Genomic DNA, 70,283 nt, shown 5'->3' with positions numbered 1-70,283 from the left:
GTGCATTAAATTTAAAAATAGTAAAAGTAAATGTGTGATAATGCCACAGTAAAGCATGTCTTTTTTGTTCTCTCTCCTAATAAAGGTGTTGCAGTGTGTGTTAAGAACTGCCTGATCAGCAAGACACCAGTCAGGTTTCAAGAATACACTTCAAGTTTTCATAATTTCAATAACAGTATCATTTTGACAACCCGTCTTTGTGCAATGATGACATCTGCCTTAAAGTAAGTTATTTGTAATTCATATGCACAGCATGTCAAATTGATTTTAAGGTATGTTTTTTTTTTATTACTACACTTTGAAGACAAACACTGGCCGACTTCTGTCAATGATGGAGGACCTTCTTCCTCCATCACCCTGAGGAAAGCAATTTTTCATTTCTGTGCAAAGACCAGATATAGCTACGACTTTTCTTGCATTCGCGTTGCCTTGAACCACATCTCTCTGAAAAACATAAACTCTCTGACAAACCAAGAAGAGAATTCAGGGCAAGATTGTCCCCACACACTACCTTAACATCAGAAGTATCACTTCTCTTACAAAATGTATAATTTGCTGATGTATGGCGTCAAACATACTCTTTGAAAAGCCACAACTCGCTATAATTTATTTTTATTTTTTTTATGAATGTGTGTAGATTTTTATTTATTTATTTGTTATTATTTTTTATTAAACATTTAGTAACAAAAGACAAAAGTGAAAAGTCATAAATAAGAGAAAAAAGCCAGAGTTTCAGGGACTGATAAATATTACATCACATTTGAAATCAGAAAAAGAAAGAAAGAAAAACAAAATAAATAAATACAAGAAAATAAATAAAATTAAGTTACAAAATGAGGAAGTATCAATTAAAAATTAAATAAATAAATATTCTCCCCACAAAACATAAAATAATAATAATAAAAATAATACAAGATTTATACAAAAACGCCCCCCCCCCCCCCCAAAAAAAAGAGCATACATTCAAAGTTTTAGTTGCCTTTTTGTTACAAGAGGTAGATAAGGATTTGATATAAATCTTAACATCTTCTTGAAAGTGACTTTCATAGTTTTGCACTTGTGGATAAAAAATTTACAAGCAAAATAATTAAGTTGCAAAGAAAACATATATTCTCATATTGCTTCTCAAAAATTAAAGACCCAAATAAAACATACAACTCGCTATAAAATTATGACACAGCTTTTCAGTGGCTGACGTCACACAGCGCTGTTCGCGTGAAGCGCACCAATAAAGTTCCGCCATTCAAACGCTAAATTTACTTCCTGTTTTCATTTTTTTGTATGTCCTGTGACATCTGAGAAAATCATCTCGAAAGTAGCAAAAAACTTCAGTGCTGCCACGTCAGGATTACAGCCCTAGATAAACACCTGGCGAAATCCCAAGAGAGAGACACACACACACACCAAATAACCTGAACGGAAAACACCAGCCCAGCGCGAGGTTTGTTCCGTCATGGAGAGCAAATACAACTTGAAGAGCCCAGGTATGTCACCACATCTTTAATACATCATCGATATTACATTTAATGACATGAGTTATGTGCTCTGAAAAGGCGTTATACTTACATTCAGCCCTTAAATGTCATTAGCTAACGTTAGCTGGATTATTAGCCTTAACGTTAGCCAACGGCAGCTCGTTCAAGTGTGTGTGTCGATACAGTTCATCTCATTCTGTGCTGGAATGCGTCGAGCAAACATCAACAACTACCGTGCCATATAACGTTACATTAATATAGTTTTAGTGCAATGTAATGGTAACGTTATATATCCATAGTATCAGGGTACTACCACCACAGTATACTGTAAGTTATATAATATATAATACAATATATTGGGAAGCAACCAGTAATTGTAACATATTTGTTCAGTTTGGCATTGCAGTAATATGTGATTATTTTGTCAAGCGATTACTATTTGTAATAATCAAATCACACATTTTATTGGTTTCACTTTATTTTAAGGTGTCCATGTTACAGTGTAATTATACATTTAAGTACTGAGTAATATTAATGAACTGCATGTACTTACTACTATTTTTATTTTTTATTGTTTTATTGCGCACACACACACATGGATGTTTTGTCCTGCAATAATTAACGTACACCATAGCCAAATTGCTACGCTTTTTTGTTTTTACACGCTTTGTCTTGCTAATGATCATGGCTGGGATCTCCTGGGACGCGCTGAGGTTGCTGGGTGTTTCCTTTCTATCTTAAGTCAAAGGGTTCACCATCAAGTCAGACTTTTATGGCTTATGCAGGAAAGCGATGAAACATGTTTCAGTATGAAATACTGTAATGAAATTATGTTTGTCTTTGTATACACAACTTATTAAATTGTTCCTAATGAATATAATAAAATGATTCTTTCATATTTTTTGAGAGAGACTAATACAACAACCAATCTAGTACAGGTCTACTGTAATGCAGAGTCAGTATATTCTTTATATTACAAGCCTTATTTTTTGGGCCAGCCATTATATTGAATATTTGTTGCAGATATGGACATAAGATCGCAGCTCGATGACAGATGTGTGTTTTCTTGTGTGTATTAGCTGTGAAGAGGCTGATGAAGGAGGCTGCTGAACTCCGGGACCCGACCCAGCACTATCATGCTCAGCCACTGGAGGTCAGACGCGACTAATGTCTAGTTTGATTATCATAAAATTAATAATTACATGTATATTTTTTATTATATAATAATAATATAATAATAATAATATTATTATTATTATTTAATATTGTTATTTTCTTAGTTTGTGTGTCTAATTATAATCTATTTTGCTAGTTTGTTAGAGTTATGATATGCTTTTAGCATTTCTGTTAATGACCTCCTCATTTCCTCATTTGCAAGTCGCTTTGGATAAAAGCGTCTGCCTGTCAAATAACATCCTTAAAGGGGTCCTATTAGTCTTTGGGGTCTACTGGAATGTTTACATCATTTAATGTTCAAAATACACATTTTTTCTTCTGTCTGAACGCTCTGTTTTAGTTTTGTTTCTTTAAAAACCGCCTTCCAAAAAGCGCGGCCGGCTCTGATTGGCCAGCCGGCCTCAGTCTGTTAAAGGGTTAGTTCACCCAAAAATGAAAATTCTGTCAGTAATTACTCTCCCTCATGTTGTTACAACCCCGTAAGACTTTCGTTCATCTTCGGAACACAGATTAAGATATTTTTGATTAAATCTGAAAGCTGGCTCACTCCTCCATGGGCTTCTAAGGCATTATAACTTGCTGGCCCAGAAAATGCATTAAAGACATCGTAAATATAGTCCAAGTGACTCCAGTGGCTCAATCTTAAGTTTATAAAGCGACGAGAATAATTTTTGTGCGCAAAAAACCCCGAAAATAACGACTTTATTCCACTGTTCATTTCCTTCTCTCTGGGCCTCGAGTGAGTTCACGTAGTGTAACAGCGCAGCGCATCTGTGTTGTACGTCACACGTAGGCTCACTATTGGCCAACGCTGGTCATGTGTGTGATGTGTGTGACGTACAACACAGAACCGCTGCGCTGTTTTACTACGTGAACTCACTCGAGGCCCACAGAGAAGGAAATGAATAGTGGAATAAAGTCGTTATTTTGTTTTTTTTTTGCCTTGGGTAGATTCACAAAAAGACCCTAGATTGCATTTTGGTGAGAGTTACCCTTTAAATGAGGAATATTGTGAGATATTCGACAGGTTCTGACAAAATATGGATTCCTGCTGTCTTTTGAAAATGTTTTAATTATTTCAAAAATCGGTTAGAATGAATGATTCAATGACTCATTAATGAAGACTTCACTTGTTTCATTACTGTTTTTGAACGAATTTGTTGAATGATTCAATGATGAACACATTTTTAACAGTCACTTGTCGCCACCTACTGGCGTAATTATGTAATTGATACAGTCTTGATTTGAAGTGCCAAGTTACTTTCAAACGCTGATTTACTCAATTTTGATCGCTTCCGTAGACATCAGTGTTTATATTCAAACTATAAACTTTTATCTCAGCACTTCTTTGATACTATGAATATTTGCAACAAAGAAATAACGATATTGTGTGGTTGAAAAGACTGTTTGTGAAGCTCATACCTATACATGACGACTGCTCTCTGAGGCTCAGTGGCGGATTTAAACACAGATCTTTATGTTCGCTGGGGTTTTGTCAAAGGTTAAATAGACACAGGCCAATCTTTGTCATTTATGAGTAACCTCGCACGGGATCGCAATCAAGATTGCAGTCTTTTAAGGGTTAGTCGTGCAGCTCTAGTGCGCACTGCCACTGATATAGTGAATAACTCCTTTGTAACTTTACAGACCTTTTTCATGAGCAAACGACAACATTACACACTAAAGAAAGATGAACATGGGGAAAATAAAAGCATAATAGGACCACCTTAAGAAATATCAGGAGCTTTGGTTTTATCTGAGGCTTTACATGAACCCAAGATTAAGTTATCACTGTAAGTTATATTAGACATTACGGTTAAAGAAGGGTGAGTTCGAGCATCAGAGGTCAACTCTTCATGTTGAATCATCACGCTGTCTGATGTGACTCTCGTGTGTTGATCAGGATAACCTGTTTGAGTGGCACTTCTCCGTTCGAGGACCTCCAGACTCTGACTTCGATGGAGGAGTTTATCACGGGCGGATCGTTCTGCCCCCCGAATACCCCATGAAGCCCCCCAGCATCATCCTGCTCACCGTAAGACAAGCGTTGTCTCCTTCTTAAACCTAATGCCTCTATTTTAATCCCACACAGTCCTTCACACATCTTACATGGGGTTGAGAACCGAGAAGCGGTTCATGTTCCCAACCCAATGATTTGCATGACACTCGTTTTCAGGAATTATCATGTCTTCTGCTTTGCTATTGAACCTACAGGTGCCTTGAAAGAAATGTTTTAGCTTTTAGAACGAAATCACTATGTGACACTAAAACAGACACCACTAATTTCTATTGTGTAGTCCTCTCACATGCGTTGTGACCGGTGCGCTGTCATTCGTGAGCAAAAGTCACTCGTGAGTCGGTTCTCATAGGGCCGTGACACACCAAGCCTGTCCGGCTAGTATTTAGTTTTAGCGAATGAGTCAATGCACAAGAATAAAAGCGAAAGCGAATAAAGAAGTCAAGACGGCACAGACAGAAGGAGGTTATCATTTTATATCATCTAACCTGCACAAATATTTTCATAATAACATGAGCCGCCGCCTGGAAAGAAGAATGCATGATTGATATTCATAATAATAAGCAAGCGCTGCTTTGTTTACAGTTTCTTTCTGCAGTCCTAGTTTCGGTTTCTCTTTTTGAAGGAAGATTACAGACTACTGATGCCGGCTGATATAGAGTGAATGAATGAATAATCTTTATTTCGAACAATTAAAAAAATGAATTAAACAAAAGACAGCAACACATGAAATATCCATCAATAAAATAAAACAAAAACAAGAAAAGCCAAACATTTTTTTTTACCATAATAATCAAACTGTTCGAAAAGGGATAGGTAGAAGCCCTGGGCTTATCAGGACCTACCCCCAGTAACTACCCAAACCAAATCACATCGAACAAGATAAAAATAAAACTTTTGTACCTTTTTTTAAATTGCAACGTTAACACTTTGTTTGATCGAATTGCTCAGACCATTCCACAAAAGCACCCCACAAACAGAAATACACATACTTTTGAGCTTTGTCCGAGTCCTATGTTGTCTCAAATTTAAATCCCCTCTTAAGTTATAACCCCCAACCCTATCTGTGAATAGTTGGTGTATGTAGACAGATATTTACTTACTCACAAAATCTGACGTAACCTGTCTGTCTGTCGCTATCACAAAAAAGGCGTATTTTTCAGGCTAGACCAGCCAATGCACATGTGCAGTCCTAAGCGTGAGTGTCCGGTCTCTGGGAATCGCAGCGGCATTGACTTTACCATGCAGTGATTGGCTCTTTTTCTTAGTTAGGCGGGACGAATTCTGCTATATTGGTCATTGCAGTTTCTTCTATTTATTCATAAGTGATATGGGAGTGAACCGGCTTTGTATATCTATAGATTGCAAGATTGCGAAGACATTTTTTCAGTATAAGATTAATTAGATAATATTACATATAATTTTGTAGTAAAACTTAAAGCGTTGCCCGAGTATTTGTCTTATTTCCACCTGCTTTTTATCACTTAAAGGTGCTGTATGCAATTTTTATGTATACCATAATATGGTTGCATATATTTAGGAAACATGCTGAGTTCACACACTCGTTTCTCTGTAAAACTCTTCTACAGCCGCCAGTTATTCTACTTAGAAATGTCTGTCTTTGTTTTGGTCTGTGTGACTCCGCCCACTTCCAGTTCACCCAATAGTGATTCAACACCCCGGGATGCCAGTTGGTGGAAAACACACTGTATTGCAGCCAGCAAAAAAACTGGGTCAGAGATCGCAGATTCTTCCCAACCTAAAAAGCCTCGTGTCCATCTAAACATCTCTATGAACGTGAACATATTAATAATTGGATAAATTAACTCGTCATCTTACAGTGTAATGCTCGTTTCTGTGTCCTCTTTGTGATCTACTGACTTACTCTTCCCCTAACCATTCTTCTGTTGTGCTTCTCTGTTTCTCTTGCAATGAATATAAACGTTCCTCTCATCCTCAGCCCAATGGACGGTTTGAGGTTGGGAAGAAGATCTGTCTGAGTATTTCCGGTCACCATCCAGAGACGTGGCAGCCGTCATGGAGTAGTGAGTGTCTTCATGAATTGCGTTTATACCACCTCTAAGAAACTGAATAGCCATTGCTATATATATATATGTATATATAATATATATATATTTTTACATTAATTTATTATTGAATTAAAACAGCCTTAATTTTCTATACAAAATATAAAATTACCCAGACATGAAATGAATCCACTTGCTGCTGTGTGACACATCTGTAACCTTCATCCTTTAGTTGCCTTTGTATCCAACATTAAGCTGTATGTTTTTCTCTTTGTGTCAGTTCGGACAGCTTTAATAGCGATCATTGGATTCATGCCGACTAAAGGGGAAGGAGCGATAGGATCTCTGGATTACACTCCTGAGGAGAGAAGAGCTCTCGCTAAAAAGTAAGATGTCGGTCCTCTTCATTTTCATCTGAGAAAAACATGGTCAGTCCTCGTGTGTAGACGGTGCACAGGGTCATACACACCATCAGGGTAACACACACAATACTTGATGCAAAGTGCATATCATACGTGACGTGTCAGGCAGGGACTTCTGGGAAGGAAGGTCTTTTTGCTTTTTTTCCCACCATAAATGATATGGTAATTCATAGGTTTTACTTGCAAAAAGCAAAGCCTACATTGTACAGTACAGTAAAATGCCATATAATACCATGTTAAACCATTTACAGTTTCTCACCATATATGGTAAATTACAGTTAACTGATTAACAGTGTTATGCCCACTTTTTAAATGTGATATAACATAAGGATAAAAACATTGAAGTTGAATTGAAATTAAATGAGCTAAAGCTAAATAAGCTAAAGTTGCCAAAAGCTTGTGTGTGTAAACAAATCAAACAGGCGAATATTATAGATTCTTGCATTCTTGTAATTAATCTTGTAAATATCATTTACAATACATGAAAAACACAGGAGAGGGGCAATGAGTGGTTTTAAATCAAAGAAAACAATTAAACGAAAAACCCCTCTGCGTTCTCGTAAAGTCTTATCTAACTAATAAAGAAAAAACAGCAAAATGAAAATAAACAATCTTCAGTGTCAGGATGCACAACTAAACTACACTAAGTAAAAAAAGCACAAACACAAGAGTCACACATGATGTATTAACACAACCTCAAACTCTGTGTCGTGTGACGGACGTCTTGTGGAATATTAACTCACTGGGTCTGAGAGACATTTCAGATGAAGGTTAAAAAAACATGCCACGAAACAAACAAATCAACAATGTAAACTTTGATTTGACAGTACAAAATCAAGTGAATAACACGCACCAAAAAATACAACAACAAAATGGTTGTTTCAGTAAAAACAGCAAGCAGAAGTCATTATCATTATCATGTCCAGCTGAGGCCTCTTTCTGCATGTGTGGACATGCTGTGTCCTTTATAAACACACAAATACATCTGAAGAAGTGACAGACTGTTGTTCTCAGCGACGTTTCTCTAATCAACACGTGCTGATTAAACGTCCGCCCCCGTCACACACATGAAAATAACACACAACATCTGTGGGCTCTCGTGTTGTTCAGTCTGCCTTCAAACCATCCACCATCATCATGGACTAATGCAATACCGGTCAAAAGTTTGGAATCATGAAGAGTCTCAAAATACTGTAAAAATGCATATATTGTAAAATACAAAAAAAGTCACTTTGAATTTAAATGGGTATCCAGTGTGTGACTGGATCATTATTGCAGTGATTATGATGTTTCTATCGTGTTATATGTTATGTTTGACATCAGTTCTTCTAACACTAACTGATGGAGTGTGTAGCTTTTCATTTCTTAAACAACCATGTATGAAACACATCATGATCATATTCCAGGATGACAATGTCAGGATTCATCCGGCTCAGATTGTGAAAGAATGGTTGTGAGGAGCTTGAAGATGAAGAGTCACGCATGAGTTGATGCTCCTCTGAGTCCAGATCTTAAACTCAGTGAAAGTCTTCAGGATGTTCTGGAGGAGACTTTACAGAGTCTTTACATTGACAACACAATATCTTCACCAAAGATTGATGCACCTCTTGATGGACATTAATGTTGTGATGCTATTTCCATCAAGAGGTGCATAAATATTTTCCTTACACAAACCTGCAATGATTAATTGTTAAATAACACACATATACTTTATGTATTTAATCTCACTTTATTAAGCAATGTCTTTGATCCAATTCAACCATACTAATAAGCAATTATAACTTCTGTAATACATCACATTTGTGTTTATTTTTTGTATTGCTGAAGAGTGTTGAGCGTTCTCCTCCTGCTTCCTGTTCTGTTGCGCTCCAGAATGACTGTACAGCTGACAGGTGTGTTTACTGTACAGGCATGCGTTTGCATTTCCTTCAGCCTGAGGCTTATTCACTTCACTTGTGTGGTGTAAAAGAGCCTTTGCATTTGCCAATTAGTTTTTTGTTATTTAAAAAACAAAAACAAGCAAGCCCAGCAAAAGTAACACAAGGCATTACATTCCATAAAAGTAACTTGGGGAGTAATGCAACATTGTAACAGATTACTTTTAAAGGTAACTTTCCCCAACACTGGTTGTTACTATATTGTGTATTTTAGCACAACTGGAACGCTGTATCCGGTTGTTTAGTCTGACTCACGGGTCACCATTTTCAGGTCCAAACGCTCTGTCCGATGACAAAAGCAAACAACAAACAGTGTGGTAACGTTTGTTACAATAAACCAACATTACAATAAAGTCTTATTAGTTAATGTATTAACTAACATTGACTTACAATACATTTATTACAGTATTTATTAATCTTTGTTCATCAGTTCAAGTTGGCTCAGGTCCTTTAAATAATATTAACATACAACTTTTGATTTTTGATGAAAGTAACGGTAACTAAAATTAATAAATGCTTCAAAAGTATTTTTTAGAACCTTATTGTAAAGTGTTGCCAGCAGTGCTAAATTAATATACACTCATGTTGTGCTGTAATACTACCGAAAAATCCTGATCTAACCGGTTACATGGCTAAACGGCATGCTTTTAGACAGTGATTATTTTTTTAGCAATCGTTAAAATACTTCAGCTTGTAGACTGTAGTGTACAAGGGGAGTTTTTTTAGCTTAGTTTAAAGTCAGCATAAAAAGGAAATTGTGACAGTCTTTTCTTCTGGATTGTGTCAGATATCTATGGAAGCTTGTTTCCGCCACAAAATAAAACATTTTTAAAGATAATTGCGACTTTTTTTCTCACAATTGCGACTTTATATCACGCAATTCTGACTTTATATCTCCCAATTCTGACTTTATAACACCTAATTGCGAGTTTATAACTCGCAATTCTGACATCTTTTCTCAGAAGTCCAATTCTAAGGAAAAAAAAGATCTCAGAATAGTTTATATTTCACAATTCTGACTTTATAACATGCAATTGCGACTTTATATCTCCCAATTGCGACTTTATTTCTCAGAATAGCAACTTTATATCTCGCAATTCTGACTTCATATCTCGCAATTGTGAGAAAAAAAGTCAGAATTGTAAGATAAAAAGTCGCAATTATTATTATTTATTTATTATTCAGTGGCGGAAACAAGCTTCCACAGATATCAGAGTGAAACCGCTTCTGGAACATGAACAAATGATTGGATGGTTGTGGTTTGCTATTGGTGGATCATATGTGATTGACAGGTCGCCCCGCCCTCATCATCAGAGAAGAGAGGCTACAAGAGGGAGGGGAACATATTTTGAAATAAATCATTTCGAATATATACCTCAATATTCCGTAAATGTGTGTTTTGTTTGGCAGGTCTCAGGATTTCTGCTGTGAAGGTTGTGGCAGCTGTATGCGCTCCGCTCTGCTAGCGCTCTCTCCTGACAGTGACCTTCGACCTGTCGACCCTCAGGCGCACAGACTGGCCCAGCAGATCAGCTTCAAGGTGACCCTCACTGTTCATCACACTCAACATCCAGCATAGTGTATTCTCATCAAGATTAATACGGCAAGACCCCTCGGGTGAATAGCGTAAAAAGTTTAGACATGCAATTAAGGCGTTATCTAATTAAATATGTGCTAATTTGCATCAATTTCCAGAATAGAAATCTGAACAGGTTCAAAATTCTTGTTTCATTTTGTTGACATATTAGAGTACGCTCCATGAATCTGAAAACACTGTAAACAGAGAGAGAGAAAATCTCACCATATTTGCAATCCAATTCCAAAATTTAAAATAAACATTTGTAGGAATAAAATGTATAAAACAAGTGCAGCTGAAGGGGAGATTTGAAACACATTTTGAGAAACTGCCCTTTAAAGATGTGTATGTGTAATTAGGAGTTTAAAAAATACTTAATATTCAGTAATATTATTGATTTGACTGCACAAAACTTGAACTGAATTGAGCTGGACAATGACATCACTGTTTTCTACAGAGCTGCTTTATAGCCGAGTCCACTTTGTTTCATAATTGACACAGTTATTGAACTGAACTGAATCAACATTGACCTGAATAATGACACTATTGTCGTCTTAGAGCTGCTTCACTGTTTATCACTGAAGCTGCTTTAAAACAGTTTTATATAAAGCGCTACAGGAATAAAGGTGACGACTAATTGAAATCTACAGACGGTGATAAAATAAGTTTTAATAATAACATGTTCACACATTCTAATTTGTTACACCTGTTAATTTGTACAATTATTTAATTTGTACATCTAAATTTAAGTTATGTTATAGTGTTTTATTATTTTGATGTCTTTATTATTATTCTATGTTTTCCAAGCTTTGGCAATGTTGTATTATGTACAGCATAATGTTGTCATGCCCATCCGGAAATTAAGACCAGGACTTTTCTCAATTTTAAAACTAGACTTGATCAGGTGGTCTACACAAGATGTCGTATAGGTCACACAAATTTGACCCATGTTTTTTTACTTAAAGGTGAAGACCCAACATTAACTGTCAAACATATTTTATTAGATTGTCCTGGACTTAACACAAGTAGAATGCTTTTTTATGAAGTTATTTCAGTTAAGGACATTTTTAGTGAGATTATACCTGAAAAGGTTTTGGATTTTTTATCATGTTATCTTAAAAATATACATTGTATAATATGACTTGCTGGTTATCTTTGTTCTGTTTTTATTGTATTTATATGATATTTGTGTTTTTGTAATTTAATTTTTGCCATGAAGATAGCTCTGATTGCTGACATGGCATTAAATAAAAAAGATGATGATGATGATGATGTACAGTCATGCCAATAAAGTAATTTTGAATTAGAATTTTATTAAATAAACACTTTCTCAAAATAGTTTTTGCCCTACGCCAGAATAGGAGCATTAAGGGTTTTTCACTGGTTTATTGTGTCGTCAGGCGGAGTCGAGCTCATCGGCATCGGCATCGGCGGCGGCGGCGGCTTCCAGTGACAGTGAGAGTACGTCTACACCAGAGAGAGACACAGAAGACACGTCTTCAGCTGAGCAGGTGCAGGACGACACACACTCGTACACCGCATCATTTATGGCTCATTCGCTGCTGGTGATGTTGATGAGGGTGTGTTCACACTTGGCATGTTTGGCTTGATTAGGCACTTTCCCATTGAAAATGGGCAATAATATTATATTTGGATAATTTAGATCGGTCGTGGTCCCTGTGTCTCATCTGGTTGCCCGTTGATGGCAACATTGCTCAAAATGTTGCCCTGTGTATCATCACCTTTAGTGCGGTTCATTTGAATAAGTGTGAACGCTGCCGTCTGAACCAAACAAGCGGAGTCTTGGTCGAGAGAGAGAGAGAGAGAGAGAGAGAGAGAGAGAGAGAGAGAGAGAGAGAGAGAGAGAGAGAGAGAGGAGAGAGAGAGAGAGAGGAGAGAGAGAGAGAGAGAGAGAGAGAGAGAGGGAGAGGGAGAGGGAGAGGGAGAGGGAGAGGGAGAGGGAGAGGGAGAGGGAGAGGGAGAGAGAGATATTCATTCCTGACACTGGTTTCGAGTTTTTTTTTACACATTTTCCAACTTTTTCTATTTTATATCTTTTCTGTAATAGAACATTTTACAATTTGCATAGTACATGGTTTTTTTTTGAACAAATAAACGCTATAAAATAGAACTAAATAAATTACTCCAGGTGTGGGTAATTCAAACATCTAAAGTGCAGTGTTATGGAAGAACCATTTCCTTTTCACATTCAATATCCAATAATTTTTATATAAAAATAATAAAATAATAAAATTCAATAAAATAATATATAAATAAAAAATAAATAGCCTTGCAGTATAAAGATATTTCTCAAAGCACTCACACACAGGCCTATTGCAATCACTTGTACAAACTGAATAATAAAACAAGTTTAAATGGGTACATTTTCTATAAATATTAGTCTTCGTTTTCTTTTCTGACATAGCCTATTCCAGTTCTTGTTAAAACACGCAAATTCTGTGCATTTTGGGCGCTTTTTTGTGAAACCCTATTTAGGCTATTTTATCCATCAAAAGTGTGCTTTCCCTTTAATTGAGCGTGAGCAGTGCAGCAAATAGACTCGGCGCCGAAACACGCGCTTCACTGCTCGCGACGCTCCTGCTTGACGCTCATGCGCTGCTCCCGCTCCCGTTGTGAAAGCACTCATTGATTAACATGCACGCTGAAAAAAAAATACGCACTTGCGGTCTGGACGGACGTAATTCACGAGGTTTCCTACATGTGTGTTCCGTGTGCACGTGTGATTCTGATGTTGCGCGATGTTAATCATGCGGCGCCCGAGTGCATTTGACCGGCATAAAATCGGTATTTGTCAGACTGACCGGCCGGTCGCCGGTCACGGCCGATCACGTGAAAATCGGCCAATTCCGGTCACCAGCCGATCAATCGGTGCATCCCTAATTTCTTTAGGTTCGGTGTTAAAGTGACAATGTGAACGCCAAGCAAACCAAGACTAAATGTTTTTGTTTGTTTTTGGTCTGGACCAAATGAACCAAGCGAACCGAACTACAAGTGTGAACACACCCTCAAGCTGTAGTGTGAACACACAATGAGTGTGTCTGTAATGTGTGTGCCCCAGTGTGTCTATAATGATCTCTGCTCTCTTTCTTGTGTTCTAGACTGAATCCTCATTCGTGGCTGCTCAGACATCAAGCGAGGGTCCATCCGTTCCAGCGGCTCCGAGTCCACGTCAGCGGCGCTCGCAGAACCAGAACCAGACCCAGAGCCCGAGGTACCCCACGTTTACGGCCTCCCCCGCCCCCCCACACCCGCAGCAGGACCCCAGTCACACGGGCTGCGCCGTCCTCATAGTGCTCCTCACACTCGCGCTCGCCGCGCTCATCTTCCGCAGAATCTACTTGGCCCACGAGTACAAGTTTGATTACGAGCTGTGAACTCTTTCTGCTCCGCCTGAAACATGTCGTCCTCGTCCAAATCCAGCAGACGGGGTGTGTGTGTGTGTGTGTGTGTGTGTGTGTGTGTCCTCTTCCTGGACGCTGCCCAGCACCAAGACTTCTGGGTGTATCAGAACAAAACCTGAAGAGGCGAATCTCAGTAAGCTTGTCAAGAACATGTCAATCAAAGCTTGTTTTCGCCACAGAATAAAAAAGATGATTGCGATCTCAAAGTTCAAATTTTTTTTTTCTAGGAATTGCTAGTTAATATCTCGCAATTCTAAACAAGAAGGTCAGAATTGCGAGATATAAACTCAATATTAACTTTATTTCTCAGAATTGTGAGATATAACTCACACTTGCTGCAATCCTGCAATTGTCACTTTATAACTTGCAGTTCTGTGAGATTAAAAAGTCACAATTAGCTTTTTTATGAATTTGATTCAGTGGCAGAAACAAGCTTGCATCGATTTCCCCCCTAAAAATTACTAATTTATATTTTACATAAAGAGAAGACAGTTTCTGATGTTACAATTATCCCCGAGCTATTTTAACTGTAAAGTATTTATGCATCATGATGGTAATTATTGTACTGCCTTTTAAATTGGGAACATTTTATTTAAAAAAATATCAATGTGAACATCTGGACACATTACTGTACATTACATTATCACATGATGTAATAAGAACTGGGTACTATTCCTGTTTTCTTCAATATAATTAATAAAATAAAAAAATTTGGCGGGTGAAATATGACGTTTTCAATATTTTGAGGGTTTAACACAGACAGCTTCTGATGTGCTTCTGAAACGTATACGACGTCTGTCTCGGAATCGAACATTTACGCACTATAATAATGTAGGCATGGTTGTAATATTGTACATTTTGCTTTTAAACGGTGTAAAAACACAACGTTTGCACTTGGATAGATGAGCCTCTCTGGCTGCTCATTCAAGCAGTCAAAATGATGTTTTTATTTTTTACTAATATATCTATAACTCAGTAAATGAGTTTATACATAGTACATGGATTAATGGTGTAGACAAAAGCTACGCTGCCCTTATGTTGATAGACATCTAGAACATCATCTGTTTTTCACTTCCTTTAGCAACAACCAATAAACCTGACTGATCCATAACTGTCTGCTCTTTCCACTCTGTCTTGTAGGTTTTAAAGTACTTCGCAGCATTGAAGTGTTAATATTAATAATATTGCAGCATTAATGTTATTGACATGAAGGATAAGATTGTGTGTCTTAGTTGTTACTTCGCAGACTTTCAGCTGGTTGGCGTTCTGCCAGGAACACACACAATCTAGCATTTTAATTATTATTTTCATGTTTCTATTTACTCCATATATCAATTATGTGCAAAATAGTTTGATTTTTAAGTGTGAGATTGTATTACAGCATATTACATCAACACACTGTATTAAGGCTTTGATTTAATGTGGGGCTTTGTGATTGATGTCTACTACTGTTAAGCACAGATAATCATTAAAACATTTAAATTAATCAGAGATTCAGATCCATTTGTCCTCTGTTCTTTGAGAGTTTATTTCGAGTGCTGGCGTTCTGATGAACGAATAGTGTCGCACTAGCAGATGTTTAAGTCATTCTCTGTACTGCTTTACACATTTTATTAGAATAGTCATCAAAACTATGAAATTATGCAAATTTTAGTATGGTAATTATTCCTGGGATTTGGTCATATTTCGGACTTTTTAAAGTAAAGTCACCAAAATGAAATGTTAAAAGCTTTTCACAATACTGTGGTGTGTCCATTATAATGAATACAAATAATTATTGCATTTAAATCATTTTTATCATAAAACAATGCCCTATTTCTGGTCGTAAACAAAGCATTTTGTCATTTCCCTGAGGCACTTCACTGAATTAGTACTTAGAAAATATTTAACAAAATGTGCAGTGTCTGTAATTTATGGCAATATTGTAAGTATTTATTTGTTACATTTTCTTGTGTAGATTTTGAATTCATATTTTTGAGGCGTATTATGATCAGGGAGGGTACTGCCAAGCTCAAAACTCAATGCCATCACATAAAATTAAGATGGAAAATTATTGTTTTTCAAATTTTCATTTTAATCCGTAAGTACAATGTACTTCTTTCATTGCTGCCATATGCGGTCGACTGTCCTAAACACCTCAACCCCGTCGTGTGTTTGTTTCTCTTTTTTCAGCACGAGGCCTCCTATAGGGTGCTTCACTTATGGGCCCCCATCAGAAAATTCATGACACAAAACAACTTCAGAAATGTTGAACAACGTTTCAAAGGTCAATGTTTTGCAACAAAACGGTGACGTTTTTTTTCTTCTTCTTCTTCACGTTAAAGGGCCAACGACCGAAGTTTATGCAGAAATGAACAATGCTAATTACGCTTTCAATGCGATTCGACTTTTAGTGCATTAAAAATACAAACAATGTAAAGCAATAGAAATTACATAAAATTTTAATTATATTTCCCCACAAAGATAAATGTTTGGTGGTATATCCCGCTCTGAGGTTTGAGAGGACTGTGGGACACGAGCAGGACAGAGTTCGTCTCTTCTCTAATATTTGTGTTTCCTCACAATGCTCCAAAGCAATGGACACTGATTGTAAAGTGTCAGAATCGGGCACAATAGACCTTATTCAGAGCAGCGCCACGACAGGTGTGAAAGTGAGGCTGTGAGGGATAGACTTGCCGTGTTTCCAATGGCATCCGCTGTAAAAAGCTCCTAGATTACTAACAATTTTCCACAGCTTATATTGTCGGGAGTTTTTTGTCAACTGAAATTTCTTGGAAAGATATTTTTTCCAGTGTTTCATCAGCAGAACAATCCAAAAACACATTAAATAACAGTACAGACCATTGAAGAGATGCATGTCTGTCCCTCGCAGCCTCGCTTTCATTCCCATTAAAAATCAAGGATGGCGCTGCTGTGAATAAGGTCTAAAATGTGTTTTGGCTCACCGCTGCTGGTGCTAGGCTACTCTGTAGCACTTAACAAACGCGAATAGCGTTGAACATTAATTTAGTATTCACGGTAAATGCAGATTAATATCGAACATTTCATTTACATATTTTTAGTTTAATTCTTTAAAGCTACACTGTGTAGGATTTTCTCCCATCTAGCGGTGAAATTGTTTATGACTACCAACTGAATATTACTTTCTGCCTCCCATTCCGAGGGCGTTTTAACTCCTACGGTGGCCGTATTATTCCAAATCTGCCGGCAGTCGCAAGTAATCTCCCCCTCACATTCGTCACGGTGCCACTGAGTGTAAAGCGCGAAAGGCAAAGCTTGACTTTCCAGGTATGTCCCTCTTTGGCACATGTATTTTCAAGATGGAGGCGCAACATGGCTGCCGCCATTCGGCCGACTCGCTCATATGTATTCTAAATGGCAGATTCTACACTTACGAGAATTCTTGATTAGTTGGAAGAAGTAATTACACATTAATGAGCACATATATCATTTTGAAAGAACAAAGTGTTTTTTGCTAAGAATCAACTTAAAAAATTACACACTGTAGCTTTAAAAAATATTTCTAGAACTTCGTGCGCCATCTGGCGGCCCTTCGTGGTATTGGATGATGTGGGTATACACCATTCTTGAATAGTTGATCAATGTGCGCTATATAGTCGTTGAGTGCGGTCTAGCTTTTCTAGCTTTTTAAGACGATGTCTCGAGTTAAATAGCTCATCTTTCAAAACACATTACATCTCGACACCAGTGCGCTTCTGCTGTGTTCGTGTGGAACTGAAGCGACTCGACGAATCGATGTGATCGCGATGTGCGCGGCCAATCAGCGCGCGCGTTCAGCAACGCGACGCATAACTCAGTGGATCAGTGTGCGGGAACGGCGGTGACTGAAGATGTCTCTCCTCTCCTTCACTATGAACGCTGCTTTTCTCCTGTTGTGCGTGAGTCTGTGCGGTCAGTGCGGGAAGATGAAGCTCGGCGTCAGGAGAACATCTGTGCAACATCACAATCACGGAACGTAAGTGTCATTTCAACTTATTTCAGTTTTCACAGTCTGTGAGTCTAGTGAGCGGAGGACCAAAGGAAAACTATTATTTACAGGTTGCTTAAATACAATTACTTCAGTAACTACACGATTTTGTGTACAAAAATGCTTGTGTTTTTATATGTTGGGAGTATTTATCATAAATGTTGGTCTTTAATTAAATATATAAGACTAATTACTATTTGTGCTGGCAGAATAAAGATATTTTTAATGTGTCCTTTTATATTTTTGCTCTTTCATAAACCATTCATCATTTTCTGCATCAAATTGTTTTACAGTAGGCAATTTATCAGCTTTCCTTTTGTGAAAACTGTAGTATGACAACCAAATGTAACTGTTTTCTTTTGTTTTTAGTCAATACTTTAATATACTGTATGTTTAGCCTATATAAAAAAGATTTACCTTGAGAAATATTCATAACTAACACCACTAGCCCTATATTCTCATTATAGTCTAATAAGCATCTGGACACCCAGAGTCAGGAACAAACATTTTACAGACAAGAATTGACTTCATTAATGTCAAAATACTATAAGTTGCTTGAGAATCTCTTAATAATAATAATATTTCTATTAATAACATCCTATTAAAAAAATAAAAATACTTATTATGATTAAAATCACTGCTAATATATAGTGTGCATATAAAAAATAAACTGCACTTAATTCTAGATCTTTATTTTACCACTGTTAAAAAGGTCATTTTAGCCTGAGAGCCTGAAGACGGGTTGTTGAATAAGGAAACACCCGTTTGCCTGTGTGTAGTGTGTCAGTTCATGTCCTGCTCTTCATCGTGGAGTAGTTGCTCTCTGAGGCGTCTCTCTATGAGCTCGCGTTGAAGTCCCGAGATGTTCTTTTGCAGTCCACTTTTCAAGAAGGTGTTGGATGAAACCAAGACACATCCGCTGAAGTCAGACCATCTGCTGCGTGTTGATGATCACGACTTCACTATGAGACCAGCATTCGCAGGTAAAATCTGTGTGTGTGTGTGTGTGTGTGTGTGTGTGTCTTACTGTATGGCATAAAAATCAATGAAAAGTTTAGTCATATAGATTGTCAATTCATTCTGATTGTAGACTTTCTTTTTTATGCATATTTTTCCCCTTATTTTTATTGTATGATATAAATTGGTAACACTTTACAGTAAGGTTAATTAGTTAACATTAATGTATTAACTAACATGAACTAACAATGAACAATGCATATGCAACTATTTATTATTTTTTGTTAATGTTAGTTAATAAAAATCCAGCTGTTCATTGTTTGTTCATGTAAATTCACAGTGCTTTAACTGTTAACAAATATTTTTATAGGTTAAACAACCTTTGATTTTAATAATGTATTAGTAAATGTTGAAATTAATATTAACTAAGATTATTAAATGCTGTAGAAGTGTTGTTCATTCTTAGTTCATGTTAACTAAGGTAGTTAACTAATGTTAACTAATGAACCTTATTGTAAAGTGTTACCTATACATTTTCTGAACTTGAGCTAATACAATTAATACTGTCATTTTACATTTGACCCTACAATAGGATATCTACACACATTATATACTTCTGAAAGCGATGCTTTGCCAGAATAGCAGATGTGAATATTTTGCCTCATTCTTCCAGACATGTGCTGCAGATCTTTCTCATTATTTATATGATATTTATGCCCCACAACTTTCTAGTAATGTCAAATATGTTCTCTTGTTGTGTCTGTTTATCATCATCAATTCTTTATACTTAAAAAATCATGATGAAAGTTACGAGACATCTCATGGCTCATATTTGGCCCCAAAATCGCTTAAAGAAAACAAAGCATGTTTTAAGACCATTAGGAATTTGGAAAAGTGTTTCCAGGGCACAACTGACTCTGTGAACTTACAGACAAAACACTTTTAGATTCTTTTAAACCTTTAAACTTGTGTTCTGACAGTGTCCAACAGTGGACATGCATTACAGAAGATTATGTCATTGTTGGTGACATTGTTTCCCAGCACATACGACATATACGGAATAAAATGACTGATTTCAAGTACTAGTGGAAGTCTTTGCTTAGATTATCATAGTTTTAAAGCCATAATAATGAATTTTAAGATCTGGAAACACCCAGGGATGATGTGTAATAAGGTTTGGACCAGTGGCGGCTGCTGGTCTTTCAAACAGGGGAAGCTCATTTTCGGCCTACATCATAAAAATTGTCCATTTATTTATACGTAAATTCTACGTTCCTTTTCAAGAAAATGCTCTGTGACCCTGTCGTACCAACTAGCCGTCTTTTCCAGTGACTTGACCAGTGTCCTCTCAATGGCCAGCAGAGTTAAATATAATTGTATAAATGTAATAATATAATAAAGGTATAAATACTACTACTACTACTACTACTAATAATATATATTTGTAATTATTTTAATAATTATTTTTTAATTATTACTACTTATAATATAAAAAATATAATAAGTGATAATATAATAAAGGTATAAATGTATAATTGTGTGAAATGTATTGGCTAGCAATTTCGACAAGCAAATACCAAGTTCAAGTTCAAGTTTAATACCTTTATTTGTCCCCCAATGGGGCAATTAGTTTCACAGCATAGGAGCACACAAACTTACAAACACAAATACACATAGTATAATAAAAATAAACATAATGCATATTCTGATCAAATACAATAATGTGTAAGCTACCTTACCCTCCTGGCATTTAGAAGAGAGACAGCAGACGGAACAAAGGAGTGTTTAAATCTGTTTGTTTTAGCAAATGGGAGTCTGAGCAATGAACCAGATGGTAGAAACTGAAACTGTAGATATAAAGGATGAGAACAGTCAGTCAAGATGGAGTTTGCTTTCTTAAACAGCTGTTTTTCGTAAAGATCCTGTAAAGTTTCTTGTGGAAGCCCAATAATTTTACTACTAACACTAACAACCTTGTTCAGTAAGTTCCTCTCTTTTACCCTCAAGGATTGAAACCAACAAACAAAGGAGAACGTAATAATAGACTCAATAAAAGAACGATAAAACAAAGTCATCAAAGTAGAGTCAACCTGGAATTTAGATAGTTTTCTAAGACAAAAAAGACGCTGCTGGCTTTTCTTATGGATTGAGTCAGTATTTTTCTTAAATGTCAGCTTGTTATCGAGGAAAGTGCCTAAGTACTTATAAGACTCTACCGATTCGACTGTCTGACCATCAATCACTGTGGTGTCAGGGGAAGGCTGAGCACGTCTTAAATCAATACACATGTCCTTTGTCTTTAAAACGTTTAAGGATAAAAAAGATTCCTGACACCATTTTAAAAAGTAATCAATCACGGGACCATGCGAAGTTTCAGTGCTATTCAACAGGCTCCTACCAAGAAATAGGAGCAATACCAATGCAGCAGTTTGTTTTTCGACTACAGTTGAAAAATCCGCGATGGGACTGAGCTCGAACAGCTTCAGCATCAGCGACTTTTTATTGTATGAAAAACGGCTAGCAATTTCGACAAGTATGCATACAATTTTATTGTATGAAATCGCTGTCAATCAAAAGGAGACGCAGCCTTTCGACAGACCCTCCAGTCATCACGCAGAAGCCCGGAGTCCAGGCCAGCCCACTCCCCATTCACCACCCACGGGCGGGACATAATCACAGCATTTATCCAATGACCGTCTAGTTTCGAAGCACTGAAAAAAACTGTTCAAAGAAGCCCCACTGAAGTCAGTGGACGCTGGGCTTCAACAGGGAAGTGCACTGCGACGCTACGGGAATGTATGAGAAGGAAATCGAGTCAGCCGACCTGTAACTGATTCTGAACGAACTCGTCTTTGAGATGAACGTTTTCTAACGCATTTTTAGTCAATAAAATGTTAACACAATAGTACATATTTGACCATTCATTTTTTGACATTATAGGGGAAGCCGAGCTTCCCTTGCAGTCTTAAAGAAATCCCCACTGGTTTGGACAGTGCTACCCTTCATGTCGCATTGGATTATGGTGAAGGTTTTCTTGGTCTCATCTGCAAACATTCAACACAATCCTTTCCCACGTCACATCTAGGTCACCATCACATAATTTGGCAAAAGTTCTCAGCTACTAACATCTAGAGTGGACACATCTAATACAAGTCTCGTTGTTCCTGCAGAGATTTGAGGCATGACCTCTTCTAGGAAGTTACTCTTTGTGTTAATTGAGTCAGCGGCGCCCACTGGGACTCTCAAGGCTTTTCTAATTTACACATTAGTTTTGCTTCTTACTTCTTCAGAATGCTTCTCTGTCTTCATTATCACAGCAGTCAATTCAATTCAGTTCAAATTCACAACCTGAACATGGATTCCTGTGGGGGTTTTAACCTGTAAATATAGTGGTTTCTCAGGAGGGCGATGATAATGCGTATTGGCGAATGCATTGCAAGCTCTGACTCAACTTAGGTTTTGTCTTTAATTCTTGTTTTTGTGTGTGCTGGATGTCGTCTACAGCTGACAAACACTGCAGAGCTCCTCAATGTTGACCCATTGTTTACAGAGTAATGGAGCTCTTTGTCTGTAGGGGCAGATACAAGCTCACACATCACTGATCTACTGACATACAGTATTCACACATCACTGACACGCTTGCATATTTACACGGGCCCTTTAAGAAGGAGTTCATGAGAGTTTGGGGGGTTTATAGATGCGCGTTTTGTGACGCAGAAGTTTAATAAAAACCCACCTGTTGTTGTTCTCACGCTGCAATCCTGCCTCCATGTATTTTTGATAGCTCAAAAGCTATACAATACTATGAATGTCACGGCTCTGCCAGAGAGGACCCAGATGCAGAATGAGCAGTGATGGTGTTTTATTGACCAGAATGTAGACAGGGCACAACAAGGAGAGCGAGGCGTGAGAAACAGTTTAAGCCTCTGGGGTCGGCGGTCGCGCCGGCGCGACTCAAAATACTCTGCTGATTTTGATCTTACATATAAGTGTTATACATCATTCAAAACTGTTAAATGTCTTCTTTTATTTGTGTACACTCATAATAAAAACAAAATGTTGTGTTTTTCGTAAAATAAAGAAAATAATTGAGAATAAAGAAAATAATTGAGAATAAATCATTGAGAGAGACGTTCTGCCGTGAATTAATAAAGTTATCGCGCACTTCTTCTGGCAGCATAATTTTATTTAGCAAAATATCTCACCATTCACTGTTGCGTCCAGGTCGCACTCACTCACCATATGTTTGGTCTAAAACGCGACTGCAGTTGGTTGTTCTGTTCCTGATCTTGTTCCTGTTCTGGAGATTCTGTTTTGTGAAGATTTGAGTTTTATTCTGCACTTAGATCCTGTTTCATCTCTTCTGCAACCAACGCTGATATAAAGTTGCTTGCTGTTAAAAAGTATCTTTATTCTTCATTTTGCGTCATGCACATATCTTTTGGATTATACACACACCCTGACATAAAGATTATATGCCGTGAACTTCACATGCTTTTGAAAATCCAGCGTTTAGTTGGTAATTGCTCATTGTCACAATTGTACACGGCTTTGTTTTCAGGCAGACCATTAAAGAACATGACAAACACGTCTCCCAGATGGCCACTTCAAAACTCCTAAAGTGTTTTCAATTGTGTGTGTCTAATGCAACAGACAGTCAGCCAACGGTTCGTTGACGTGATGTCAGAGGCTGACACTAGGTGGAGACAGACTAAATGCTTTTTTGTTTTTTTGATTGGTAGGCTACATTATTTCGTGTTATGTCTCTATCAAATGAGGGCTTAACATATGGTAAACATTTGACTCAGCAAGATCATATACAGTATCTCTTTGTTAAAATAGTCGCTTTATCTGAGATCCACACCCTGATGAATACTCTTCTAGCGTAACATGTCAGTGACATTTAATTTTATAATACTATTTAAATGATTAAATGCTTTTTTAATAACTTGAGTGCCTTGGATTTCTTGTTTCATTGCCGTGGGGGTGTAAATAGTTCTTGATTTTTAATAATCCTTTAAATATCAAAATGCACATTATAAAACCTTTGAAACTAGCACTGTTCTCTTCTTCTCAGGTCCAGCAGTGCCGGTGGGTGTGGATGTACAGGTAGAGAGTTTGGACAGCATCTCAGAAGTAGATATGGTAAGATCTATTGATTGTTATGAATTATTCATTATTATGCAAGGCATATTACATAAATAAACAAACAAACTGTTTTGCATAAATAAAATGTAGCCATTAAATTTTTTTCTTGCGTTTACTTTGCAAATAATAAACTCAGCATTTATGAAAGTAATATATAAATACTTTAAAGCTGAAATAATGTATCATTTTTACCCATTACTGTAATGAGAATGTGATTGTTATTCATGTTGAAGTGGGCTTGTAGTCATAAGGGTGACTGCAGAGATTATATATGAATGATATCTGAAAGCATCAGAAATGTGTCTAGATATGCTTTTATTTATCATATCAGTGCCGATTACGAGTGAGCGTGGATTTGATCTCACATAATATGCAATGAGTCACGTAGAGGATAATCCATGAGGTTTACCCAGTGACATCACAAGAAATCAGCCAATCAGAATGTGCAGTCCATCCGGCTTGATGAAGACTGGTAACAGTACTGGCATCCCTCAGTAATGCCAACAGATGGTAATATTTCACAAGGATTTAAGCAGTTTGGAAATGCATGTAAACACGTTGCACACATTTTTAGTAACGTTTTATTTTGATGGTCTCTTTTGAACATTCTGTTGACTATAGGGAACTTTGTCACTTTTTGACCGGACGAGGCGCGCGCGCTGTTTGAATACTGAATGGAAAATGATTGACAGCCGCAGAGGAGGGAAGACGAGTTTCCGTGAACTTTAATTTAATGATGTAAATAGACTTCACATTAAGCTATGGATTGGCTTCAGATGACTTTGAATAGATTGCTGGAAAACTTAATTAGTGCTTGTCTATTTCTTTTGGTCCATGACTCCCCCTTGTGCCGTAGATAGGCCTATAAAAGAGCGCAATAATCGCGGATGTCTGAAACAGACATTTGTCTGAAACAAAACAGTTATTATCTCGGCAGGCCTAGTCAGACGTCTAAAAAAGTTTTTATTGAGAATTAACAGAGGCTTAACTCTAATGTGTTTCATTTGAAGTCACCATAACAGTGATTAGTGTTTCCATTAGTTGGGCTCTTAACTCTTATTAACTTTTCTTTATTGGCCACTGTGGCAGTGTGTTTGTTAAACACATTTGCAGCAGCAAAAAAAGCTAAAGTGAAACGAGACCAGGTGATGATGGTTACCTGTTGATGGTTTTATAACTATCATGAAATAGACTGATTCACTGATGTCTTTTGAGTCTAACAAGTGTGTTGTACTACATCACAAACCCTGTGCTGCTGCAGCATGAGATCCAGCAATATCATAACAATAAGCCGGATCTGGGACGTCAAAATGTTGCTATACTGTTACAAAGATCTCACTGAGATATGACTATATGGACCATAAAAGCCTGATGTATCAAATATGAATAGTTTCTCAAAGGGGTGATCAAACAAAAATAACAATGTTTTGACAGAGCCCAAATTAACCCAAGAATGGCTTACTTAAAGCTTACTCTGCATGCTGAGCTGGGATAGGAGAAAGTATGTTCACATTTATTATTGTTAACAAACAAAACAACACACAATGAGCTTGAAAAGTCAATCCCTGTTGTTCTTTTCATACAGGACTTCACCATGACCCTGTACCTGAGACACTACTGGAAGGACGAGCGACTGTCTTTTCCCAGTAAAACCAATAAAAGCATGACTTTTGATGGTCGATTGGTGAAGAAAATCTGGGTTCCTGACGTGTTCTTTGTCCATTCCAAACGATCCTTCATCCACGACACCACCACGGAGAACATCATGATCAGGGTCTACCCCGATGGACACGTGCTCTACAGCCTCAGGTCAGTATACCAACACAAATGCTTGGACACCTGGTCCTGCATGCTTATGCAGCTGTAGCTTTTATTCTGCTGTCACAATCCTGTTTTGAAAGTGTTTTTTCGGTGTGTCAGGGTGACTGTAACTTCAGCATGTAATATGGACTTCAGTCGGTTCCCGCTGGACACGCAGACCTGCACGTTAGAGCTGGAGAGCTGTGAGTGATGTCCACTTCTCCTGACTTTGATGTCCAGTATCACATCTTGGGCCCTATCTTGCACCCAGCGCAATTGACTTTGTATGCATGTATCATTCCTATTTTGCACCCGCGCACAGCGGACTTTTCCCTCCACAGACGCACATCGGTAAATTAGGGAATGAACTTGCGCTCCCGGAGGCGGTTCAGCGAAAAGAGGAGGCGTGTTCCGGCGCAAACGTTCCCTGGTGCTATTTTGCAGTTTCAGAAAACAATTTTGCCACTGACCAGGAGAAACCGAGTCTAAAGTCAGTGGCGTGTTGCGCATGTTATTCAGAGGCTATTTTAAGGGCGCATGCTTGGCCATAATGTAGCGTGTGCACAACGCACATACACTTTGCTACTCTCATCTACACAGAAGCAGCAGTTTCCATTTTTACAAAACCATACATTATTACAAGGAAAAATATTACCACACGAGGGAAATCATTGTTGTGTCCATGAAGATGTGGAAAAATAGGCATAAATCTAGCTTACACATTTAGCCAAATTATCATACGCCTGTTTAACCGAAGCTAATTTGGGTGTGTTTCTCCATCCCCAATGTCACTTCTCTGTGTTTTACGGCCCTGACGAGAACGTCGGTCTCCTCGGCTGTGAACCGCTCCTGGCAAATCCGCCGTTATAATAGCAATCCGCCATGGAACAAGCGCTCCTGCTCTTAAAGGGAATGTGAGATGAGGCTCTGATTGGTTTATTTCACGTTACGCCCAAACCACACCTATGAGTAATGAAGCTACATCAGACCAACACATTTTAGATTTGCGTCGGGAGCAAGAGTCATTTATCCCGCCGGTATAATAGCAACAGCGCCCGAGATCCACCCACAAAGTTACTTGCGTTTTGCGCTTGATACTTGCGTTTCAGTTTGTTAAAATAGGGCCCCTTGAGTCTCTGCAAACATTCGTTCATCTGCTGTGTGTCCAGATGCTTACACTGATGAAGACCTGATGCTCTACTGGAAGAGTGGAGATGAATCTCTGAGCACGGATGACAAGATCTCTCTGTCTCAGTTCCTCATTCAGAAGTTCCACACCACCTCCAGACTGGCCTTCTACAGCAGCACAGGTGCACACGCTTATCTTTAGAAGAGTAAACTACACAGTTCGGTTTCAGTTTCAGTTGTCTACCAGTGCATAACGTGCTGTCGCTTTGCACTCTTATGGTTTATTAGTTTCCCAGACATCTTGGACAAATTGTATTTGTGTTGCATGCAAATAAAGGTCAAAACTGTTTCATCTGATTTGAATGTTGTTTTAACCTTATACTGACTTGCATTTCAGTCGCTCTTAGTTTTAATTCGGTCATCAGTGGCTTCTTTTTGCATGCACTTTATGGACACACTTATAATGCGATTATGGCTGTGATTAAGTTGGAGCTGTAAACAGAATACTGTAAATATTATATCCGTAAATACTTATTACCCAGTCAACAAGTATGGCCACAATGTGAGGTCACCTCAGCTAGAAATGTTATTGGACGTGGACTCCAACATCGCTCAGACGTCAAATTTTGGTTGAAAATTTAAATTGGGTTGACGTCTAAACATTTGATGTCAGACTCCAACATCATTAAACCACTCCACAAACAGCATTACCAGCTTCACTAATTACAAACCAGATCATATGTGTACAAAAGTCCTTATTTAGATTAACAGAGGTTTAGAATGAACCTCATTGGTTCTTGCAGAAGCTCGAACGTGCTGCGTAACATGAGAATGAACCTCACTGGTTAATTTTAAAATATCTTCATTTGAGTTCTGAAGTTGAACGAAAGTCTTGCAGGTTTTAAACAGGGTTTCCGCGGGGTCTTATAAAGTCTTAAAAAGTCTAAAATTCTGAACTTTAAATTTAAGGCCTTAAAAAGTCTTAAAAACGGCCAGATTTTCATCCTAGGTCTTAAATTTAATTTAGTCAGGTCTTAAAAAGTGTTTACCCTCGTTCATTTCCAGAAACGCTGGCCGCAGAAAGTTATTACAAAGTAGCAAAAAAGTATCGAGTTGTAGCCTACTAAGCGGAGCTCACGTGCTACCAGTAGCTTGTGGCTTGATATAAGCTAGCTCGCCAGAGGCCGTTCACATATCGCGTCTTTTGCACGCTCAAGTTTGTTCGAATGTAGGCTCATAATTGAAGTGACTCATCCCATCATTTCCTCTCTAGTTATGATCAACTATGATCAACTAAAATCAACAATAATTGTGTTTTTACAGTATAATATGCAAAAGTACAATTTTCTATACAAAAAAAATCTACCTCTCCCTCTCTCTCTCACACACACACACACACACACACACACACACACACACACACACACACATCAGATAATCCTAGATAGATAGATAGATAGATAGATAGATAGATAGATAGATAGATAGATAGATAGATAGATAGATAGATAGATAGATAGATAGATAGATAGATAGATAGATAGATAGATAGATAGATAGATAGATAGATAGATAGATTTTTGTGTGAACTATCTCTTTAAGAATTAAGTCCGTCCTTGCTCAGTCGTCAGAATCAGAATTCTTTTCTTTTTCTTTTCATTTTATTCTAATTTCATTTCTCCTGCAGGTTGGTACAATCGTCTGTACATCAACTTCACTCTGCGTCGTCACATCTTCTTCTTCCTGCTTCAGACGTACTTTCCCGCCACTCTGATGGTCATGCTGTCATGGGTGTCCTTCTGGATCGACCGACGAGCCGTTCCTGCCAGGGTCTCATTAGGTGAAACCAGTGGGGTTGTAAACAGTTTTTGTTGATTAACATTGCATCTGACAGTTCTAGATACAAATATTCTCATTTATAATCTTAGAATATTGTGTTACATTCAAGAATAGCCTATCCATTATTTTGGACAGCCAAATATAACAATGCTAACTACATGCGTAGATTTGAAGGGGACTGGGTTTACTTGTTTCTCCAACCATCCTGGTGTGCAAAGGCTGAGTATTGACACAAATTTCACGATTCGATTTCGATTCATAAGCTTGCAATTCAATTCGATTCAATATTGATTATTTTGGATATCAGGTACAATACATGGCAAATTTTCTCAAGGAAAACAAATCTCTTAACTAATGTTGTAAACTATGGGAGTCAGATGTAGCCTATAGGCTTCATTAGCCTTCTATAATATTGAAGGTAAAAATTAACTGATTTGTATACAAACACTTAAATTACACTTTTATTTATTTTATAATAATAAAGTTATATGAAATATAACATTGTCATAAAAACCTGACAGATTTATTCAAACATGCATTAAAAATTGAAGAACACTAAAAATTATAATGAATATGTAATATGGTGCATATATTTAGCAAAATGCTCCTCTCTAGTGTTAATTTTTCTGGATGAGTTTATGGTCGCTGGATCTGTTTTTTTCTGAGGTAAATGTGACGTTACATGACAAGCTGTTTTACTGACGTCTTTCCACGGTTGAAACACTGATTGAGCAATTCCATGTCACATGATACGGATTTCGATAAGTTGTACTCGATCTTTTAACACACTTTCAGATGCTCATTCATGTTTATTTTGCGCTGTAACTGGTATTAACAAGGCGGAAGAGAAGATCATGTGCTTCTCTTGAGCGATCTCACGCCACAGCGCCAGAACGGTATTTATGTTTTTGAATTCCGTAATAAAATGGACGTAATTTGAAATCTGAGACTTTGTTTCATATCAATAGTAACAAAGCACAAAGATTATTTCGATTTATTGGATGGGATGCGCTACAATGTTCCATTCATTCATCAACTGAAAACAGGATGACTAATCAATTCTTGGGATTTAAGAATCGATATCGGTTCGTAAAAACGAGAATCGATTAAAATCGAGAAATTGATATTTTTTACCCAGCCCTATAGCAAAGAGTGTTTATTATTTGGTCTGTATTTGAATCAAGGTTGAAAACTATGAAGCATGAGATCTCAGTAAATCAATCAATGACTGCTTTCTGAGATTCATGCAGATGATGTTGAACTTTTAATGTGTGCTCATTAAAGTATTGACAGTGGACAAATACAAAGTTTCAGAAATACAAATGAAATGAACTGCAACAGTCTGACATTGCAACTGTTACAGCCATTGCATGTTAAAGGGTTAGTTCACCCAAACATAAAATGTATGTCATTAATTACTCACCCTCATGTTGTTTCAAAACCCATAAGACCTTCGTTCATCTTTGAAACACAATTAAGATATGAAACATGAAACACAAGACACGTGTGTGATGCTGACTCAGGAGCCGGACAATAATAAGTTGTGATGTAGAACTAGTTTACACTACGTGACCAGTGTAGGAGACTGATGTGGAAGAGAAGAGAGTGCTGAATAAAGTCATTATTTGTGGGGGGGGTTTTGCGCACAAAAAGTATTCTCGTCACTTCATAACATTAAGATTGAGCCACTGTAGTCACATGGACTATTTTAACGATGTCTTTACTACCTTTCTGGGCCTTGAAATTGATAATAACGTTGCAGTCTATGGAGGGACAGAAAGCTCTCGGATTTCATCAAAAATATCTTAGTTTGTGTTCCGAAGATTAACGAAGGTCTTACGGGTTTGGAACGACATGAGGGTGAATAATTAATGACAGAAATGTAATGTTTGGGTGAACTATCCCTTAAAATCAGTTGCCTCTGCAATAAAACATGCCACAGTGCAGAAGAAAGAAAGGAAAAGACATAATTAAAATGCAAGATGGGTAGTTGGTGTGGAGATGAAATAGAGACACACTATTTGTGGGAGAATTTGACAGTGATTTCCTGTAGGCATTACGACGGTGCTCACCATGTCCACCATCATCACTGGAGTGAACGCCTCCATGCCCAGAGTCTCCTACATCAAAGCCGTGGACATTTACCTGTGGGTCAGCTTCGTCTTCGTCTTTTTATCGGTACTCGAGTATGCTGCTGTAAACTACTTGACCACAGTGCATGATGGGAAGGATCGCAAGTTAAGAGAGAAGGTAAATACACAAATGATTTTCAATTAATTTTATTTAATCTCCTCTATTACTTTCCTTTATTATTAACCTTTTTTTGTCATCTTTATTATGTTGGCTTGACAAAACATATTGTTGGTAACCCCCAAGATTTACAACATTCACATTTATTAATAGGAAAATCGGTGCACAATGGTTTTATCTCTCCAAAGTGGATGCCGGTTTACAGATGTGGAAATGATCAGAAAGAAGTTAACACAACCTCTTATTTATACGGTAACACTTGACCTGGCTACTTGGACTAGTAAAATGATTAGTCAGCCAAGCCCTAATTGATATAAATGTATACATATTTTCAAATTTTACACCTGTTTCTGCCATAATAATGGAAGTTTATCATTTAGAACTTTACATGATTTAGTTATCTTTCTTCTTTTTCTGCTTATTCGCTGTATCTGAGTGGTGACATATAATTTTTGTAAACAGTTTCTGTAAACATGTCTATTTTAAACTCTCTTCCCGCCAGCATAAAAAAACGTTTCTTTGATCATTTTCACAAAAATTGCATGGCCCCCAGAATATTTTGTTGTATGAATATCTAAACATGCAATATAAAAAAGAACAGATCCTCTGCTTTAAAAAAACAACTCTTTTACTCTATCTTCATGCATTCCTTTTAAATCAACACTTGAATGTGGGTAAGTTTCATAAAAAAGCAACATTTTGAGCAAAAATCATGTTTTTGTCAAAGACATATGTGCATGAGCAATACTTTTATCGCTCGCTTCTGCTTCCTCTTCACGTGTGTTTGGATCCGGAGTCTCAGTACTCTTTCAGAAGATGCGTAAGATGTTATCCCTACTGTATAACAATGAAAATATGTATTGCCGGAAAATTCTGTCAGTGGCGGGGACAGAGTTGTGGTTATAGTTACCATATGGAGCTTAGCAGTGATAAAAAAAAAAAAAATCCTTTGGTTTCACTTTATTTTGATGGTCCCTTTAATGCATTCTGTTGACTATAAGTAACTTTGCAGCTACATGTCTACTAACGAGTGTAGAATGTTCGAAAGGGACTATCAAAATAAAATGTTACTGATCATTTTTTGTAAGTTCAACTACAGTCATTTGACCATATCTCACCCGGGTGGGAGGAGAAAAACACTGACATCCTGGATTTGGATGGCTATAAAATCACATGCCTTTCCCTTTTAAATGTTGAAAATACATTACTTCCCATGAGAAAGAGTTACTGTATACATAAGGGCTCAAGAGACAAATATCCATATAGCAATGTCCTCACAACTGCCAAGCAACCCATCAGACTATAGCAAGGCCTGTATCATTTCAGATTTCAAATCTCTTTTTTTGGTTTTCAGGAGTTTATGAAGCTGATATTCAAAGTTTGTCTTACAGTACTTTCCTCTTAATGAAAGTTACATGTACCTTTAGGTAATATTAGGTGGACTACCTGTTTGTTTTATTCAAGCCTAAATTAAATAAGCCGTATCTTGCACCCTGCAGCCAGGATACAAGTTTTCTAAATGGTAATGAAGTGTTTGTGTTTATCCATTTTAGCCTTTACCCTGCACATGTGACATATCTCACACAAGGACTATGTTGCTCGATGACGCGTACAGTAAGTCTGATGCCAATGGCCTGGCTGGATATACCCAGCCTCCCGTCTCCTCCGAGGATAAACACATGGTGGTGTGCCTGTCTTTGGCGAATGAGGCCACAGCAGCCAAAAAGAAGACCCTCAGAGGCTTCCGTATCATCCAAAACACTCACGCCATTGATGCCTACTCTCGCATGATCTTCCCAGGGGCCTTTATATTCTTCAATCTCATCTATTGGTCTGTGTACTGCTGAGTTGCTTTGCAAAGGGATTGTTGTTGGAGCATATTATACTGCTTATATATTAACGAAAGTAAAAGAAAATTGTTTTTTGCCATTGATTGAAAGTAAAGAGACAACATGATATGATGCAGGCCGGATTCAAATCCAGTCCTGGCATTGATCTTGAGGACATGTACAAGCAGTTCTCAGAATGTAGGATACAACAGGGCTAAATATGCTCTGGAGTTAAAGGGGTGGTTGATTATGATTTGACTTTTCTAACTTTAGTTAGTGTGTAATGTTGCTTTTTGAGCATAAACAACATCTGCAAATTTACAACGCTCAGAGTTCAAAGCAAAGGAAGATATTTCCTTTTTAAGAAATCGTTTTTTAAGGACTACAACAAACAGCTGGTAAGGACTACACGAGCTTCATCCAGGGTTAGTGACATCATCAACCGTAAAATTTACATAAACCCCGCCCCCGGAACACGCAGTCCATGTTGTGAAAAGGAAGAGTTGTTGTAGTCGAGCACATTTGTGAGTCAGCTTAAACTGTAGCATCCGTCTTTTCACATGCAATAGAAAGTCACTCTGTGTGCATCTCACAAAGCAATTTATAGATTATCATGACAGAATATGCTAATTGAAGATAGTTAACTCCACATCAGCAACATAAATTCATCAACTAACCATTCAGAAATGTCCTGTTGCTCTCTACATGTTGTCACTTCTGAGTCTCTCCATCATTGTCTGACTCCGTTTAAACATAAAAGGCAGAACAGTTTCTGTCAATTTAGCGTGTGTCTGTGTGAGGTAATCGGAGCTGCTAATACAAGCTCCGCCCCCTGTGCCAGCAGCTCATTTGCATTTAAAGGGCCAGACACAAAATGGTGCGTTTTTGCTCACCCTCAAAAAGTGACAACTTTAACATACAATATAAAAATATATGTGCGGTATTTTGAGCTAAAACTTCATATACACACTCTGGGGACATCAGAGATTTATTTTACATCTTGTGAAAAGGGCATTATACCACCCCTTTAAAGGAGATTGCAGAGGCGCAGCATCATACAGTATGCCAGCTGTCTCATGCCGACGATTGCCTAATCCACCCTATCACTAACCCTGGCCTTAATGAGGCTATAATCTCCACACTAGCTTCCGGTCTGAGACGGCTGGCTCTCCTCTAAACCACTAGATGGTACAACCATAGACATCATCTATGGCTACAACAACTAACCGCTGCACTTTCCTACACACCCACAGTATGCTTGAGGAAGTTTGGCTGTTTCTAGACGTGATCAAATTTGATCTAATATTAAATGTGTTGTTTTTTTTTTTTTTATAGATTTATGGAGCAATTGATAATCTATACAATTGGTAAATATATTTGAAATTAAGATTGTGCTAATAATGTTTGGTTTTAGTCCAAGGTAATTAAATCAACAGTTTTTTAATAACTGAAGAATATAAGTGTGTGGTAAAAGTTCCACCTCGCCACTTTGTACATTTAAGATTTTTAAACAAAACAACCCACTTTATGATTTATTTTCCCACAAAATGTGTTGTTCCATCAGTGTTCAATATTTGTTTTGTTTGTGTTTGTTTTTTTGAGCAATCTTACACTGTACAGGGACAGGCGGTCATGGCCTAATGGTTAGAGAGTTGGACTTGTGACCCGAAGGGTTCGATTCTCAATACCAGCAGGAAATGACTGAGGTGTCCTTGAGCAAGGAACAGCAAAATGGTGTGTGTGTGTGTGTGTGTGTACATGGTAAATCTCAAATGAATTAATAATTAAGCCTGTCTTCAACATTTGGCCATATATGAATCAATATCCTTGTTGAATATCTCGCCGTGGGAAAAACCTTCAGGCATGTTGAATTCCTGCTTGACTTTGCTCTGTTGTCATTGCAAGCCTAATCTCTGGCGTGAAGGAGTGTGACATGCTCATGGGGATGGCCATCATACACCTTCCGCCTCCAAGCACAGAAGTGTTCCTCAATGGGTTGAGGAAAGGTAATATGCTGAAAGACATAGGGTCATGAACCGAAGATGATCCTGAAACCATTCCCAAACCAGCTCTGCATGATGGAAACTGACATTGTCCCCACAAAATAACCCAAAACAGGAGATTTCGTCAACCTTCTCAAGTTCTTTTTGAAAAACTATCAGGTGTTCTGTCTCATATGATCCATGAGATGGTGTACAGCCTGCCACACCATCTTAATATTTAGCCACTCACATTGAGACGTTTCCCTCAAACTTTATGCACTATTAATGCCATTTACTGTACCGTAAAAGTATTGTGAATAGTAAGCAGACTTGTAGATCTTTGTAGGTTATGGTGAACTAACCTAGCAGTCTCTACCATGGTAAGGCCTCTGTTAACCATATGGTCAAGAATGATGGCCCTTTTGAGGCTTCATTTGAAACAGCCCAGCTATAGACATACCAATCGATTAAACATTAAGATTATTTGGATTAAACGATAGACGTGTAGTAAAATGAAAAAGAAGAGATATAACTTAAAACTTTGATAGTAATAGCATTATGAAAGCCAGTTACTGTGAATTAAATATTTATATGGATGTTGATTTGTGTATTGTACTAATGTTAAAATATGTATTTCGATGATCTGTTGTGAAATAAGTACTAAGAGTTTTGAAAATGTACTACTACCTAAAAGCTTGACGTCAGCATGATGTTTAGTAATATAAATAATATTCCATAGCCCTTCCTCTATCCGTAACACTAATGCTCTAATGTAAAACACTGCTAAAATACTAATGAATCTCTAACGTTTTCATGAAAAGAACAGTTGATAAGAACATTGTTCAAGCTTCCCAACCCCATGGGTTACCATAACCATGCTCTTATCCTTGTTCCTAAAGTTTGATTGAGATTTTCTTCCAGAACCAACAAGAATGTAAATCCAGGATCATGTCAGCCAGAAAAGCCTTCCTTTTTAATTGAATGTTCTCAATCTCCCCTCATTAAGGGTCACTAAACAATGGAAACCCTCAAGGCTCTGTGTTAGGCCCAAAACATAGTCTGACAGAGCCTTTAAGGAAAACATATTTTCCTTATGCGCCCATAACTGTGTTACAAAACTCAAGTCACTGAAGTTTGTGGATGATATAATGTCATTGATCACAGACGGTGCAGAGGACGTATAAAGAGGGGAAGTTGAAACAAGGACATTGTGTGAGGACAACCACCTCTGTCTGAACAATAGTGGAAATATGGATATAATCATGGATTAAAGGACACACCAGAGATGAAACACACACCTAGATACACGTGGTCCAAAAAACTTGATAGTGCCTCCTTTTTTCAAAGATGAGATTAAAAATGGTTACATGAAATTAAATATCTTGGCCAATCTCGCTATTGACAGTAGCTCATTTAATTGCATAATATCCATGGGGACTCAAGGGAGAAGCCCCACAGGGTCAAGCAAGGCATTGTGGGATAGCCGACCCAACATCATGGACATGACCTCAGGTGTCGTCAGATGGTCAGTTCTAGACAGATTGACCTCGCTTACTGCAGTTGAAGACTGCATCCACACATCTAGTCAAAAAACAAAAGACTACTAAATAATGGAATCTGAACAATAAAATGTATTAAATAAAAAACTTTGCACTATGTGGAGAAATAAAGTGTGTCTTGTTCGTCTCATTACCCCTTGTGGTTTGTCAGTGGATGTTTGGGGTTTCATGCATGCAGCTTTCTGCGCTCTCTGCGTTTCCTGGCTGTTCTGTTTGGATTATTCTTAAACTCCTGCACTTAAATACGCTTCTTCACTCGCTAGGACCCAGCATTACAATTGCTTTCCATTTTTAATTAAAAGTTTGCATCCTCAAAAGACACGATTGACATAATTCTGTATCATTCAGAATGTCATAAGCACTGGTGACTGTAGGATCTGACTGCTGAAGACAGTGTTTATTGCATGTGATGTTGGTCAGAGATTTGAATGTTCACATTGAAACTAATTGCCAGCCTCAGCCCTGGACAACGGCACAATCAAAGTGGCGTAATGGAGTAGAATTAGACTAATCAATGGAGAAATCTATCAGTTAATCAGTTAGAACAAATGTGTTTGTACAAGTCACACATAAATACACATGCAATGCATGTGAATGCTGAAGGAAAACAGGTTGACTCAATTGTACATTGTATATTTTCAGCCATGAAAACAGCATATGATATGCAACCGTTAAAGAACAAAGAAAGGTTTGGCTAGGTGTATACCTTTTTTACATAGGCTATATATTCAGTTGTGACATTTACATTTCAGATATTGAATATACAGTTATATTCAATGTAAAAAAATTATTTTTATGATTATTTATTTTGTTTATTTTTGTACAAACCTTAAACCAGTGAAAAGTTTGGAGACATTTATTCTTTATCATGACTGTTTCCCATTTAGAATAATAGTCCAACCAAAAATAAATTACAAATGAAAATGATTTTATGGCTGAGTGTTATTCTGTATTGGAGGTAGAGGAACATGCTAGACATTTGTTAGCTGCTTTTCCTTTACTATTTACAGCTAAATGATTTTTTTTTATAATTAATTTTATATATTTTATAATTATTGATGGAGAAAATATTTAATTATTAATTTGTTTTGGTAAAGAAATTCACATACACTCGCAAAAATGCATTAATTTCAAGCATTTAAGAAAAACATGTTTTTATGGTTTGAGAAAATATGATTTTGCTACTGATTTCCAAGTCAATTCCAATGACTAAAATCCTGTAAAGTCCAATGTATTGACTGGTCATAGCTCTTTTCGATTTATAGACTAGCCTATACTCCAAATTATCACGAATATGATTGAACGAGCTTTAAATATTGTAAAAATGTTGACTTTTAACACCTTTTAAAAAATATTCCATAGGCTACCATTTGGAGGAAACTAGAACAATGTTCAGTGTCTATACCACTGGATTATGTAAGTGTAATTCAAATAACACGTAATACCCACATAACATTACATAATATCCAGCCAGCAAATGTCTGTTTCCCCTGCAACCTGTGAAAGCCCCTCCTGGTGCAGCAGACCGCATCTCTGACCTTCACGCTAATGCACATTACCCGCACGCAGAGTGCATTAGATGGCACAGGACCTTCTTCAAGGTTCCGGCGGCAGTGCTGGTGATTTTGAGCAAAAGATTGACCTTTTTAACTGTTTCTAGAGGCATTCGCGTGCATGGCTGCATGTTGAGGCGCGCATCATGCACGCGGATGTCTGCTTTCTACTGTGCGCGTGCTTTCTCTCCACCGGAGCGCTTCAGACCTGCAGCCAAACCAGGTGAGAGCATCTCATCTACACACACACACACTCATGCGTTCATCCATTCAAACCAAATCAGGTGAGAGCATCTCATACACACACACTCATGCGTTCATCGGTTCACTCGTACGAATTGGTCGTGAGATAGCGTTGGTTATTCATGGCAAGAGTGGAATAAACGGAGAATGTAGTCGCGCTGAGACGGGATGCCGATACACTTCAGTGATGATGAGGATGGCATGATTCACTTGGTGTATTCAATAATTATTTCTTGTTTCTATAGCTATTTCTGCCATAGTTACAATACAAAAGTAAAAGAAACAATATAATACTATATATAGTATATAGTTGTGAAATATTATTCTCATTAATATTTGAGAATAATAGTAATATATATATATTTTTAAGTTTAAATTTAAAAACGAAAAAAGAAATAAATTAAATGTGAAAAAAAGCTTTGAATTTGATAATGCATTTAAATGTAGGCTACTTTTTATGATTGATGAAAAATGTAGAAAAAGAAATGTAGAACAAAGCATAGAGAACAATTTCTAGGCATTTAATCAGTTATAAACAAATTTGTGTCATTGTTGATGTGAGCTGCTTTGCAACGATGATTTCTACTAAAGCATGATGCTATTTGGATTATTCTCCAATCGTGCTGAAAAACATGATCATCACGAGTGCTGGCATCATTACAGCAAAAGGGGATATAACAAACACTAAGACCAGTGATCTCCACTGTACTTATGGGTAGTAATATTAAAAATCATGCTTACAAAAATAATTTCACAGTATAATCATGAATGTATCTAATGAGTTGTTGCTATGTTCTGATATCTAATGGTCATGTGACTTCCTGCGTTTGTCAGATTCAAACGAGAAACCAGCCGAAGAGAGAGAGAAGCTCGTAAACCTGGCAGGTACAACTACTACTGTCAAATTTATTAACATTTAATTTTCTTCTATAGAAAAAAAAAATAGGCCTACACCATATAATTTGCAAGAATTCTCAGGTTAAAGGCACCAGTACTGTTGCAATCCCGAAATGAGAGTAACATTACAATTAAAGTAATGAGAATAATATTTCAAAAATGATTTTACATGCTGAGTAGAAATAAACATAAATGCAATTGTCAGGTTTATGTTCAGTTATGGATTTGTATTTCATTGATTCCCTGCTCAGTTCCTGCTTCCGTTGATCCCTGTTTTCCCGCTTTTTTTCTGTTTACTAAGCCTTTTTTTCCCTCCATAGTAACCTATGATTTTCACCTGTGTCTCATTTAGTTTTTTGCTTTTACCCTTCAGTTTTCAGTTGTGTTTGTTGGTTCTCGTTGCATGTAGTGTGTGTTTTTTGTTATCCTGTCTTGGATATGTTCTCCTGAATGCTTTTGTTTTGATAATTGACATTTTTGACTTTTGGAATTTGATCCACGCCTTTATCATAATGTTTTTGTGACTTCTTCTACTTGTTTATTTCTCTCTTGAACAGCACCTTACTAATGAGAAGTCCAGACGTCACAAAAGCTCCCTTCACAAAATCAGAGCAGCTCCTGGAGTTAGACCACCATGACTTCACCATGAGGCCTGGCTTCGGAGGTGAGACGAGAAGAAAACGTTGAGCATACCCCCCCCCCCCAAAAAAAAAATGAAATAATGAAAAGATGAAGATGAAAGAAAGCACTGACAGATATGTTGAGAAGAGTTTCAGGCTCAGCTAGAAATTATGGACAGTTTTCTAAAACACGTTTAAATATAAACTATAAAATATATAAACAATCAAGCTTATTGTTGGTTATTCTACAGAATCAAATTTGATTAAGTGTTACATTTGAGTTTTTTAATTACATTTTATTACAAAATAAATGGATGATTACTTTTTTCTTAGATGATTTCTGCTTGCTCTAAGTATGATTTTATTGGCTTTATTTGTGGTGCATATGGACTAATAAGCAACCTGGTTTTCATTACTGCATTAATGTCAGATATGAAATACCAAGATCTTAATAAACACCACAAGACTCTGACTTATGAGGATTTGGACTGACATCACAGGCAATCAGCTTAACATAAGCTCATGGCAGATTATTACACTGATTTACTGTGGCCCTGTGCCACGAGCATTCACTTATCGGCCCGTATCTTCACTAAAGTTCACCCAAACTGTAAATACTATCCGCTCAGATCAAAACCAGATTAAGGTTTATGAAAATGGTGTCCTGAGGTGAAAAAAAGGACATTTAGGGGTTTTCACAAATTTTCTTTTGCCTTTAACAAGTTTCATGCACGTTTTTTTTGTTCTTTAAGTGCTAAAGATGAACACATAGATTTGCAAGAAATGTCTGATGGTATGGTGAGTCAAGAGATATCTGCATTTAAATAGCTTTCTAAGTTAATTAATTTGACATTTCAACTAAACCCTAGTGTTAATTGAGCTATAAAGCAGTAGACGGACAGATCAAGAATCACCTTACAATCACAAAGTCTTTAACTGTGGTTTGTAGATGATGATTGGATGGTCTATTGCAAAAGTTTTATGTATTGTCGCAAAATTTTATTTAATTTTCTGTGAGGGTTGATTTTATCTAATGTGTGTCAAGATAAACTGGAAAAGTGGGGCACTTTTTAAAATCTATTCTGATCAATTAAGATCATTAATCTTTATATTTTATGAATTAGCATGAGCGTTTCATACAGCAATTAGAGTGTGGACATTTGCTAAAAGTCACTAAATGGCCCAACAGAGAGTTAAAGTGTAGATCAAGATGCAAACAGTCTTTTATTTACACAAAGATATCCTCCTAACCTCAGGCGAAGACTAACCAAAATGCATCAGCTTAACAAAACACCAGTGCTGTGTTTGAAATCGCCCCCTATACCCTCATTCAGTATTCGCTACATTACTCCACTAATATAGTCCACTATGGTGGCAAATCAATGACAAAATTAACGTAGCGAACAACTGATGCTGGCACGTGCAAATATCTCTAAACAACACAATGCAATCATGACTTCCTGTTAATAAAGTATCTGGTAAGAATCTATTCTATATTACCAATGCATTAAATCACTTTACACATTAATATAAATAAATAAAACAAATATCATGTCTGAGTCAAGTGAATTACGGGTAATTGGACAGGCGTCCAATCACAACTGACTTCCGGAAAAGGGGAAGTAACCAATGACATTTGAGGTTATTAAAACAGTAAGTCCCACCCCTCGACTGCCAAAAATAAAAGTGTTCGAGCGAGCAAAAGCAGCAGGCGAGAGGAGATCAAGTGCGAGAGCGTGGGGAATGATGCTCGCGAGGGCTTGTATTGCGTGCAGAGGAGATGCGCTCTGTTAATTTTGTCATTGATTTACCTCCCTAGTCCATTTGAAGGGGTGAATGAAAACGAGTGAGTGAATTCGGACACTGAGTGTGCCGGAAAGGCTGTCGTTTCTGCATAGTTTGTGTTTCCTGTTTAATAATCATTTGAAACTTAGCAAACTAGCTCCAATAGTAATGAAAATTATTTTTGAACAGTGTTGATCCTGGATGTTGTCTTTCTGCGATCGTGACGACTGTAACATAAGGCTTCTCCCACTTGCATTGTGATCTGTAAACCTTCGCCTCCAAATTAATCTTGTTACCTACCATATTTATTTTAAAATCTTATATATATATCCCTCCATGGCATATTTAAATCTCCACTTGAATGCTCCTCGACGAGAGGTGGTCCTTCTGTGTCACCCTGCCAGCTGTCATAGGCTACGTGCACGTGGCCGCCATTTTGGATTTCGGATCAGCGAGTGTGCGGTTAGACACTTCCGGTTTCGCATTACGCCCGGTGCAGGGAGCCGGAGAAAGACGAAAATTATCTTTTATAGTTATTTATAGAATCAATTATCACTTAAAAATACTACTAAGATCCACATTACTATCACACGATAGCCAATGGCAATTAAATGCACGGATGCATAGTCAGATTAATGAATGAAATACAACTGTTCACGAACAGAAGATTGTATTTGACTCGTGCTGCATACACATACGCAATTACAATTATGCCTACTGTAAATTTAGAGTTACAACTACGATTAGAGTTGTTTACATAAAATACACTGTGAACATTCACACGTTTGCCCTGTGATAGGCTACAATTCGCTCCGTGCACGGCGACAGTTGTTCGAACTTGAGTGTGTGGGCCAGTACTTCCAGTGAAAACTACGGTGATCTGACAGCGAGAGACAACAGCGACCAAGTTCCATTACCACAGAGATATTTTTTCACAAGGAGTATTCAAGAGAGGTGACTTGCCTTTCAGACGATGACAGCCTCAGCTCTTCATCGTTGTATGCCGTTTTGTACCATTTCGTCACGTTACAACAGAGAAGTCAGCTTTCATGCATTCCCCGTTGACGCTGCGGTACGGGCTGAGTGGATACAGGAGATCCGGAGGGAGGACTTCAACCCGACCAAATATTTAAATGCATATAATTTTCAGTGTATTTCACCTGTGCGTTTCTATGCTTTCTATTACTGCATTTATTTTGTGCAAGTGAGATGAGTAAAGTTGATCTGTTTATGAGTTGGCTATATGAGTAAAGTTTATCTGTTTCATAAATAATAATAATAATAATCTGTCTGGTGTTTATAAGCAACACATACAGTACTACGTGTAAAATATACACAAACTTACCTATATTTGTTTGTGGTACCTACAGTAAAAAATGTAAATGTAAAATATGTGATGATAATATTGATCGAGCAATTGATGTAAGTAAAAATGCATGCAGAATTGAGAAAATAGTATTTATGGATATAAATTGTAGCCTATCACAGGGCTAACGTGCATTTAATGCAAACAACTGTAATCGTAGTTGTAACTCTATATTTAGGCTACAGTAGGCATAACTGTCATTGCGTATGTGTATGCAGCAGGAGTCAAATACAATCTTCTGTTCGTGAACATTAATATTTCATTCATTAATCTGACTATGCATGCGTGCATTTAATTGCCATTGGCTATCGTGTGATAGTAATATGGATCTTAGTAGTATTTTAAGTGATAATTGATTCTATAAACAACTACAAAAGATCCATTTCGGCTTTCTCCGGTTCCCTGCACCAGGTGTAATGCGAAACCGGAAGTGTCTAACCGCACACTCGCTGATCTGAAATCCAAAATGGCGGCCACGTGCACGTAGCCTATTGTAAGACAGTTAGCAACTCTGTTTGTTTGCCTGAGGTCGCAACAGTAACTAAGGGGCGGGGCTTACCGATAGGTCAATTAGGGCTGGAGCTGAACTCTGCAAGACGATTGGACACCCCTGATCTAATCTTAGAGAAGTGGATAATAAATGAGATGGTCCTCACTGCAGAACACGAAATCCATCTGGATCCAACTCCTCCCACCTTACATATACCTAAACCTACCCATCTCCACCCCCTGATCCCTAACCCCACCCCTAAACCTACCCATCTCCACCCCCTGATCCCTAACCCCACCCCTAAACCTACCCATCTCCACGCCCTGATCCCTAACCCCACCCCTAAACCTACCCATCTCCACCCCCTGATCCCTAACCCCACCCCTAAACCTACCCATCTCCACGCCCTGATCCCTAACCCCACCCCTAAACCTACCCATCTCCACGCCCTGATCCCTAACCCCACCCCTAAACCTACCCATCTCCACCCCCTGATCCCTAACCCCACCCCTAAACCTACCCATCTCCACGCCCTGATCCCTAACCCCACCCCTAAACCTACCCATCTCCACCCACTGATCGCTAACCCCACCCCTAAACCTACCCATCTCCACGCCCTGATCCCTAACCCCACCCCTAAACCTACCCATCTCCACCCCCTGATCCCTAACCCCACCCCTAAACCTACACATCTCCACCCCTTAGATCTGGATCCAACTCCACCCCCTGGATCTCGTGTACTGCAGTGAGGTGCTACCGTAATAAATGGATAGATTTGATGAACAGGTTATTAAGGTCTGTGGTTAAATTTAGTCATTATTACACATTTAACTGTTACCTTGATCTTGTGTGCATTGTAAAACAGTTTAAAGCTCATGGGTGTGTGCACATTTTTGCAATGTATCATGATTTAAAAAGGGAAAAATTGTGCTTGATTTCAGGTGCCGCGATCCCTGTAGGTGTTGATGTTCAGCTTGAGAGTCTGGACACCATCTCTGAAGTTGATATGGTAGGAGATTGTCACGTCTTTATGAAGATGGCTTACAGCTTTACAGCTCTTGCATCATGAATGATTGAGCGCTATCATGATCTGAATTCTCTATCTCGATCTATCATGATGATGATTTCCAAGCACCCTAGATGCATTGTCTTTTTCCGTATAGAGGGCTCTTAGGATAGAGATAAGGGAATCAGTTGTTAAGATGAATATATGATTGGACTGTGTGTTGCAGGACTTCACCATAACCCTGTACCTGAGACATTACTGGAAGGACGAGCGACTGTCCTTTCCCAGCAACACCAACCAGAGCATGACCTTCGATGGCCGGCTGGTGAAGAAAATCTGGGTACCCGACACATTCTTTGTCCATTCCAAACGGTCCTTCATCCACGACACCACCACGGAGAACGTCATGCTCCGAGTGTATCCCGATGGCAAAGTGCTCTACAGCTTGAGGTAACCAATCACACGTACACACACTGATGATCTTGTGTTACAACAAAGCTCTGACATTTGATTCAAGCTTTGCTTTTTCGCATTTAACATTTGCCCTCTCAGAACTGTGGATGCGCTCAATTTAATCCCGATCAGAGCTCAAGAAACAGATTGCCAGCCATCAGAAGAGTTATGTTACGTCCAGCTTTGCTGTATGACATAGCTGAGTCTAAACCTAATCAGTGGGAGAGACTCTGATTTTGCTCAAACAACACATCTCTGGTTTTCCATCAAAGATATAAACCAACACATTCACTTTTCCATGTTTGCAAGATCTGTCTTCTCCAGGAGGCGCTGATTCTGGTTCTTGCTTTAGACGAGTGAACGTGTGGATTAACATGTGGGAATCTGGCGGATTAATGCAACCCACATGTCTATTCAGACTCAAAGCTGGCTCATTGATGAGCTTTAATCTCACATCCGTCCCACACCCAGTCTGCTGGACAAAATGACTTTTTTCTTCTATGTACATCTCAATTTACAGTACAATCTATAAGTCAATCTGTTGTGTCAAGGCTAGCTCCTCCCTCTCAGCTGTTTGATCCAGTATCTGTACATTTATCCCAGGCCAGATGGCTGAACCCTAGGGTTTTGCGATTTACAGTGCATTCAGAACGTATTCAGACCCTTTCTTTTTGTTATTTTTTATTTTATGTTGCAGCACACTAACCACATTTCCAACACAGACGATGACCTTGAGACAAAGAAACCCTGAGCCTAAGAAACCTTGGTGTCTTGTTCGACCAGTCGATGTCTCTGGATGGTCATTCTAGACAGTTGGTACAAAAGTTTTGTTCAGCTTTGTTGTCCAAAGCTGAGATGTCTCGGACATGACATTCTCGTTTAGATTATGGTAATTCTCGTTGTTTTAACAAATCTTCTCTGAGTCGTCTCTAAATGGTGCAAAACGCTGCAGCCAGGCTTTTAACAGGAGCCAACTGAAGGACACACATAACACCGGTTTTATCCACACTCCACTGGCTTCCAGTCAAATGTAGAATTGATTTTACTTAGGTTTTAATTGACTTTTAGAGCACTATATGGACAGGCCCCCCAGAATATCACAGACCTGTTGACCCCCTTCTCCTCCCGCACTCTCCGGTCCTCAGGTCAAAACCTCCTGATGGTCCCCAAAACCCGCTTTAATGTCCGCGTGAACCGGAAGTTGCAAACGACTTTCCTCCAGTGTTGTGACGCATTTCCCAGTGAAACAGAATATTGAACAGAGGGCAGGGTTTTACTCTAGTGCTCCTCCTCTCCATCTCTGCTCATAACAGACTAACGGTTTGAGGGGAGTGGTTAAGCGTTGCCCAAACCAATTCCTCAAACCTACGTCATCGGAGAAGGTCCTCCAATGCAGAGGGGAGGGGCATTTTCAGATTTTGATTAAAGATTACGAAGCCAAAAAATTTTTTTGAGTGGATTGACTTGCATGGATGAATTGTTCACCACAAAACGATCAATTTAGGCAAACAAAGTAAATATGGTCAATTTTGATTTCATGTGGACTTTAAGACTCGGGATGTCCTGTCCTGTCCTGTCCTTTCAGGCAGTTTTAGTTGTTTGGGCTTTTATGTTTTATATTTTGTTTTTATCTCTGATAGTTTTATCTGTGTTTTATTGTTGTTTTATTTAATTTGTAAAGCACTTTGTGATTTCTATCTGTGCTAGGTGCTATATAAATAGTTTACTTACTAAAGTTTACACACTCTCAGAAAATAAAGTACATAATTGTACCTTTAGGGGTACAATGGCTTGTCACTGAGGCTGTACCCTCAAGGGTACAATATTGTACCTTAACCTTTTTGACCCTCAAAAAGGTACATATATGTACCTTGAGGTCCAATAATAAGCCCTATGGGGTACGTTAGTGTAGATTGTACCTTGGCGGACAGAAATGGACTCCTAATGTACCCCTTTTTCAGACAGTGCAAAGAACTGAACAAAACAAGGTGTCTATCTATCTATCTATCTATCTATCTATCTATCTATCTATCTATCTATCTATCTATCTATCTATCTATCTATCTATCTATCTATCTATCTATCTATCTATAAGGAAACAAAATGAGACAGGTGCAAATAATCAGAAACCAAAGAAAAATAACAAGGCTAAACTGAAAGGAATCACAAAAACAGACAAATGAATTAAAGCTATGTTCACACTGTCAGTCCAAATCCGATTATTTGTGTATCCGATTGGAATCTGATTTAAATTATTGACTGTGTATCGCAACTGTTCAATGATGTTGTGTTGGTAGTTATATGCCAAAAACAACAACAACAGAAACATGGAGGGGTTTGCAATACAGATGTTTATTCTGTGCTGTCGTCTCCGCCGGTCTCGAAACATGTCTCTGTTGTATTGCCATTTTCTGCACAAACACAGCATTGTTTCTGCAGAGACTTCAGGCATGTTTCCTAACGACATCTCACGTTTACATTTTACGTGGTGTGAGAAACTCATGCGGAATTTCCAGAAATTCGATTTTAATACGATTTCAAACCACATATGAATGTAGCTCAAGACGGATTTATAAAAATCGCATTTAATATTTTTTGCCTTTACACTTGATCAGATTTCAATCAGATATGCACAAAAATCAGATTTGGATTGACAGTCTGAACTAGGCTAAAAAGACAAGGAAACCAAACATAATCCTGACAGTGTAAAATGAAGGGGTCTGAATACTTTTTAAATGTATTGTAATTTCTCTCTTTATATTTATACTGTACCCTAAATTGCCCCTATTATGCAGGTGTACATGCATCAAAGGTCAAAAAACACTTTAATTTTCTCATAATATACACTGCACATCTCCACATTGTTCAATGATTCTCAAACGACTCGTCAGATGAATTAATCTCTCTAAATCCCTCCTTTCCGCGAGCAACTCTGCTCTGATTGGCCAGACGGCCCAGTCTGTTGTGATTGTCGTTTATGGTCTCTGCATAAACAACACACTGTTTCATTCATTTAGCTTTATTTTGGTAAAAGGTATACTGTGCATTGATTATGTCTGGAGAGAGTATCTTCTCTTCTCAGTCCTGATGCTTTGCTTCAAATTACAGTTATGGACCAAAGTTAATCTCAGCTTTTAACCCATTTTTACCCAAGTTTCTAAAGTCAAAGATGACGTTTGCAACCCAAGCTCAATGGAAAAATGTTAATTTCAGCTGGAAACTGCTGTGAATTTTATATATAGGAACGTTTTTTGGAGTTAATAGAGGCATGCTTTTTTCTGGTGTAATAAACAGTTGATTACTGGCTGTGAAACTAAAAATAATATCATATTGCATGATCCTAGATGATTTCAAAGCCCATTTGTTAACAGGACTCCTCCCCCAATGAGACATGCAGGATTATAAATGAAATAAATTAATTTTATTTTATTTGCGCATGTATTTATATTGCAAATTGTAATAATTAAATAATTCCATGGACATTTTTTTTTGGATGAATATGAAAATTCATCACAGGGGGGAAGGCTGCACTGCTGTTAAATTCCTGACGGGGCTAATCCAAAATGCTAAAATAAATAAGAAGTGTATTTGTTCTATATATCTGTGACACAAGTTTTAATACATTCTCAACAGGGTCACAGTCACAGCGATGTGCAATATGGATCTCAGTCACTTTCCGCTGGACACCCAGACATGCTCACTGGAGATCGAGAGCTGTGAGTCTAAACACAACATTTTCAGGACTGAATTAAACATTTCACAGAGTAATGTGACAAGAGTAAAGCAGAAAATTCAGTGTTCATCTAGTGTTTGTGAGTTCATATGTATCTGTGTTATTTTCTTTGCAGATGCCTATACTGATGACGACCTCATGCTGTACTGGAAGAGAGGAAACAAATCTCTGCAGACGGATGAGAAGATCTCTCTGTCTCAGTTCCTCATTCAGGAGTTTCACACCACCACAAAACTAGCTTTCTACAGCAGCACAGGTACTGATGATCGGATCTCCGGCACAGTTAAAGCACTGGCTCCTGGAGCTCCACCAACAGTGCACGTTTTAGATGTCTCCTATCTTGAAGTCTCTACTAATGAGCACGAGTTGAATCAGCTGTTAGATTAGGGAAACATACAAAATGTGCAGAGTTGGTGGTTCTCCAGGACAGGTCTGTCACGTTTTTTTAAATAACCGTTGATTAATTGGTCATTTAAGGTAACCGCAATTATTGCCCACCATTAGAAGACACAAGGGGGCGCTGCATAGTGCCTTCAGACCCGTACTTCCACCGGTCTCGCTCTTAACGGATTACACTGAGCAATTACGTGCGTTATGTTCAAATGACATTGCCCTGTTGATTTATCCATCATTTTGAGTCATGGCAGCGCAATTATTCAACAAAGATGGATTTAATTTCGAAGCCTAAAACGATAACGCTAACCTTCTCACATTTTGGTTTTAGAGGGGTCCTATAATGTCCTTTTATGAAGTCTTGATTTAGTTTTTGGGTTGTACTAGAATATGCTTTCATGCTTCATTGTTCAAAAAACATTATTTTTCACATATTTTACATTATTACAGCACCTCTCTCCCCAGTCTGGCCTGAACGCGTTATTGATATCAGGAAGCAGCGTAATACACACATGACGACAGGAGGGTGTAAATGGAGTTACCCCTCCCACTCCTGCTAGTTTTACTGAGGTCTCTTATCCCATGCGAGTTGGCCATTATTATTACAGACGTCCTGTGGTAAAATGACATTACTCCATCTACCCTTGCTAAACTAATTCCGTCCGAATAGGGCTTTAGACAATGATCGTCGGCCACATCTCATAATGGTGCCAGCCCTACTCCAGGCCCAGGGTTGGGAACCACTGAGTGTCTGAACTGATCCTCCACTAATCCCACTTTAAAACCACTACTGATCAGTCCTACATTGACAGCTGTTGCCCTCCACATTGTCCCATAATGTATGTTGCGTAATACCATAATTCCTTTAACAATTTCTGGTTGTTAGAGCAGTTAAACTATTTGGAGACTCTATTTTTATGTCCTGTAAAACTAACCACAACGGCATGGCTTCAACACTTAAAGATGGTTAAGTAAAAGTAAAATGTAGGTATCTAGAGAGAATATATCCCGGGAAAAAGGAAACCCTCGGGATAAACAAAGACACTAAAATAAGCGTAGATGCCATTCTTCTTATGATGTAACAAGTACATCAGGATTTATGGGAAGTGTTCCCGATTCCAGCTGACCTAATCTATGCAGCCTAACATTGAATTATAGAAGTCTATAATGTATTATCTGTATGCTAGGTCAAAGAGATGTGTCTTTAGTCTAGCTTTGAACTGACAGAGTGTGTCTGCTTCCCGGACGATGGTAGGAAGACTGTTCCAGAGTTTTGGTGCTAAATAGGAGAAGGATCTAAACAGTATATTCTTTTATCAAACCTTCAAATAAATCGAAATTCCATGATGTAGATTATGCTGATCTGTATGATTATTACATTCCCAAAGTAAGAACATTTGCAATGCAAAACTACAATTAATTTATTTACTGAATCAGATGATAGTGTGATAGGACTGTAAGTAAAGAGGTTACTAGACAGTAACCCTGAACTTATCTCTACAGGACACTGGTCCTCAAGGAGCAAATTTGGACACCCTTAACTTACACTTATGATATCACTTATAATTGCTTTCAAAAGAGACTTTTCTGTTTAAAGCTTAAAAGTGAGAATCAAAAGGGGACACTTTGTCAGAACGCCATATTGGCTTCACTCTAATAGTGCTAAAACATCAAATCAAATCAAATATGAACAAAAGGTCAGCATGAAATGATAAGCCCTTCCATGCATATGTTTAATTAAAAAAAATAAAATGTTAACTTCATATTTTGTAATCAGAATGTCATAACATAGCATAATCTTCCGGTGAAATGACGGACATCTCTCTGGTGACCTATGCTGGACTTCTCCAATCATTTGGGTACTTTCCTATAATCCACGGCAAGCTTGCATTCAGATCTGCCTCCATCAACCGCCGGATAACACCATGTCCCGCTCTACACTTCTTTTTCTTCTTCAAAGAACAGTTTTACTTGGATACTTCATGATAGGGAATCAGCGGCTACTCGTTCCATCCTGATTTTAAGTATAATTCTTAGTGCGATTACATATTGTATATTGCAATTTACATCAAATTGAATTCACACAAATCGTTCCATTTGTTTGAGAAACATGCTGAGAACAATCTAGGGTCAGACATAAACGTTTCCACGCTGCAAAAAAAAAAAAAAAGTGTAAAAAGAAATCTTATGCAATGTGAGGAGATCTAAATGCAACACCGCAATCAACACTTTTCCTTTTCATTTCGATTTAGTTTAAAGGGATAGTTCGGCCAAAAATGATATTAAACCCATGATTTACTCACCCTCAAGCCGTTCGAGATGCATATGTCAATCATTTTTCAGACGAACACATTTTCAGTTATTTTAGAAAATGTCTTAGATCTTTCAGTGGTTATAATGTAAAGCTATGGGGTCCACTCCTTCAAGTCCCAAAAATGTGTAATGTTTATAAAGTTTTAAATATGTATATTTTTATGACAAAACCGCACGGATTACCCTCAGAAGGTCTTCGTTTATCCCCCTGGAGCCGGATGGATTACTTTTGTGAAGGATGCATGCACATTTTTGGGACTTGAAGGAGTGGACCCCATTATAACCACTGAAAGATCTAAGACATTTTCTAAAATAACTGAAAATGTGTTCATCTGAAAAATTATTGACATATGTATCTCGAACGGCTTGAGGGTGAGTAAATCATGGGTTAAATATCATTTTTGGCCGAACTATCCCTTTAAAGGTGCAGGATCATTTTTAGGGCATTAGCTTCTTTGTTCATTTTGCTGGCATTCTGCTTGAACAGCAGGGCTTTTCAATTCTGTTCGTACCGGGGAGTTTACTTCCAACCCTAATTAAACACTACCCTGGTAATCCAGAGTTCTCGCGAGAGCACAAGTTGAATTTGCTCAGTGAGTTACTCTGGTGTCAAGTAATGATGCTCATTAAATATGCCCCTCGATCTGAGCTGCACCAATCACATCGGGTTATCTGATATAGGCGGAGCTAAAGATGACGACAGCGCTGTGACGTCGAAGTCATTAGTAAACATTGCAAGATGGCTCTGGATGAACACCAGTTGTTTGAAACGGCTTTGGCTGCTACAATGAACGAGTTAGACTTGGCTTTTTATCTAAAAGAGGAACAGAAGACGGCGCTCGAATCGTTCCTTTGCGAGAAGGGCGTTTTTGCTGTTTTGCCGACCGGATACGGAAGAGTCTAATCTATAGTTATCTCCGCTGCTAGCTAAGCGTATGGGGTTTATTGTTGTGATTGGTCGTAGTGTTATCCAGTTGTGTGCAGTGAGATTTTCAAATGCACGCTTGGTGCCGCCCCTCGAGCTGGACGATTTTCATTAGTCGATGCCAGAGCATTAATCTTTTAGATTTAGGTCTGGATTTCCAGGCTAATTAAACACATCTGAACCAGCTAATCAAGGTCTTCAGAGTTCCTCCATTATTACGGGAGGGTGTGTTTGATTGGGATTAGATCTGAACTCTGTGGGGCGCGGCCCTATGGGAATAGGATTGAAAAGCCCTGCTGTACACCATGATTGTTGGTGCTTCGACTAAAAGTGCACACTTGTCCCCTTCAATCTTCTCCTGCAGGTTGGTACAATCGTCTGTACATCAACTTCACTCTGCGGCGTCACATCTTCTTCTTCCTGCTTCAGACGTACTTTCCCGCCACTCTGATGGTCATGCTGTCATGGGTGTCCTTCTGGATCGACCGACGAGCCGTTCCTGCCAGGGTTCCTCTCGGTGAGATGTCTTCAATTAATTGCGTAACTGCAAACCAAGTCAAGTCACACACACCCATACACACTTGCCTGCCCCAAATGACACATTTGGCAGCATGCACTTTTGAATAGACTGATCAGACTGATCTCTCTGTAGGCATTACGACGGTGCTCACCATGTCCACCATCATCACTGGAGTGAACGCCTCCATGCCCAGAGTCTCCTACATCAAAGCCGTGGACATTTACCTGTGGGTCAGCTTCGTCTTCGTCTTCCTCTCTGTGATAGAGTACGCCGCTGTCAATTACCTGTCCACGGTGCAGGAGCGCAAAATACAGAGCAGCCGGGTAAGCTAAGCTAAGACAGTTTAGTTCAGTGGCGGCTTGTCCATAGGGGGCGCTGGGGCGCCGCCCCCATCAACATTTCAGAAATTAACATGTGTAAAAAAATATAATAAAATGAAATAAAAAAAAATAAAATAATAGTTTACTCATGTGCCGGCTGGTAGTAAGAGCCTCAGAATGTAATAAAAACTGTCTTTAATCGATTAACTATTTACTATGTTTTTCAATACGTTTCATGGGCGAGGGACGCCGGACACATGGGTGTCTATGTGAGTACACAAATTCTCGGGCAGCATGTGACCTGAAGCTGGTCTCTGATTGGTTTCTTAAAGATCCTCCTCGGGGCGCAAGTCGTTGCGTCCCTGGCCAATCATAATTGGATACATGTTATTTTATCCAATCTGATTGGTTCTCGTCACCTGTCATTCAACTGTACGCGGCGGAAAATAACCATCCTTGCCTGCTACTACGCTGATCACTTTTTATTACACAATGGCAGCAGTTAATCCAAATTCTGTTATTTATTTACAAAAAAACCCTTTCTCAATACTTTCGCTTGAAGAAAAAAAAAAAAAGATTAAGGATCTTGGACCGGAACAACCAGATTTACACATCCAGCAGCAGGCAAGTGACAGAGGACGAAGCATGGTAACGTTAAGTGTGTGCGCCATGGTGATGCAGGATTGACTGACAGCAGATGAGCTCTGACACGGTGGGCATCGCAGTACAACAGCCACGTTACAACAAACAAATGCTAACTTATGAGACGTTGAAGAGAGACAGGAATATGATGGCAGACATCGCAAACATATGTTTCAATGTGCAGTTTTTTTACATATAACGTACGTCGTCTTTTTGTCTGGTACTATAATCTTCACTAAGTTAGCTAAACACTAAGTTAGCATGAGTTTTATTTATTTAATATTTATTTGACAGGGACAAATGCATAGAACATTGCTTTATGAAGAATACAAAGTAGATGCCATGCAATTCATAAAGCTTGTCTGCTGAAGGAAGCATGAAGTGCTCTAATGTCCTGGATGTCCAGAGTCAATGCAGCCGTCTACCAGGACATTTAGAGCACGTCAGGCTTCCTTCAGCAGAAAAGCTTTATGAAGATGCTTTATGAAGATGAAGATGATTTTCATTTTTCAGCAGGATTTTCACCTGCCCACACTGCCAAAATAACCAAAACCTGGTTCAATGACCATGGGATTACTGTGTAACTACTACAGTGTGATTTCATGTAATATTCTAATTTTCAAAAATTTTGTTTTCGTGGGTTCCATAAGCTGTAAGCCATAATCATCAAAATTATAACAAATCAATGCTTATAATATCTCACTTTGCAAGCAATCAGCCTTTTTTATAAAATTAGTTTCACATTGAAGAATTCCTAAAATAATTTAACTTTTCCATGATATTCTAATTTTTGGAAAGGGTCTGTATAAAGGAGAGCAACATTATGTTCAAGTAGGAAACATGCTTTTTGTTACTACTTTGTTGGTCTGAAATGTAAATAAAAAGAGATCAAAATAGCTTTTTAGTTTCTGCTTTGTATTTTGCCCCCCCCCCCAAAAAATAATTATCACCAGCCGCCACTGGTTTAGTTATCATTTATTAAGCTGTACTTGTTCTGCGGTTAATACAGCATTTTAGCTAGGCATGTGCCGGTATCAAATTTTCATGCTGCGATTAATTGATTGAGCTTTTATCACGGTATACGGTATTATCACGGTATTTTAATTGCTATAATTATTAAAGGTTAAAAATGAACAAATTAAATTAAATATAATTTGGTTTTCATTATAATTAATTATGACACAAGTAAAAATATAATACAAATGTAATATAGTGCACATATTTAGCAAAATACTCCTCTCTAAAGCTATCAGTCAACTACGTGTTGGTCATTAAATGGCTTTCCTGAGGTAAATGTAACTTCTGTGACATAATTGTTCACCTGCAGTTTTATTGACCTCTTTCCGTGGTTGAAAAACACTGATTGATCGATATTATGTATGAGGCATAAATAATACCTTTCGGTAAGTTACTGTATCTTTAAATAAAAAGTAACAGATGATCGGTTTACTTGAACTGATGCGCTACTACAGCGATCTGTCACGTCACATTTACAAGCACCAAAACGGTATTTATTGTCTGAATTTCGTAATAAAATGGACAGAACATGAGAGCTGAGAATTTTCAAAAGTAACCTGCTCTGTCTAGTCTGTCGGTGTCAGTGTCCTCTTTGCTCCGCGATTTTTCTCTGAGTGAGAAAATGGATGTGGCGCGAGAGATTGTGAAAAGTGTCGATTGCGTGAGTCTCACACTGAGGGACCTGTCTTGTTAGCTACTACAGATGTGCGAATCATGTCTAACATCACCAAAATCTGCAGTTAGAAATAAATCATCCACCCAGAATGTCACTTTTATGACTTGGCCCGCCTGACCGGTGGATTAACCGTAGTGTCCGCGGATATAACTGCGACCCGCGCATCACTGTCGGCTACAAAATGTTGAATGTCAAATATCAGTCATAATCAATAAACGTAATTTCTTATGTTTTTTTGTATCAATATTTATTTATTGATCCTAATTAATTTCATTTCAAATACAGTTTCTGATTGTTATTTACATATAAAAACACTTAGCCTATGCTATTAATGATCAAGGATCGTATTTAATGGAAACTCAAGGATCGTAGGCTATTTAATGGAAACTCGTCTTTACCGTTAGTAAGGTGAGGCAAAAGAATGAAGGATAAACTGAAATTCACGGCACTGACGGCATTTCAACACAACTTCTGCGCACGTACTTGAAGGCTGCTATTGGATCATCGAGGCTAAACATCATATTATGCGACTACCAGTGGCGTAACGAGCCAACACCGGGCCCTTAAGCAGGATTATCAAGGCGGGCCCCCCTACTACAACACGTGATGACCCTACGCGCACAAAAAAAAAAAAAAAAAAAACAAAACAAAAAAAAACCTGCTGGTGACGGCGCACCATAATAACACATTGTTACTGTTACTGTCACTGCTATATACACATAGGCCTAGGTCCAAATACATAAAAAAAAGATGCTCGCTTACATTATAGCTGCATTTTCCAGGCTTTCCTCTGTGCGAAGTTGTCGATCATATCCTTAATATATCATATCCTACCAACGGTCGCTTCAGGTGCATTACTTGCTTCACTCTCTTGCTCCATCTCAATCTCGATCTCCCCCTGTGTCATCTTTTTAAAGAAGCTTCCTATTTTCCTATTGCTATTTTTGTTAATTTATTAATTAATTTATCAAATTCCTCTTTTCGTTTACGCTTTTGAAAGCCACTTTTGTGTTTAAAATTTGACGACTCCATATCTGTCTCAAGTTCAACGTTTTTTACTGTTTTGCACGCAATGCGCATGTTCACCCGGGGATTCCCCAGTCCCAATTCGAAACAAATTACACCAAATTCATCATTGTTCGTTTCAAACATTTATTTAATGATCAGTCAAATATGTTGTTGTCATTATTTATTCAAATCAATTCGCAAAAATTAAAATGCGATCAGACTAAAAGTAGTAAAATGCGATAGGGGGACCTGGCTGACAATCAATATCTTCCAGCAACGCGGGCGGGCCCCTGATTGGTCCGGGCCCGTAAGCAACCGCTTACCCTGCTTACCGATAGTTACGCCTGTGGCGACTACGCATTACTTTACGGAGAGCTTACAACCAAGGCCGTAACCAGGGTTTGAAAATTAGTGAGGTCCGGGGTGAGGTGCAGGGCCGGATTAAGAATTCAGAGGCCCCTGGCCACAATCAATGTCTTATGCCCCCCCTTAGGTAGGCCAAATGTATAGTTTGTCCAAGGACATTTTAATTTTGCATTAAGAGTTTTAGTTTACTGACTTAAAAGGAACTTTGTTGTACTATGCTGGAGTAAAGTTCATAAATGATCGATCTTTCCCATAGGATTTTGTAAAACTATGTTGGGTAAACCTCTGTCCCTCTAGGGGGGTTCGGGGGCATGCTCCCCCGTAAGAAAATTTTGTACATTTTAAGGTTAAATGCATCAATCTGGTGGTCTTTGAGAGCTCAAAATTAAGAGCTTCAACGGGCTTCAACCCATGAACTGTGCACAAAGAAAAAACATTGACTTGTACCTGGACATTAAAGGGGGCTCAAACATATTTTTTAGTTATGATATGGAGTTTCAGTCTACATTACATTATAACTGGTGTTTTAGTATGCCAAACAATTAGTATAATAATAATATAATAATGATTTAGATAATTATTCCTATTAAAATCCATATAGCCTATAATGAAAATGAATATTTCAAAAGTATACTTTACATTACACTATAGGAAAATTACAATACTTTTGTCCTAATGTCTTCACTTGCAAGAAATAAACTCTTTGATCGCGTGAGCAAAGTGCGCACTTTTCTTTAAATCACGCAGCACAAACATAATGCCCATATAGGATACTTAAATTCTTGTGCTGTTTTATAAAAGCACAAAACCATATCACGGTTTCGATATTAGTTCGTTGGCAAAATATAACGCTAGAGACCTTTATGTTAGGCTATACATTTTACATCTCATGTGTATTGGGAAAAGGGAGAAGAGCGAGTTCGGCAAAAGGCGGATTCGAACTCGAGTCGAACGCTTCAAAAGCTACTGAGTTTCAAGCACCTCACGCACGCCCAACGACCCATGCCACTGTAGCTATTTAGTAGAAGGTGTCTTTTTTTTGCTAAAAAGACAGGCACTTAGTGCAAATTACGCTCCATTATCGGAAATGTAAAAGAAAAAAAAAGTTCATTGGCACTTTTTGGTCATTTCATGAATTACAAATTGACATCAAATGTTGTTGCATCATGCTTGTAGTTTCTTTTGCGCTTTATTTACAAATTATAATAAAGTGACATAAAGCGCTCTGCCGCATTTTTTATAGTCTATGCTTACAACACGCTCTCAAGCCCCGTTCACTGATCTACCTTCTCGCAGCGACATAAATTGCAAACACACATGACGCGGTTTAAACGGCTAATTAATCATTCAGAGAGCTTGACATTTTATTTTTGAATATAAAAAAATGACCGAGGTCCAGACCTCGGTGACCTCATAGCTGGCTACGGCCATGCTTACAACCTAGGGGAGCGCGGGGCACAACGTAACACGGGGCTAGTTGTAGCACACTTGTTTTAAAGACTTCCACACATGCTAGGATGACGAATCTTGGTGTATTTACTAGTTGCCATATCAACACTATATAGAGAAAAAATTGCGCCAAATTTTTTTTTTTTGGAAGATATCCATAGACATTTATTAAACCATAGCAAAAGTCAATTTCTTAAGTTAATTTTTCATCTCTATTTTTTGTGTTTATTTAAAATTAGACAAATCTGATATTATTTTAATCTCCAATATGGTATTTAACACTTGATATAGTTCTGTAATGCTTCGCTAACTAGCAGAAGACACTAGCAGGGATTAAATCTCAGTTGTGCAGGCGGGGCATGTTGTCACACTGGGTTACAATGTGCCCCTATTAGAAATATGCTATTATATTCTATACTTTTATTAATTTTATTGAGAAAACGTGAGAAAAAGGTGAATAAAGACTGAGAGTCAATGTTCAGAAATTACTAATTATTAATTTGTTTTGAACTATGTTGTATAGCTGTTTTCCTGTGTTCGTAGTCAAAACTCAAAAATGAGTTTATTAAAAATTGCCATTATTTTATATGAAAGAGTTTTTTAATTGTATTTTATTTAGAAAATATTTTAGTTTTTCTTGTATTTTTTTTATTAGATCGGATATCATTTTAAGCTGTCATATGTCATGTTACAATGTACCCCACCTATGGGGCATGTTGTCACATTTCACTTCCATTCTTTCGGGGTATATCCAGAAAAGACTATACACTGTATTAATAAAACAAAACCACATAATTGTACTAGACATGTGGGAAATGAATGTGGGAAAAAAGAAATACTCGAGTCTGAACCATAAGTAGATTTACACAAACTGAGAAAGTCAAAAAGTGTTACTTTGTGCCCCGCTCTCCCCTACTAGCTACGTTCTGCCTTACGAACAAATGGTGCAACGGAATAAAGTACAGAGTTAGTTACAAACAAGCTAGTAGTTACTAAGCCTCTAGTGTGGACTTTACGGTCCAATTTAAGAAAGAACTTACGAACGGCTGGTGCAACCCGACCCTGGCCACCAACGCCAGACGCCCAGATCAACCTGACTATCATCCCTTTTCCCCTTCTACTTCATCCTTTCCTTATTCATCCCCAACTCTCCTCAATACATAATTTTTAACTGAACAAAAACCCTGATGAAAAACACCCTGATGAAGGCCAGTGGGCCGATACGCGTTGGTGTTTTTTACATTTTTTAGCCCTCTAATAAAGTGTTTTGTATTACTTTTTGTATCTACTGAGTGCCTGGACTTGGATTATTTCCTACGTTTTTTTCCATAATTTTTAACATTCATGGTTGTGGCGTGGTCCTTGCTCGTGAATATTAATGTAATGCACTACTATTTTACTTTCATTTTATATTTTAGCTGTTGTTGTTATTCTTTGTTTTACATATCTGAACTGTCCCACAATGCCTTAAATTTGTCTTGTGCTTTTTGCATAGTACTTGTCTGTAGTTGAACTAAATAAATAATAATAATAAAAAAAAAACAGCAACAACCTGAAGGGGGACATTTTCCGAATCATACAAAAGGCCAAATTTGATACAGTAGGCTTAATAGGGATACAATAAACCCTTAAGAATTTCCCAGATATGTTCTTTAAACTTTTTTTCGTAAGAAGAAAATTTCACCTGATCAGTGTGATTTAAATTCAGAGTATGTACTGTAATATTACATGTAACATGTGCTTGTATAATCCAGCAGTTGCCGTGTTCCTGTGGGATGACCCATCCTGGTCAGATGATGATGATGAGCAGCAGCTACAGTGACATGGACATGATGACCACGGGAAACTACGGCATGTCGGAGCTGAGCGGGGACAAACAGGAGCAGTTCCTGGTGAATCTGGTCCTGGATAATGAGCAGGGAACTCAAAGACCTACTGTAACCTCAAATAGCAGCTTATTAATAGACACTCATGCCATAGACAAATACTCGCGGGTCATCTTCCCCGGAGCGTACTCGCTCTTCAACATCATATACTGGTCCATCTACCTGCAGTGACTGCTGCTTAATATACGAGTCTCGGGAATGCAAACTACCAATGAAAAACTATGTTTGTTCTTTTTTATTATGTTGCAACATGTAATACATTTTTGCCAGTTAGCAATAAAAGAATATGTTACTATATGTGGGCAGTTGACATGACCTGTCATTACACATTCTTATTTATATCATTGTTAGGATGAATAGCAAAAAATATAGATTTTTTTTCAATAAATATCAAATTGCCTATTCAGATAGTGGTTTGTTTAGCAATTTCAAGTAAATTTCGGAAATTGTACCTCACGATAAACTGGCAAATACAGAAATGTTTCAAATTGTTCAACATTGATCATGGGTAAGAAGGTACTATGAACACGCCACTCATCCTTCCACAAGGAAATATGATTTACATATTTTTCTTGATGCAGCGAATGGGAATCATGTGTCATGATCCGATCATGTGTCAAAATTAGCTGAATACCTTGAAATGTACAGTGTGTTACATTAAAATGACTGTGCATATTATTTGCATGTAATTGCTGAGTGCGTATTATTTATAATCTACATGAAATATCCATACTTTATTTATTATACCTCAGAACCACTGAAATGAATTTGTAAACGTAAAAAGATAAAAAGAAGGTGAAAACTAGACTTACTTGAAAGCAAAAATTGCAGCTTTGAGTGTTTTTGGTCACTATTATGGCCATATGGAATATATGCTGCTGACTTCTCATAGAGATTTACATTATTCCAGATTGGATTGTGGCCTGGGCCCGGTGGCGACAAAGAGTAAAAAAAAAAAAACTTTAGTTAAAATCATAAACTAATTATCATTAAGGGGTTCCTTAACAGTCCCCCTGTAGTCAATAATTATATCCCTTAAAACTCGTCTTTAATTACCAAAATTACATTTAAACGTTTTTTTTTCGTTTTCGAAAACCTTCATGCCTTAAAGGAGAACTCCGGTCAATTTTAACATTGAGCTCATTTTTTTGTACATTTGGAGTGCTGTCAATACAGAGAACAACTACAAAAATCGGTGTTGCCTACACCGAGTTATTCTATTTTTAAAATTTGCACCCTGTTGACTTCAATGGGGCAAGTACTAAACCTGCTTTTAGCCTCTTAACATCCTTGATGTGTCATTACAAGTGCACAGAAAATGTGAGTGATTCCTTCAGAGTGAACACGGGTGAATCTGACTGCAGTAGATGTAAAAGATATGTATAAAAATGAAGTTATTTAAGCCAGCGCAAATACCTGTTTACATCCTGTTTTTCGGTTGAAGTCCAAAGTAGTCGATTGCCGAGTTCACGCGCGTGATCATAGGTAACTAAACCTATGCGCGTGAACTCGGCAATCGACTACTTTGGACTTCAACCTTCAAATTTTAAAAATAGAATAACTCGGTGTAGGCAACACCGATTTTTGTCGTTGTTCTCTGTATTGACAGCACTCCAAATGTACAATAAAATGAGCTCAATGTTAAAATTGACCGCAGTTCTCCTTTAAAATAGCTTGAATGTAACTCTACACCCTTGCCTCATTTTGTAAACGGGGTTCTATGAATATGCAAATGAGCCCCGCCTTCACTCACTCACAGCAATTTACTGAGGGAAACGCTGCACAATGATATCGCTCTTTAATCACATAACGGTGATTAGCCTTTTCTTGACTATGTTATCAAACCGCTAATAATGTGTTGCTAAAGTTACACAAACCATGTCCCCGTTCCTCATCTCAGAGTCGGACAGATCCTTCTAACAGTCAGCGTCCTTAGAAACGCTTTGAACATCACAGAACGTCAGTGGAGAAAGGCATATAGTTCATCATAACATCATCAAAGCGTGTTTTTGAGACTGTCTTTGGTTCACTGCAGTTTTAAGGAGGAAATACTCTGCAATGGTGTCGACTTATGAATTTGCACATGGTTTGTCTTTAAACACATTAAAACACCACATAGACATATAAACAACATTAAACACTTGATTTTCACTACGGGGGACTTTAACTTGAGGGGAATATTGTCCTTTGATTGGGCACAAGAATATTTCGTTTTGAGTGCTTAGAAAATAAGCTGTGATAAATATTAATAATTATTCAGTAATGGGAGAATAACTTACATTAGGAATGAACACTTTTGCAACACACTAAACAAAAACATCAGACCAATAAGTCTAACACACACACACACACACACACACACACACACACACACACACACACACACACACACACACACACACACACACACACACACACACAAAACAGCGACCAAAACTCTTTATTTCAAAATGGGCAGAATAAAAAGATAAAAATTATTACTGTATCATTTTTTTCCATTTTGAAGTGATGCAGACGATACAGCAGAAAGGCAGTGAGAAAACGAGTTTTGAAGAGGTTCAAGCATGACATCCCGACACTAACAGACCATGTGCAAGATGGTACATTCTTAAGTCAATTAAAAACAAAGATCAATTGGAATAAAACATATCATTGCTTGAAGATTGGCATAATTAGTTCCTTAACTGTCCACTGTGCTTCAATACAAGGTTAAAACACACACCATTTTCTGTTCTCACTATCAGCTGTCCAGTTCTTCATGGTGATTGTCCAAGTGGGCATCCGCCCCAAATATCTCTTTTCATTCTTTTGCACAATGTTACACGTATACTGGTCTTACACTAATGCAAAAAAATAAAAATAAAATAATAAAAACCTATAAGCTTCAGTAACAAAACTACATGGACTTTTCAAGTAAATTAACACAAAAAATATACATAATTTGTTTTGTTTTTACACTTCCACAAGTCTTTAAGTTTAACTTAAGAGTGCTTTCTGAAACACCTGCGCGGTTCGACAGTTCTCTGCCACGAGATGTTCCCTGTCCACTACGCTTCAATATAAGGATAAAAAAACACACCATTTTCTCACAGTCATCTGTCCAGTTCTTCATGGTGATTGTCCAAGTGGGCATCCGCCCAAATATCTCTTTTACCCGTGTGCTTTCCGAAACAGTTCTCTGCAACGAGAGGTCAGCAGTCCGGTTGGTCAGGGCTCGGCCTGGACCTTGAGCAAGCTCTTCAGGTGCTCGGACATCTGCTCTCGGCTGCAGTCGTGCTGGAGCCGGCGCTCGCCCACCCAGTGCCGGGGCGGTTTGGGGAGGACGCTGGGCGAGGGCGGCTCGCTGAACTTGGCCCCGGCGTACGTCTGGAGCTCAGGAGCGCAGACGCTCGCCCTCCTCAGCGGGATCTTCTCTGAGCGCATGGAGATCTGAGTGTTGTCCGGCGCGTTCCTCTGCCTGCGTTTGCTCAGGTTCTCGCCGGTTTGCTCAAGTCTGTGGACACACTGGCTCCCTCGCTCATCACACTCGCTTTTTGACTTCGGCTGCTGAAGACACACAAGAAACGGTCACACTTCATTTGGTTTCACAGTGTCCTTGTTACATATGTTACATGCACTTACCATAGTAATAAAAGTTCATTATGCATAATTACATGCAACTAACCCTCAACCAAACCCTAATCCTATCCTAACCCTATAGTAAGTACATGCAGTTGCTTAATATTGCTAAGTACTTCAATATATAATTACACTGTCTGTAACAAAAGTTGCGTTTCCATTACCCTTCAAATTGCGCAAATTGAAAATACGCCCAATGGAAACACGTCAGTTTCGCAAAAACTCACATTTATCGCAAAAAAGTTTTTACGCTCGCATGAGGGTTTTTTTCTGGCAATTCGAAAAATAAATATTTCGCAAAACTGCAATGGAAACAGTTTTTTTACAGGTCAGCTGACGTAATGACGCAGTGTGTTTGGACAGAATACGAGACTGAGCTCTTTATTAAATGAATAGACCGAAGAATTACAGGAATACTGGATTCTAAACCTCAAATAAATGCCACAATCAAGACCTCTAAGCAGATCTGAGGGAGAAACACCCAGAAACTCCTCATATGTGCCGCTCACAAGCATAATAAGGGTCGGTCCTTACCATTAATGCTTGGAAAACACATACATCTCGTTCGATTAATAATAATGGCTAGTGCAATGGCTAGTCCAATAGTATATAAACCCACCAACGTCCGTTGCCATGATTTTTGGAATGACTTTATTTATCGCGAGAGGAAAAATGTTTTAGTCACATAACATCGGTTAATGGAAACGCTGTCATTACGCAACAGTTTTTTGTCGACATTTAGAAAAAAATCGCAAAAGTTTTGCGCAAATCTGTGATGGAAACGCACCTAAAGACACCTTAAAATAAAGTTTAACCCACTTTATTGTAAGGTGACGTAATTACACACATTACATGTACTTACTGTATAATAACAGTAAATTCTGCATAATTACAAGCAACCATTTAGTAAGTACATGTAGTTTTGAGTAATTACACTGTAACAACATCACCTTATCAAGATTAGTTTCAGACAACAGCTCATGTGCTCTCTCTGATCTCTACCAGAAACCCTCTAAAGCGTTCTGAATCATTTGTTTTCAATCAAATTGACCAAATCACAACTATAGCCGTGTTTCCATCCAAAACTGTGAATTTAACTTGGGCACAAAGTTGGAATATCGCATAAAACATTTGCTAATAAAGCAGCGTTTCATCTCATGTGTTCAAGAGAATAAAATCGTCACTTCATGGGAAACTGGTGCAAAATATCTGTGATAAAAATGGAAGTTGCAACAGTCGGGAGTTATTTTCTGTCCTGTTTCGACGCTCCAGTTTGAAGGGCATCTGCGTTCATGACCTGGAAGTTAACACCCAATGCTGGGCTTTTTTTTTTGCACTATTTTCATTTTCCGGGTTTAAATTTGTCTTTGTGTCAATGTCACAGGATGTGTTGTTTTCTCACACCTATAGACCTTATTCGGGTTAGACGCCATATTGAATTTAATGCGGAAGAAAACGAGGCTTTGAGGGATAGACGTACATTCCTAACGATGGCAAGCGCTATAAAGCGTATAAAGGACATCTTCAAAACTCACAACTCCTGTTTTACTCCTGTTTTTTTTTTGTTTTTTTTAAACAATCAGTATCTTGTTAAACAACACTGTACTTCTATCCCTCACAGCCTCGTTTTCATTCGTTTCGCATTGCTTTCCTATGACAGGCATCAAACAGTGAGATCGCATACAGTAAGTGAGAGATGCATTAATGGATCAAAAATGAGTTTTTGCTTTACAAGAGTTTGTGCTTCACATAAATTCTCTTCAACAGATCCACCATTCATCCAGTAAACTTCATGGCTCCATAACCAATCAAACGGCATATACAAATACAGCAAAATAAGCCTCAAAATGTATAAAAGATGCAACAGCGTATTCATATATAGTTGATGCAGAGTACAAACTGTGCATTTATTTGTGCTTTAAATGAGCTGTGCTGGCTGTATTTTTGTGTCATTTACAGTGAGCTTACAAAACCATGTATAAAATATCTGTTCATTTTGTTGCATGTGGTGAATTGCAGTGTGAATTTGTGGGAATCTTTGATGCTTTTAAAACTGAATCAAAAGCCATTGTGTTGTCAGTCTCTTACCATGCCCACTTCTGTAGCATGTCGTAACTAACTAACCAACTGGTGTTGAAACAATATGTAATATGTAATATGTTAGAATGTTAGCAGCTTCTCAGACAGCGCCGGTACCGATCTGAGTTCTCTTTAAAGTCTTATCGCGCTTGAACTGACAAAATCACACTGAATTATGTCAAAATAGGCATTTTTGGCAAGTATCCTCATAAGCACACGAGTCTTAAAGGAGTCAGAAAGTCTTAAATGATCATAAGGAGTTGTATAATTAAATATAATAATGATACACACAATTATTAAGGCTTAAAGCAAGGATTTAGAGGAAACAAGAATTTTGAATATATCACGCAAGGTTGCAGTTATTAGAGAAAACTAAATTGCTTATTACAGAGCCATTTTTAGACGATTTTCACTAAATGTAATTAGTACACAAACTCGTTTTCACACGATGTACACGTCCGTTTTTGTAACGGTTGGACATTCATATTTGAAGTTATTAGCTGCTAAAGTTTGATCGGCCATGTTTTTCCCATTACAGGATATGTTACAACATCCACCAGAAGATTTCCACTTCACTGATCAAACGGTTATGTGTCCTCAGAGCGTCTCGTGATCTAAGCGTTTTAAGAAGTTTGGGCATTGCGTTCAGGAGATAAATGTCAATCATGAAAAGCGAGAGAATTAACTCAGTTATATCTTCGCAACACAACAACTTATCAAAATTCTTTTGATAACTTCTCTAATCCCTAGCAGTGTTGGGGAAAGTTACTTTAAAAAAAGTAATGCATTACAATATTGCGTTATTCCCTTAAAAAGTAACCAATTGCTTTACTTGGTTACTTTTAAAGAAAAGTAATGCGTTACATTACTTTTGCGTTACTTCTTCTCACCTGGACTTGTTTTTTTTGTTTTTAAAATGTAAATAATAAGGCTGAAGGAAATGCAAATTCACGCAATCATTTCAGTTTAACTGAATCATTGAAGGTCAGCAAGTACACTGGTCAATAAAGTCAGATTAAATGCATAGAAATATTTGTGTTATTTAACATATTTAATCATCGTAGTATTCTGATTTTGCGTTTCACTGATTTTATTCATTTTGAGGAATCCTGAATCTGTGTTTTTTTTTGCCAGTGAGACGAGTAAAGGCACACATTTAGTCTGAACTACAATAGCCATCAATTTACTCACGGTTTCTGTCACCATGCGGACAGGAGAGCCAGTCATCAAATTGGAAAACTAAGTAACTTGCATTACTTATTTGAAAAAGTAACTCAGATATTTTGTTGTAAATTTAAAAATAACTTGTGATGCGTTACACCCAACACTGATCCCTATCTGCAATGTGCACAATTTGGTGAAGTTTGGAGGAATAAAAAAAAATAATAATAATAATATATAATAATTAGATTAATCTCACTAATTCTCACTAGGCGTAGGAGCACAGCTACTTGGGCGGAGTGGCAACTTGGGCGGAGTGATTAGCGCAGCACACGAGCCGCCCTGTTGTTGATTTAGCTGTGCTCCTACGCCTAGTGAGAATATAGTTCCCAGTATTTATACGATTAAAAATGGTCTCTGTCTCATATAGCCTTGTTATTTGTACACGCTGTGACTATATAGATCACAACATGTAAATAGGAAAATGTTTGCATTATTTTGTCACTTATTGGGATTAGTATGCTAACATTATCCATTTACATCCAGTCTTTGTGCTAAGCTAGGCTAGCGGTGGGTGCGTCAAATAACACTTACAGAACGCAGAGAAATGAAAAAGGTATGTATGGACTTATCTAACTCTGGGGGATACTGTGAATAAGCTAAAGTTCCAAAAAGTCGGAGTTTTCCTTTAAGTGAAGGTAAACATGAGATACGGTGCGTGTTTAACAGTATATTGGAGCCGTGCAGCTCTTAAAGTGACAGCAGCCTAATATTCCTGCTGTCTATTTTTATGTTTAATTTGTGCTGAGCAGCTTTTATCTGGTGGCTCAATAGTAATGTGTATATTTTTATGTATAAATAAGTGCGTATTTATACATACAAATATCCACATTAGTAAAGCGGGCGTTGGGGTAAGATGACCCCTCCCTTATTTTTTTTTCTGAACAAATATCTCATCTCAGCACTTTTGATGAATGGCTACGCTGTTTAATTTTGTCATATCATCTGAATATCAACAGTAGGCCGAAACTGTTCTGAAGTTAATTTATCTAATCTCTTAAAAATAGTAATCTGTGACATCATCATGTTGAATATCAAAGTTTTTTGTGTCTATTTGTTAATGAGAAATTTGTGGACACATTGTTTTTGGATTTGTGGCGTAAAAGTTGTATCTTTTATTTGGATTTTGAAAATTAGACCCTTGGGGGGCCTAAAATGTAATAATCATTGTATTCGAAGGGGTTATTATTTAGTATACTGAATATAAATAATAAATATATTTCCATGAATTAGGCCTAATGTAGGCTACATTTCAGACATCTTTGCTTTCATTAAATATGTGAAATCATTCAATTGGCATTCATAGTGTTGCTATTATGACATACACTGGATGAACATATTCGCACAAAACTATGTTAAATTGGCCGTCTTATCGAGTATCATCGTAAACATAGTTGGTTATGTCTTAAGTGAAGGTAAACATAAGATAAGATGCGTGTAACAGTATATTGGATCCGTGCAGCTCTTAAAGTGACAGCCGCCTAATATTCCTGCTGTCTATTTTACGTTAATTAAATCGCTCACTGCTCTTGACTGAATAACTTTAATAAGGGTTAATCTACATTTATACAGTGAAGAATGCAGTGATATTTTATATTTGTTTACTAATTCTGTACCTGAAAAGAACTGTTTATTTAGTTTGTTCTGTTGTATTTATTTGTGCTTTTGCTTTTTTTTTTTTTCAATGACTGTCTATAACAATTTTTTAAATGTACGAGTTAGGCTCACAGTTTTTGGTGTCATAACCTTATTTATTATGGTTACATGGATCAAAAACATCTAGGCCTAAAACAAAAACAAGGCCTATTTTATTTGTGTATTCATTACAAGTTTTTGTGGTGAGCCACCGGGTCAGTGTTGAGCCCTGAACTAATGAACATTTTTATCATGACAATTTGTTTTGGCCATATCGCTCAGCTTTATATAGAAGACAATGAAATCAGACTCAAGGATGCAGGTGTAGCCTAATAAAAACAATGTTATTTTTAACCCCCAGGGTTCCAGAGTTAAGACCCAAAATGCAAATTGTCCTATTATAGTGTTGGACGGGTGTGTGTGTCTCTTTGCACCTGAGCAGATGCGTACATTCTGATGATCCTGCATATATTTTCTGGCAGAAAAGAAGACGATGATGATAAAGAAGAGGAGGAAAAGAAAGAATCAGTACAAACACACTTCAGTGATTGAACCCCTAATATTACAGGTCATTACTTTAGTGCGGGGTTCAGTCACTCTATTGATGCTGATACAGTGTCTGCCAGGATTCAAACCCACAAGAGTTCAGTTATCAAGCTATTTACAGACTATTACACTGACTAAACATATATTATCAGCGTTTAGTCCAAAACCAATATGCCTGAACATGCGGAAGCGCCACGGCACATGCTCGAGAAGCCCGTTATCGTCCAGGGCAATAATAACGCATGTTACCTGTTGTTTATTCGTGGCTGTTTTAGACTGAGCTGGTTTGAGCTCTTCATGGGTGGTTAATGGAGATTTAAAGCTGCTTTTGTTGCTGTTTGCTGATGCTTTGTTGTGTTTACTGTGAACGTTTCGTCCTCTCTTCTTCAAGAGCGCTTGCTTTGATCTGCTTATCTTCATTGCTTTATTCTCCACGCTTGACTCGATTCGATGTCCAAAAGCATCGCCCAGCATGATATCAGCTGCACTATACAGATAACTTTGTGTCAAACACGTCCAGATGTAAACAGGAACTGATGGTGCTGCTGCTGCTGAAGATGTTTGGTCGTAACTTGAGGTCTGACAGTCAAGGAAGTTTTCTAAATCAAATATTTTGACCTCTGTCTTCGCTAATTCTATTAAAATATCCGTCTGTAACGCGGTGCAAATGTGAAACCATCGCCGTTTCCCTTTCCTCCCCCGTAATGGCCACTCGAGCACTCACTGCGCATGCGCCCTCCATTACATCATATCGGAGACGTTAAAGCGAAGAATATAGGAAGAAATAAGAGTCATAACAGTCATTTTAAGCCAGAATGGGGGTCAACCTTGAACAAATTGCAACAGAAGCAAACTCAACTGATTTTGTATCCTCAATATGTCCTGAGTGGGAAAAAAAGCCCCGAAGAATCCCATTAGGGGAAAGTTTCGAAAAAGACCCAAATATACCCTCTTCATTCTTCCTAAATGGGTACATTCAGACCTTAACATT

General features: G+C 37.9%; 4 protein-coding genes across 5 annotated transcripts; 3 read left to right on the top strand and 1 right to left on the bottom strand.

Annotated features, from left to right (window-relative positions):
* The first annotated feature begins 1,258 nt into the window (after nucleotides 1-1,258).
* Nucleotides 1,259-15,543, top strand: ube2j1 (ubiquitin-conjugating enzyme E2, J1). The gene is made up of 8 exons (XM_081379232.1): nucleotides 1,259-1,484; nucleotides 2,555-2,628; nucleotides 4,555-4,686; nucleotides 6,629-6,713; nucleotides 6,976-7,081; nucleotides 10,465-10,594; nucleotides 12,031-12,141; nucleotides 13,750-15,543. The coding sequence occupies exons 1-8, from the start codon at nucleotides 1,454-1,456 to the stop codon at nucleotides 14,023-14,025; spliced, it is 945 nt and encodes a 314-aa protein (XP_081235358.1). The 5' UTR covers nucleotides 1,259-1,453; the 3' UTR covers nucleotides 14,026-15,543.
* A 3,296-nt stretch (nucleotides 15,544-18,839) lies between these two features.
* gabrr2b (gamma-aminobutyric acid type A receptor subunit rho2b) lies at nucleotides 18,840-33,009 on the top strand (the record flags this gene model as incomplete). Its single annotated transcript, XM_081378860.1, has 8 exons — nucleotides 18,840-19,023; nucleotides 24,075-24,142; nucleotides 25,731-25,954; nucleotides 26,066-26,148; nucleotides 27,115-27,255; nucleotides 28,761-28,913; nucleotides 30,966-31,162; nucleotides 32,716-33,009. The coding sequence occupies exons 1-8, from the start codon at nucleotides 18,903-18,905 to the stop codon at nucleotides 33,007-33,009; spliced, it is 1,281 nt and encodes a 426-aa protein (XP_081234986.1). The 5' UTR covers nucleotides 18,840-18,902.
* Nucleotides 33,010-38,093: 5,084 nt separating this feature from the next.
* gabrr1 (gamma-aminobutyric acid type A receptor subunit rho1) lies at nucleotides 38,094-60,870 on the top strand. Its single transcript, XM_081378859.1, has 10 exons — nucleotides 38,094-38,308; nucleotides 39,163-39,213; nucleotides 39,783-39,889; nucleotides 44,428-44,495; nucleotides 44,719-44,942; nucleotides 48,579-48,661; nucleotides 48,794-48,934; nucleotides 52,674-52,826; nucleotides 52,962-53,152; nucleotides 60,062-60,870. Exons 1-10 carry the CDS (start codon nucleotides 38,232-38,234, stop codon nucleotides 60,362-60,364), a joined length of 1,398 nt encoding a protein of 465 aa, XP_081234985.1. The 5' UTR covers nucleotides 38,094-38,231; the 3' UTR covers nucleotides 60,365-60,870.
* A 1,747-nt stretch (nucleotides 60,871-62,617) lies between these two features.
* pnrc1 (proline-rich nuclear receptor coactivator 1) lies at nucleotides 62,618-70,040 on the bottom strand. 2 transcript variants are annotated; one of them, XM_081378857.1, is made up of 2 exons: nucleotides 69,542-70,040; nucleotides 62,618-63,739 (listed from the first exon to the last, which is right to left on the bottom strand). In XM_081378857.1, exons 1-2 carry the CDS (start codon nucleotides 69,764-69,766, stop codon nucleotides 63,401-63,403), a joined length of 564 nt encoding a protein of 187 aa, XP_081234983.1. In that variant the 5' UTR covers nucleotides 69,767-70,040; the 3' UTR covers nucleotides 62,618-63,400. The 2 variants fall into 2 exon arrangements, with proteins under 2 accessions (XP_081234983.1, XP_081234984.1); XM_081378858.1 differs by having other exon boundaries at nucleotides 62,618-63,736; nucleotides 69,542-69,981.
* Nucleotides 70,041-70,283: the final 243 nt, after the last annotated feature.

This window comes from Scardinius erythrophthalmus, assembly GCF_964197995.2.
Source record: "Scardinius erythrophthalmus genome assembly, chromosome: 11".
Taxonomy (NCBI): Eukaryota; Metazoa; Chordata; class Actinopteri; order Cypriniformes; family Leuciscidae; genus Scardinius; species Scardinius erythrophthalmus.
Note: the sequence above shows the minus strand (reverse complement) of the source record. Positions and strands in the feature narration are given on the sequence as shown.

Coding starts and splice junctions, on each gene's coding strand:
- ube2j1 (XM_081379232.1), top strand. CDS start 1,454: ATGGAGAGCAAATACAACTTGAAGAGCCCAG. Junction 4,687..6,628: donor CCAGCATCATCCTGCTCACC/GTAAGACAAGCG, acceptor TCTCATCCTCAG/CCCAATGGACGGTTTGAGGT. Junction 10,595..12,030: donor CCCAGCAGATCAGCTTCAAG/GTGACCCTCACT, acceptor TTGTGTCGTCAG/GCGGAGTCGAGCTCATCGGC.
- gabrr1 (XM_081378859.1), top strand. CDS start 38,232: ATGCACGCGGATGTCTGCTTTCTACTGTGCGCGTGCTTTCTCTCCACC. Junction 38,309..39,162: donor CAGACCTGCAGCCAAACCAG/GTGAGAGCATCT, acceptor TGCGTTTGTCAG/ATTCAAACGAGAAACCAGCC. Junction 48,935..52,673: donor AGCTTTCTACAGCAGCACAG/GTACTGATGATC, acceptor CTTCTCCTGCAG/GTTGGTACAATCGTCTGTAC.
- pnrc1 (XM_081378857.1), bottom strand. CDS start 69,766: ATGCTGGGCGATGCTTTTGGACATCGAATCGAGTCAAGCGTGGAGAAT. Junction 63,740..69,541: donor CAGCCACGAATAAACAACAG/GTAACATGCGTT, acceptor GTGTGTCTTCAG/CAGCCGAAGTCAAAAAGCGA.